Source organism: Schistocerca nitens, chromosome 4, assembly GCF_023898315.1.
Source record: "Schistocerca nitens isolate TAMUIC-IGC-003100 chromosome 4, iqSchNite1.1, whole genome shotgun sequence".
NCBI classification, from domain to species: Eukaryota; Metazoa; Arthropoda; class Insecta; order Orthoptera; family Acrididae; genus Schistocerca; species Schistocerca nitens.
This window is the reverse complement of record NC_064617.1, coordinates 273,094,485-273,166,573: the sequence shown is the minus strand read 5'-3', so window position 1 is coordinate 273,166,573 and position 72,089 is coordinate 273,094,485. Positions and strand designations below refer to the sequence as shown.

General features: G+C 41.2%; 1 protein-coding gene across 1 annotated transcript; it reads left to right on the top strand.

Annotated features, from left to right (window-relative positions):
* The first annotated feature begins 18,709 nt into the window (after positions 1 to 18,709).
* LOC126251365 (uncharacterized) lies at positions 18,710 to 55,332 on the top strand. Its single transcript, XM_049951744.1, has 7 exons — positions 18,710 to 18,993; positions 20,174 to 20,331; positions 21,336 to 21,501; positions 21,580 to 21,692; positions 34,730 to 34,916; positions 44,715 to 44,851; positions 51,216 to 55,332. Exons 2-7 carry the CDS (start codon positions 20,183 to 20,185, stop codon positions 53,482 to 53,484), a joined length of 3,021 nt encoding a protein of 1,006 aa, XP_049807701.1. The 5' UTR covers positions 18,710 to 18,993; positions 20,174 to 20,182; the 3' UTR covers positions 53,485 to 55,332.
* Positions 55,333 to 72,089: the final 16,757 nt, after the last annotated feature.

Sequence of the window (72,089 nt, the reverse complement as noted above, 5' to 3'; positions counted from 1 at the left end):
TATCAGCTGAAACTTGTTACAGAATTGAATTAGTATTTCTCCTCTCTCATTCCTTATCCCAAGCCCATATTCTCCTGTAATCTTTTCTTCTACTCCTTCCCCTACAACTGCATTCCAGTCCCCCATGACTATTAGATTTTCATTCCCCTTTACATACTGTATTATCATTTCAATATCCTCATACACTTTCTCTATCTCTTCATCGTCAGCTTGCGACATTGGCATGTATACCTGGATATCGTTGTTGGTGTTTGTTTGCTGTCGATTCTGATAAGAACGACTCTGTCACTGAACTGTTCACAGAAATACACTCTCTGCTCTACCTTCCTATTCATAACAAATCCTACTCCTGTTACACCATTTTCTGCTGCTGTTGATATTATTCTACACTCATCTGACCAGAAATCCTTGTCTTCTTTCCACTTAACTTCACTGACCCCTACTATATCTAGATTGAGTGTTTGGATTTTCCTTTTCAGATTTTCTAGTTTCACTACCACATTCAGTCTTCTGACATTCCACACCCCATCTCGTAGAACATTATCCTTCCACTGATTATTCAGTCTTTTTCTCATGGTAACCTCCCCCTTGGCAGTCCCCTCCCGGAGATCCGATTGGGGGGCTATTCCGGAATCTTTTGCCAATGGAGAGATCATCATGACACTTCTTCAATTACAGGCCACATGTCCTATGGATACACATTACATGTCTTTAATGCAGTGGTTTCCATTCCCTTCTGAATCCTTATGCTGTTGATCGTTGCTGATTCTTCCGCCTTCAGGGGCAGTTTCCCACCCCTAGGTCAAGAGAGTGCCCTGAACCCCTGTCTGCTGCTCTGCCCTCTTTGACAAGGCCATTGTCAGAATGAGGGTGACTTCTTATGCTGGAAGTCTTTGGCTGCCAGTGCTGATTATTAATCAAAATTTAAGCAGCGGTGGGACTCATACCCAGGACCCAAGATGTTTTGATTATGAATCAAAGACACTACCCTAGACCACACATACAAAACATCAAAACATTGATATCTCTCCCATTCCCACACCTAAAAAACCGCCAACTGAACATGATGAGACTCAGCATATGGTACAACTCCTCCTCCAACTTCTTCCCCTATCATCCCCACTTTCATCCTCTCCAACCCAGACCCAAAGTCCCTTAAACCCAAAGCCCTCACCCCCAAAATCCAAAAATAACAACCAGGCCTCCACACCCAAGAAATCGTCCCAAGAAAATATTCTGTCTTACTAAAGACCCTGAACCCCAACTTCCTTGCTGCCCTCCTCTCCAAGATTCCTCACATTACCTTTGGTCCCAAAGCCTCTCCCATTGAACACCTTACGCTTACCACCTTTTTCCACAGCCAACCATTACCTGTGCCATGATTTAGATCTGTCCTAATCATCCTACTTGCTCATCCACATAGATCATACCTTTTCCACCTATATTATTGCCACTGACCTCAACATCCATAGTAGATCTGCCGCAGAACTCCAGTGGTTATCAGTTTACCAGTACCCTGCAAGGTGACATTGTTCCCATCCCACACCATACCCATCCTGAAAACAACACATCTGATGTTGTCCTAGCATATCCCAACCTTCTTGGATATATCACTGCAGAGATCCTCTATCTGACAGGAAGTAAATACGTACCTGCACTCCTCACTATCTCCAAATATAACTTCATCTCCATGCACCCCACCCCAATCTTCATGCAAGAGTTATTGAAGACTACTCCTGCACCAATTTGAATGTCTACTGGGAACCCACAGAAACCTAGACTGGAAGTGACCGCCTATGCTGCCAGCAACCTGTCGATATCCCTCATGCCACATACTTCCTACAGCAGACCCTGCCAGACTCTGTGTTCACCCACATTCCTATCAAGACCATATATCCTCTCCTCACAAGCCCTGCTATTCCTCCATGAATCCTGTTGCATGTACCGCTCCTTCTTGCAGGCTCATGACCGGAATACACTCGCATGCCACTGGCAGATACAAAGACATAGTAGAGATTTGTTTAAAAAAAAAAAAAAAAAAAAAAAAAAAAAAAAAAAAAAAAAAAAAAAAAAACACACTTGAAAGCATTCCACGAACTCACTGTCAGTAGTGCAATACTTCACTATCCATTTCTTCATGACAACCATCCCTTATGTGATAACCTGAGCAAAGTTAACCATTTTGCATCCTATCTGTCTAACATCTTCTCCATTGTTGATGACCCACATTTTGATTATACACTTTTCTCTACCATCCACGAACATATAAATTCCACTCCCACCCATGGCTCCCAGCTTCCAATACTTTGACAACATACCATAAACAGAATTAAACACACCAATTACAGCACATAATATAAAACAGGTACTCCAAAAGAAAATGCAAAACTTCCTCTGGACACAACTGTATTACTCATCTACAACTCAAAGAATGCACCCTCTCCTTTACCATCACCATTGCCACCCCTTAAAAACTATCCTCTCCCCAGGTAACTATCTTCATCTTTGGTAATAATCAGAAATCCTACATTTCCTCAAACCACACAAACCTCCTACTGTTACCTACTCCTACTGCACCATCTGCCTCACCTCATTGTTTAGCATAGTCTTTGAACCCATCCTCTCCCAACACATTCATCAATACTTGAACCAACACCACCATCTTCCCATTAACCAGTGTGGCTTCTGATCCAATTTGTCTTCTGATGACCAGCTCCTGCACCTCACGCATCTCCTACCCCACCAACTCAGCTTCCATAAATCTGTTATTTTTGCCTCCCTTGACCTAGAAAAAGCCTACAATTGTGTATGGCATTTCGGTCTCCTTTTCAAAATGCACACGTATGAACTTCCAATTAACTATGTCTACCTTGTTGCATCCTTCCTATCTAATCACTCATCCTTCGTCATTATTAACAGTACCAATTCCTGTACCTTCACGGCAGGAGTGCCCCAAGGTTCTGTCCTCTTCCCTCTTTTATCTCCTCTACACTGTGGATATGCCCGAAGCACTCCCACCAGTCCAACTCCTTCAATATGCGGATGACACCTCTTTCCTTGCCCTCTATCGTACTCTCCAGAAATCCCAATGATCCCTCCAAATCTACTTCAATCAGTTTATCCCCCATTGTAATCAATAGCTCCTGAAGATCTGCCCCTCCAAAATCCAGGCAATAGTTATAGGATGAACCATCCACACATTTTGAACCCATGACCTCTAACTTACTATTTACAACTATCCTATCCAGTTCATTAACACACTAAAGTATTTTGGAGTAACCCTTGAGTGGCAACTAATGCGGAAACCTCGCTTGCTAAGCATCCAGTAGAAAGTACACAATAGACTAAAATTACTACCAGGCCGAACTTTGGGATTACACCCGTCCATTATTCTCTACACCTACAAAAACCCAGGTCCAAGTCATCCTCTGCTAAACAAATGTTGCATGGATCTCCTCCTCACCAAGATTCTATAAGTCCCTCCATATACTCAAATGTCATGTCTCACTTCTCACATGTATTTACCTTTCTCCACATGGATCCTCTATCATCTCATCAAATTACCACCCCTCCTCATCCACATCGAAAACTCCACATCTTCTATACTATCCATAGACTAGATTCAAATAATGCTGTTGTCTCATCTCTGATCACCAATCCTGGTATGTTGCTGTGCCTTCACAAACACATCCCTCCTTCCCTACACCTACACACTCTCCATATCATATCCCAACACAACTGCAACCAATTCCCTCTCTCAGACAATGAGATCCACCTTGACATTTATCCCTCCTACCAACCTTAGCCTTTCACCCACCATCCCATTCCACTTTATGACTCTTCTCTTTCTTTCATTTTTTATTAGCTTGTGAGAAACTGTAATGATTTACAAAGTGGATTGCAAATGAAAAATTCAGTCACTGTTCATGTATTAGAATACTGGGTAAAAACATACCAGCTTTTGATCAGCTTTAGAACATGATGGTTACATTCAGTTGAAACAAGAAGGAAAATTAATCCAGAATGAAATGTCTAAAGGAAATATATCACAATAAACAGACTGTAATAGATAATGCAAGAATAAATTACTCATCATTGAGATAGTACCAAAAGATATCACTAGATCATGGGATGACAGGAAGTTAGAGAATGGGACTGAATCATAATTGCGATCTTTTATTTATGTTGGTGTTGTTACATATGACTTGCACACTATTGCAGTTGTGCAAGTTCAGCACTACTGAAGGATTGTAAGGGGAACAATGATACCAGCTTGGCTGATAGCTAGGGTGATTGTGGGGAGGAGAGCAGTGAGCAAGCAGCAAATTTTGTCATGTTGCCGACCACAGGAATTCTTAACATGTACTTTGGTTATTTGTGAATATCTATCATGTTTAAAGTGCACTCTATCTGAGTCCATTTATAGTCAAAACTGAACTGACTTCAAAATTGGACTGATACGCAATACTAGTACTCATTTCTTCAGGAGACAGTAAAAGTCTAGATAGAGGCCAGTGATGTACATATGTGTTTCTTGCTACAATGTTGTTGACACTCACTGTGACACATAATGGGGATAAAAGGGCATGTGTCAGCTGGTTCTGCACAACCAATGAGAGAGCAATGGGCAGGTGATATATTTAGAAGCAAAAGTATAAAAGTGAAATGTGGTATTATCTAGAAGAAAACAGATGTGTTCTCATATCCCACCATAATGACAACCTCAGAAATAGGAACATGTTCAGAAGAAACAGCCAAATACTTGCGACAATGAAGATATTCATTTTGTAACTGTGCTATTAGAATAATAATGATGATGATTAAAAATAGTGATACCACGGACAACAAGGTTAGTAAGCAAAAAAGGTGAAAGACGAAAATGGTCCAAAAGTTAGTGCAAACCATTTCTTTTTGTTTGTTTTATTTCTCCTAGTATTATCAGTACGTAGACAATCAACTAACGGCGTAAGTTTAGAATAGGTATAATGTTAACATTTTTGCAGATACTTTGTGTCAATAAAACAGTTTGTAATTTTGATTAGTCAGACTATGTTATTTCATTTATTATCATCCTTTGCATCATTTACACGATATAGGAATTGTCATAATACTGTCCAGAATATGCACAGCAGAATATTACAAATTTCTATCAAACACATAAAATTAACATTATATAATATGTTGAAAATTAAAACATTGAATTAATGGGTTGTTCTTTTAAATGCTCTTATAACATGTACCATATGTGATGAGTTTATATATTTATTTGTCCATATAAATCTCTTTTTCAGTACATATATTGTACACAGGATATTGGACAGAAAACCTTTTTAGCTATTGGCTTTTCAAATGTCAAACATACATCATTTAAATTTTTATGACAAATTAGATCTATACAGTTAATAATTACAAATTTCTGAAATACTGTATATTTATAACTTATTTCTACAATTAAAGATACAAATTACATTTTTTTCTTGCATAAGATACTGTGAGATTGAATAGTAGCAGTTTTTCAGAAGGTAGGCTGTCACACACTTTTGAAAGCTTTGTAGTTCAGGAAGAGATTTTATATATCTTGGTAGTCTGTTGTAAAGTTTTGTCCCTGCATGATATACACCTTTTTGGCATAATGTGGTGTTACAATGATTAACATGTATGTCACTGTCTGACCTGGTACTGTAATCATAGGGTAGGATCTTTAGATCTTTAAAGAAAGGTTTGCATTGTTTTCTGCTGCTCACTCGATTCATTTTTCTTATATTAGTACATTTATTATTAGTACATTTTGGAAAACACATATGACACATAATTTAGAGTTAAAAGAGTATTAACGAGACATAGAACTGATAATGAGAACAACATGATATTGACAATACAACTATCAGTTAGTGATTTAAGGATTCAAAATATTCCTCTATGCTATAAAAACATTTATTTATCAGATACTTTTTTAATTCTGACTTAAATTTTCCTTAATATTCTGTTTCCCTGATGCAGAGTGGCAGAGCATTATAAAGCTTTATTTCATAGTGGCTCACATGTTTTTGAGTTTTTGTTTTTCTTGTTCTTTCTACATGCAGATTCTTACAGGTAAGTGTACTGTAGTCCTGAAGATCTGAATTTACAGGTAAACTACTCAAGTGTGTTCTTGTATGCAGTATGCTTTTTAAAATGTACAGAGATGGTACTGTAAGTTTGTTTAGCTGCATGAACAAGGGCTTGCAGTGTGTTTGTGGAGAGCTGTGTGTAATAATTCTAATGGGCCTTTTCTGTAATTTAAAAACCTCTCTCAAGTGACATTTAGTTGCACCCCAGAATGTTATTCCATAGGATATATAGAATCGAAATAAGCCATATGCATTAATCTTGTACACTCTGCACTGCAAACTCTAGAAATTATTCTCAGTACAAAACATGCTGAATTGAATTTTTTGGATATGTATGTGACATGGTTTTTCCAGCTCAAGTGCTGATCAGTGTACAGGCCCAAAAATTTTGTAGAGCAGACTTTCTCTATTTCATGGTCGCTCAATAATAAATGGTGATCATCCTGCTCATTTACTTTACCATATTGTATGTAATTTGTTTTATTTAAATTGAGTGTTAACTTATTAGTGTAAAACCATTGTTGCACACTCTTCAGAACTTTGCAGCTGTAGTGAATAAGGATTTGCTGTCACCACTTATAATTATGCTTATATCATCTCCAGATAACATAATTTTTGATGATCTGTTGTGCCTTTAAATGTCATTTATATAGATTAGGAATAATAGGAGTCCAAGAACACTACCATGAGGGACGTCTACTGCCACTTTCTTAGCATCAGATACCCACTTTATTTATTGCTTATTCTGAAATGAAACGAGTTCCACAACCTGATTTCTATCTTGGAGATAGGATTCAAACCATTTCCTCCCAATTCCTCTGATGCCTATTGCCTCCAGTTTGTCAAGAAGAATTGATCTACTGCATCGAAGGCCTTGGGAAGATCTAGGTTGATTCCTACCACATATTTGTTATTGTCTAAATTTCTAATAATTTCTTCCGTATAGTCCTGTATAGCTGTTTCTATGCGGTGACCTGTACAAAAACCATGTTGATTACAGTTTAGAAGATTGAAGGTGTCAAGGTAGATTATGAGTCTAATTTTCACCAGTTTTTCAAAAAATTTTGATAAAGATGGAAGGAGGGATATAGGTCTATAGTTTTCTATCTTATGTGTATCCCCATTTCTGAATAATGGATTAACCTTAGAAATTTTCAGCCTTTGGGGGAATACACTTTCATTGTATGATAAATTGGCAGTATGTACCAGTGGTTCCAAGATTTGTGAGGTGACTCTTTTTATTACTGTCACTAGCACTTCATCCAGTCCTGCAGACATTTTGGGTTTCATACTGTTAATCACTTTCAATATTTCATATTTATTAGAGGGACTTCCCCCCCATGAACCATGGACCTTGCCATTGGTGGGGAGGCTTGCGTGCCTCAGCGATACAGATGGCCGTACCGTAGGTGCAACCACAACGGAGGGGTATCTGTTGAGAGGCCAGACAAACATGTGGTTCCTGAAGAGGGGCAGCAGCCTTTTCAGTAGTTGCAGGGGCAACAGTCTGGATGATTGACTGATCTGGCCTTGTAACATTAACCAAAACGGCCTTGCTGTGCTGGTACTGCGAACGGCTGAAAGCAAGGGGAAACTACAGCCGTAATTTTTCCCGAGGACATGCAGCTTTACTGTATGATTAAATGATGATGGCGTCCTCTTGGGTAAAATATTCCGGAGGTAAAATAGTCCCCCATTCGGATCTCCGGGCGAGGACTACTCAAGAGGACGTCGTTATCAGGAGAAAGAAAACTGGCGTTCTACAGATCGGAGCGTGGAATGTTAGACCTCTTAATCGGGCAGGTAGGTTAGAAAATTTAAAAAAGGAAATGGATAGGTTAAAGTTAGATATAGTGGGAATTAGTGAAGTTCGGTGGCAGGAGGAACAAGACTTTTGGTCAGGTGAATACAGGGTTATAAATATAAAACCAAATAGGGGTAATGCAGGAGTAGGTTTAATAAGGAATACAAAAATAGGAGTGCGGGTTATCTACTACAAACAGCATAGTCAACGCATTATTGTGGCCAAGATAGACACAAAGCCCACGCCTACTACAGTAGTACAAGTTTATATTCCAACTAGCTCTGCAGATGATGAAGAAATTGATGAAATGTATGATGAGATAAAAGAAATTATTCAGGTAGTGAAGGGAGACGAAAATTTAATAGTCATTGGTGACTGGAATTCGTCAGCAGGAAAAGGGAGAGAAGGAAACATAGTAGATGAATATGGTTTGGGGGGAAGAAATGAAAGAGGAAGCCGTCTGGTAGAATTTTGCACAGAGCATAACTTAATCGTAGCTAGTTCCAGCATCATAAAAGAAGGTTGTATACATGGAAGAATCCTGGATATACTAAAAGGTATCAGATAGATTATGTAATGGTAAGACAGAGATTTGGGAACCAGGTATTCAATTGTAAGACATTTCCAGGGGCAGATGTGGACTCTGACCACAATCTATTGGTTATGAACTGTAGATTAAAACTGAAGAAATACAAAAAGGTGGGAATTTAAGGAGATGGGACCTGGATAAACTGAAAGAACCAGAGGTTGTAGACAGTTTCAGGGAGAGAATAAGGGAACAATTGACAGGAATGGGGGAAAGAAATACAGTAGAAGAAGAATGGGTAGCTCTGAGGGATGAATTAGTGAAGGCAGCAGACGATCTAGTAGGTAAAAAGACGGGGTCTAATAGAAATCCTTGGGTAACAGAAGAAATATTGAATTTAATTGATGAAAGGAGAAAATATAAAAATGCAGTAAATGAAGCAGGCAAAAAGGAATACAAACGTCTCAAAAATGAGATCGACAGGAAGTGCAAAATGGCTAAGCAGGGATGGCTAGAGGACAAATGTAAGGATGTAGAGGCTTAGCTCACTAGGGGTAAGATAGATACTGCGTACAGGAAAATTAAAGAGACCTTTGGAGAGAAGAGAACCACTTGTATGAATATCAAGAGCTCAGATGGCAACCCAGTTCTAAGCAAAGAAGGGAAGGCAGAAAGGTGGAAAGAGTATATAGAGGGTTTATACAAGGGTGATGTACTTGAGGACAATATTATGGAAATGGAAGAGGATGTAGATGAAGACGAAATGGGAGATAAGATACTGCGTGAAGAGTTTGACAGAGCACTGAAAGACCTGAGTCGAAACAAGGCCCCAGGAGTAGACAACATTCCTTTAGAACTACTGACGGCCTTGGGAGAGCCAGTCATGACAAAACTCTACCACCTGGTGATCAAGATGTATGAGACAGGCGAAATACCCTCAGACTTCAAGAAGAATATAATAATTCCAATCCCAAAGAAAGCAGGTGTTGACAGATGTGAAAAGTACCGAACTAGCAGTTTAATAAGTCACAGCTGCAAAATACTAATGCAAATTCTTTACAGACGAATGGAAAAACTGGTAGAAGCGGACCTCGGGGAAGATCAGTTTGGATTCCGTAGAAATGTTGGAACACGTGAGGCAATACTAACCTTACGACTTATCTTAGAAGAAAGATTAAGAAAAGGCAAACCTACGTTTCTAGCATTTGTACAGAAACCAGATGGCAGTTATAAGAGTCGAGGGGCATGAAAGGGAAGCAGTGGTTGGGAAAGGAGTGAGACAGGGTTGCAGCCTCTCCCCGATGTTATTCAATCTGTATATTGAGCAAGCAGTGAAGGAAACAAAAGAAAAATTCTGAATAGGTATTAAAATTCATGGAGAAGAAGTAAAAACTTTGAGGTTCACCGATGACATTGTAATTTTGTCAGAGACAGCAAAGGACTTGGAAGAGCAGTTGAATGGAATGGACAGTGTCTTGAAAGGAGGATATAAGATGAACATCAACAAAAGCAAAACGAGGATAATGGAATGTAGTCAAATTAAATCTGGTGATGCTGAGGGGATTAGATTAGGAAATGAGACACTTAAAGTAGTAAAGGAGTTTTGCTATTTAGGGAGTAAAATAACTGATGATGGTCGAAGTAGAGAGGATATAAAATGTAGACTGGCAATGGCAAGGAAATCGTTTCTGAAGAAGAGAAATTTGTTAACATCGAGTATAGATTTAAGTGTCAGGAAGTCGTTTCTGAAAGTATTTGTATGGAGTGTAGCCATGTATGGAAGTGAAACATGGATGATAAATAGTTTGGACAAGAAGAGAATAGAAGCTTTCGAAATGTGGTGCTACAGAAGAATGCTGAAGATAAGGTGGGTAGATCACGTAACTAATGAGGAGGTATTGAATAGGATTGGGGAGAAGAGAAGTTTGTGGCACAACTTGACTAGAAGAAGGGATCGGTTGGTAGGACATGTTTTGAGGCATCAAGGGATCACAAATTTAGTATTGGAGGGCAGTGTGGAGGGTAAAAATCGTAGAGGGAGGCCAAGACATGAATACACTAAGCAGATTCAGAAGGATGTAGGTTGCCACAAACTCCTCTCTAGTAATACACAATAATGAGGTGATTCTCATGGTTGTGGAACAAGTCAGAAAGGATAACATAAAAAACATAAAACATTTGAGTATAATACTCACTACCCTGATTATTTGTCAGGAGATTGTCAAAATAGAGGAATACGTTACAGTAAACTGGGGCTGCTAATGTTTACCAAATTAATACACTGTCAGAATGAAACATAGTTATGCACTTTCAATAAATTTTTCATACACATAATACTTAATCCTGACTGTTGTGACAAATTGCTGTTAAAACTGAAATCTAACAGGTATTTTTACTGAATCTGGTCTAACAGTCCTTGTTAAGACATTCATCTATAGAACGGGAGTTGGCTATCAAAAAGTCTTTCAGGCTCTGTTTAAACTGTGATTTATCTGAAACCAAGTTTTTAATGATTGCTGGCAATTTATTGAAAATGTGTGTTCCTGGATGCTGGATTACTTTTCGGACCAAGGTAAGTGATTTTAGGTCTTTATGGAGATTGTTCTTATTCCTAGTATTGATTCTATGTATTGAGCTATTGGTTGAAAATAAATACCTCCAAAAAACAATCAGTTTACAAACCGTTGATTCAAGTGCTCTTTCCTCAAAATCTTCCATAAAAGAGTTAGCCACCAGAGGAGACAGAGGACTGCCCATGGTGACACCATCAGACTGCTCAAAATATTCCTCGTTAAACATAAAACAAGTTGAGGAAAGAGCATGTCAAAACAAAGCAGTGATGTCCGATTCAAACTGTTGACCAATTAGCATCAAGGAATCCACAAGAGGTATTTTTATGAAAAGGAAAACTACATCAAAACTCACTAGATGATCTGAACTACTTAGTGGAGAGCCCCCAGTCTGTTGGAGATACGTCGGTGATATTTTCATAGTGTGGCCCCATGGAGAAGAAAATTTAATGGAGTCTCTTCATCATCTTAGCTCCATCCGTGAGAATATCCAATTTACTATGGAACTAGAGAAAGATGGTTGCCTTCCATTCCTGGATGTTTTGGTTAAACGGAAGAGTGATGGCTCGGTGGGACATTCTGTTTATCATAAGCCCACTCACACTAATTTTTACTGGAATTTTTCACGTAGCCAGCACCCATCCCAAACCATGAGTGTACTTAAAACCCCTGTGCACAGGGCACATATGGTGTCAGATGCAGAGAATCTGCCTAAGGAACTTGCACATTTAAGGACGGTGTTCAGAGACAATGGATACTCAACCCAGCAAATTAACAGGGCCTTCTCAGCTAAAGTGAGGAACCGGGAAGTGAATAAAGAGGAAAACGCGCCAGCCAAGCTCCTAGCTTTTCTTCTCTTCATTGGAACTATCTCCTTCAAAATAGCGAGGATTCTTAATAATTTTCATGTGAAAGTGGTTTTTCGTCCACCTTCTAAGATTTTGGATTTGCTGGGAGCGGTGAAGGATGATTTGTTACTGCGGAAGGTGGGAATTTACAAAATACTGTGGCAATGTGGTATCGCGCATATAGGACAGACAATGCGTACGGTAGAACAGCATTGTACAGAACATCAGTGTTGCACTCACCTACTGCAACAAAGTAAGTCTGCAGTTGCAGAACATTGTATTTCCAACAGACATTCAATGGAGTATGACAAAACTTCGATTTTGGCCACAGCAACAACCTTTTGGGACTCCGTTATCAAAGAATCTGTTGACATATGCATCTCAGAAAATCTAATGAACCGTGACAGGGGTTACCAACTGAATAGTGCGTGGAATCCCATCATCTCCGAAATTTGCTTGAGATGAAGATGTCAGAAGACTTTGATAGCTGTGGCCAGCAACAATACTGATGGCAGCGGAGTCTTCCACCAGTGAGGGCGCTGTCGCTGGGCAGTGTGGTCCTTCTGTCTTTGCGACTTCAACGCCTGTGCGGCAATACCATCAGCGCACTATATAAGTTGGAATGGAGAACGTCTTCGACAGTCCTTGTTCAGCTCGCCTGAAGATGGCTGGCAGTTATCTAGCTGAAATATCATGGAATGTAGTTTACGATGAGCGGCTGCAAGCCCAAAATCTCTTTGAACAGTTGATTCGCTAGGAAAATTTCAATTTTTACAACAATACAAGTCCCTGACTACCAATCTATTCTGTGAAAACCACATATCAATAGCACTTCCATTTCTGCTATATTTCCAGTGCATGTTTTAGTTGATTCACCCTGTGTACAAGTACATGAACACTATACAGTGATAGGATGCAACATACCGTGAGTAATTCCCGTGCGAAGTAAAGGGCATTTGTCACAAGGAGACATTTCAACTTTTATTTGTAACGTTGGAATATATCACTCACATTTTTAGTTCTCCTGGAATATCAGTGAAAGGGGAACCCTGCTATACAATGTTCAAGAAAGATTATCCAAGGGCAAATCATTTTTCTCCATTCTAGCATTCACTGAGTAGCTGCTGCAGTTCCTTTAGAGATACAGATGCTATGTTTTAGTGTCATTGACAGTGGAGATTATTCTTACAGTTTTCATCTATCTTCAGCCTTAAGAATTTCAAACGTTTGACTTCACTGAATATCCTTTAATAATAAAATTTTGTGTTTACAGGACATCAGTATCAGAAACTGCTTACACTCTGTTTTGCAGCAGTTAAAAGTCACAGCTAGCCACAAGCTGGAAATTTGTACTAGTCTATTTTCTAACCATTTGTATGACAGTACACATACTTAATGAAATTTATGACTCTGTAAAAAGAGAAATTTTTTGCCCATCTGTATGGTTATGTTCTTCTTGTATCAGTCATCTAAGGACTACACTATACTTTTCCTTAAATTTACTTCAGTATTCTCGTGTTTGTTGCCTGTGCTGTTCCTTCCCTGCTTTAGTCGACATTTGGCCAGTTATAGCTTTGGATTTTCATGGAAATCAAAGTGTTATTGGAGTTTACTCTTGAACAGAATGCATGTTTGGTCTTTTGCTGCCTCAGTGAACCATAACTCCTTTGTTTTGTTGCTGAGAAAGTAGCAGCAGATTTGACTGCTCAACCTGGCAGCAGTAAGATGAGCAATGTGGGCAACAGAGAAAACTCCTCATCCTTCGAATAGTATCTGTGATCTTTCCTACATGTGCATAAAGTTCATGGTTGTGTTGTGCTCTGAAATCACCATGTTATTTGACTGGAACTGGTCTTGACTTCAAGATCTGTTTTACCTTTATTTCTAATTTCTTGGTCAGACCTTTCCTATTCATTACAGGACATTTTATGGCATACTAAGCTTCCAGTCACATTACAGTGCAGTAATGTCATACCTTGTTATTAATGGACATTGGTTTCCTCTTGTTGACAGTTTTATTTAGTTGATACGTTGTTTCCATTTTCCTCATTTGTGATGCAAAGGCTTCTTTCTCAGAGGTGTTTGTTTCTATTCACTCTCCTAGGTATTTAAATTTCTCTATCTATTGGTTTTGAACTGTAGATTAAAACTGAAGAAACTGCAAAAAGGTGGGAATTTAAGGAGATGGGATCTGGATAAACTGAAAGAACCAGAGGTTGTACAGAGTTTCAGGGAGAGCATAAGGGAACAATTGACAGGAATGGGGGAAAGAAATACAGTAGAAGAAGAATGGGTAGCTCTGAGGGATGAAGTAGTGAAGGCAGCAGAGGCCAAGTAGGTAAAAAGATGAGGGCTAGTAGAAATCCTTGGGTAATGGAACAAATATTGAATTTAATTAATGAAAGGAGAAAATATAAAAATGCAGTAAATGGAACAGGCAAAAAGGAATACAAACGTCTCAAAAATGAGATCAACAGGAAGTGCAAAATGGCTAAGCAGGGATGGCTAGAGGACAAATGTAAGAATGTAGAGGCTTATCTCACTAGGGGTAAGATAGATACTGCGTACAGGAAAATTAAAGAGACCTTTGGAGAGAAGAGAACCACTTGTATGAATATCAAGAGCTCAGATGGAAACCCAGTTCTAAGCAAAGAAGGGAAAGCAGGAAGGTAGAAGAAGTATATAGAGGGTCGATACAGGGGTGATGTACTTGAGGACAATATTATGGAAATGGAAGAGGATGTAGATGAAGATTAAATGGGAGATATGATACTGCATGAAGAGTTTGACAGAACACTGAAAGACCTGAGTTGAGTACTTGAGGACAATATTATGGAAATGGAAGAGGATGTAGATGAAGATTAAATGGGAGATATGATACTGCATGAAGAGTTTGACAGAACACTGAAAGACCTGAGTCGAAACAAGGCCCCAGGAGTAGACAACATTCCATTAGAACTACTGAAGGCCTTGGGAGAGCCAGTCCTGACAAAACTCTACCATCTGGTGAGCAAAATGTATGAGACAGGCGAAATACCCTCTGACTTCAAGAAGAATATAATAATTCCAATCCCAAAGAAAGCAGGTGTTGACAGATGTGAAAATTACCGAACTATCAGTTTAATAAGTCACAGCTGCAAAATACTAACGCAAATTCTTTACAGATGAATGGAAAAACTGGTAGAAGCCAACCTCGGGGAAGATCAGTTTGGATTCCGTAGAAATAATGGAACATGTGAGGCAATACGCACCTTATGACTTATCTTAGAAGAAATATTAAGGAAAGACAAACCTATGTTTCTAGCATTTGTAGACTTAGAGAAAGCTTTTGACAATGTTAACTGGAATACTCTCTTTCAAATTCTGAAGGTGGCAGGGGTAAAATACAGGGAGCGAAAGGCTATTTACAATTTGTACAGAAACCAGATGGCAGTTATAAGAGTCGAGGGGCATGAAAGGGAAGCAGTGGTTGGGAAAGGAGTGAGACAGGGTTTTAGCCTCTCCCCAATGTTATTCAATCTGTATATTGAGCAAGCAGTAAAGTAAACAAAATTCGGAGTAGGTATTAAAATTCATGGAGAAAAAGTAAAAACTTTGAGGTTCGCCGATGACATTGTATTTCTGTCAGAGACAGCAAAGGACTTGGAAGAGCAGTTGAATGGAAGGGACAGTCTCTTGAAAGGAGGATATAAGATGAACATCAACAAAAGCAAAATGAGGTTAATGGAAAGTGGTCGAATTAAGTCAGGTGATGCTGAGGGAATTAGATTAGGAAATGAGACACTTAAATTAGTAAAGGTGTTTTGCTATTTGGGGAGCAAAATAACTGATGATGGTCAAAGTAAAGAGGATTTAAAATGTAGACTGGCAATGGCAAGGAAAGCGTTTCTGAAGAAGAGGAATTTTTTAACATCGAGTATAGATTTAAGTGTCAGGAAGTCGTTTCTGAAAGTATTTGTATTTAGTGTAGCCATGTATGAAGTGAAACATGGACAATAAATAGTTTGGACAAGAAGAGAACAGAAGCTTTCGAAATGTGGTGCTACAGAAGAATGCTGAAGATTATATGGAGGTATTGAATAGAATTGGGGAGAAGAGGAGTTTGTGGCACAACTTGACAAGAAGAAGGGACCGGTTGGTAGGACATGTTCTGAGGCATCAAGGGTTCACAAATTTAGCATTGGAGGGCAGCATGGGGGGTAAAAATCGTAGAGAGAGACCAAGAGATGAATACACTAAGCAGATTCAGGAGGTTGTAGGGTGCAGTAAGTACTGGGAGATGAAGAAGCTTGCACAGGATAGAGTAGCATGGAGAACTGCATCAAACCAGTCTCAGGACTGAAGACCATAACAACACATCTGTTTGATTTCCTACCCTTTTGCATCTAGTGCTCTGGGAGCAGATCTGATAATGTTTAAAAATTTGGTATTCTCAAAGAGGGTCTGGCATCCTGCCTTTGCTGCTCACACCTTCAATTTATTTATTTGTACTGCAGATATGTCTAGTGAACCAGAAAAAAATCGGAAGTTCATCTGCTACAGCTAGACAATTATCTGAAAAGTTCATATTTCTATAGCTAAGCCCGACCCCATTTCTTACACCTGTGTTTCTCATTCCCTTCCACCATTTGCTGATAGCTTTCTTGAGTGCAAAGTGGATGAGACAATCTTCTTGCCTGACTCTCATCCTGATTATAAAAGCATCTGTAATTTCACCCATAAATTTGACTTTGGATCTGATGTCTGTAAGAGTCTGTTGGATAACAGACCTTTCTTTGAGAATATTCGTTCAGTCACATAAATCATACGCCTTTTTCAAATCAAGAGATGTCACTATGACAGGTAAGGGAGATTTTGTTTAAGATTTATGATTTGTTCAGTACACAAACATCCTTTCCTGACCCCTACTTGGCAATCACCCAATTGCGAGTCCATTTATTTATCTGTCCTAGTCTGAAGCACTCTGGAAAGGTTATTGTACGTTATTAAGAGAACAAAGATGACATGGTAATTGTTTACATTCAGTCTGTCACCCTTCTTGTGAAGTGGGTGGATCAATGTGGAGAACTGCTGACATGGATGTTCTTGTTTCCCAGACGTGGATTATCTCAGTTCATCAGCCCTCTTTTCCTCTGCATTCTTTCACAGCAATTTTCAAATCTTCCCCTGGTGCCTTATTTTTCTTTTGTGAAAGAATGAGTTGTCCAAGATCTCTTGTGGGAAGTAGTGAACCAGGATGGAACGGTGTGCTGTTTCTGAACTTGAAACTGGATTTTGGGCCCTCAAAATTAAGCAAGAATTTGAAATAATTTATCAGGATATGACAGTTGTTCTTACTGTACACAACTTAGGGCCCCTTAAGTGCAGACATGGGAGACTGCACTTGCAGAGAGTTTATTTGAAAGTGTTACAGAAGTCTGAGAAGAGTCTGTCTTGAAGTCTCCCTAAATGTGAACGAAGAGGTTGTTGTCAAAAGCACATTTTACCCTGCTGATAGTTTTGGTAGTGTTTTTCTCGGGTCCAGGAGTTTTGTACAGTTATCTTAAGTTCCATTTCTGCCACTTAAGCTGCTTTTGCCTCAAAACATCTGTAACACCACGTCTGAAATGTTTTGTTTCTCTTCTTTCTCTGTTTTGCCACAGTCCATCATTCACTCTCAGAAACTACTTCCTTGAGGCTCAATTGAAATGCTGAGCATATCAAGAAGCATGTAACAAAGGTGTGCCATTTTTCCCTCCAGTCATTTATATATTTAAAAAAAATTCGTTTTTTTTTTCACCATCAACTTTTTCTTACTCCCTTCTGCTCCCCAAAATCACTATCCCATCCCCTCCATTAAAGTTATGCAAATCTGAGCCTCCTTTCTATATTGCCCCAATTGTTTAATATTCTTCTGATAAATAATAATTCAGGTTCAGTGTCTAGGTTTTTATGCACTAATAAAAGTAGCAGTAGTCACGAGCCTCCAGTTTCCTATCAAGCTGGATTTCTTTTCTTGATATGATTTAGTGCATATGTCATACACAGAAAGTTAAGTAGGAAAATGGGTAACCACTACGTTTGTTTGGTGATCGCTTTACTGTGAACAATGGTGTGTAAAGTCTTAAGACATTATGGCAGGAATCATGTAAAACAGAAAATGCCGACTACGTTAACTGGGGCAATCTCGTAGAGAACTGGTCCGGGTGTTTTTGGTTATATAAATGTCACGGCTGAGTATAAATTACAGTGTGAAGCACAACTTTACAGTGTGGAACACAACTTACATAGGCATAAGTACTGTAATAGCAGGTTGGTCGGATACAAAAAATGTAATACGAATAAAATATGAGACCAACTCCAAGTACACATACGAATGAGATATTAGGCCCACCTACATGCAGGCGTTTATAGAGATCTGTTGTAACATCAAATGTAGTCTGTACGGAAATATGTATGAAAAGCAGGGAGTTATAAAATGTATTCGTTGTCTTCGCTTTGATCCCAACGACTCCAAAACTACACTTTTCCCAATGGTACCGAGTCCCGGTGTAATTTTTTCAAATCCCGTCATTTACATTCTCTCTCTCCTACCCTGAATCCTTTTGCACTGTTTTTTTATTATTTAACGATCCTTTGCAATTTTCTTTTCCAATACGTATCTTACTCCTGGGAAATGATCAAATATTATATCTCCTATCGTCCATTCTCTAATCATCACCAGCATATTGCAAACCAACAATGTAAGCAAGCTTCACTAATATTCAAGAAGGCCATGGACACGTAAACGACAAAATAGACCTTATTGTAGTAGAACCACCGTTATACGAATTCCTCCGCGAAGTCATAAGTAGTTCCGGAGTTGGAGCAACGATTGGAATGGCAGCTAATATGTTGTTGTAGTTGACGTTTTTAAATTAGATACGAACTTTGTATTATCCTAGAAAATTAAATGGAGATTCGGTAGTATACAGTGGTGTACGTCAGCTGTAGGCGTGTATTGAGTGAATCCTTGTCTGCCATGATTGGTTCGAAGCGTCTATCGGGAAGAAGTGTACAGATTTTCGCATAATGTGCAACAGACACACCTTATGTAGTAGTTTAGTGGGGAGCTGACTGACAAACATAGTTCTGCAATATTTCTTTTTATAATTAGGTAAGGAAATGTGTTTGAAGTACATGTTTGTCATGTGCTTGGACCCAAATTGATGCCGAACCATGCAGCTAGCCATTGAACTTTTTAACGGTTTTCGTATGAACTTCGCAATGTTTCTTTCCTCTGTCTTCAGTAAATCTAAAAATTCTGTGTTTTGGAAGTGACAACACAGTATGTGACGATATTACACTTTTGTATTTGTGGCGCATATGTGTGGAATACGTAGCATCATCCCATCGCGTATCTTTTGTGTCCATGGGGGAGTGTCGTTTGTAACAAATAGCTTCATGCGTGTCATTGAGTTTGTTTTTATAAATGTTATGCAGATACGATATAGGAAGTATCAGCTGTACACAGTATCATTACTCGTGGTGCATGGACAACTAGAAATACTGCTGCGCCGTGTGCAGTCCTGTTAAGGCCACTCATTTTGAAATGTTGGAGAACTAGTTTGACAAATCCTAGAAACTGCGAAAAAGAGAGATGCTCATGTGTATTACGCATCCATAATCCAAATTTTTGAAACTTCAGTTGTATAATTATAATTGTTTGTGATTGCCCTAATCGGCAAGGACGGTTTTGTTTTCATATATAGAAAGTTAACTACAACGCATAAAGTAACGCGCATAGAATTAATTGTGCATTACGTGTCAAGAATATTTTTCGTTTCAATATTTCACATTCGGTATTTGGTTACAAATGACACCAGTTCTATGCACGCGACTCAGAACTTTTTGTACCCTACGTCTGACTCAGTTGCCGAACGCTCTTGTCATATTTTTTTAATCTGTCACATTTCTGTCATCAAGAATGACCCCATGTTCTGGCGGTGTGTAAGTGCAAGTAATCGAATTGTATTCAGTTAGGCTAAGTGAAGTGTTCTTACACCAACCTCTGCTTTTACAGCTAGTACGTAAAAAAGTTTAACTTTGTGTCATGGTTACCACTCTATCTTTTCTCGACTTTGTAACTTTAAATAGGTGTCTTGGGGAAATATTTTTTCAGTTTCATTTTTGTTTTCGTCATATTCATTTCCCTCGTTTTATTTGTAGTTATTTTAATTTCTGTGCAAACGTAGCAAGCACTATGCTCCTCAGATGCAGCAAATAATGTTGTAATGAAGTTAATAGATGCCTTCACTGTGGTGCTGTGGAATCACTGGGACTGTTGTTTGCTTCAGTGAATCAGGATGGTTGTGGATCAGGTGCCTCGACATCTGTTTCACAAGATGCAGCCAACAGGAATGTCACCAAAAGAGCTGTCGGAGAATGACGATTTGGCGACGTCATTAGTTCTTGATCCTCATTTGGGTTTTGTTACTCACAAGATGAACATCAGGTACAGTAACTAACATGATATCTCCTCACCACTATTATTTAATGTGGAAAGCAGTAGTTTTCAGTAAGGATATCTTCAAAATAGTTACGTTCCTACAAGTTTTGAATGTAAACACTAGGTATAACAGCTGTAATTTACTTCACACCTTGCTTAATGTAATCTGCATTTGCAAATTATTGCTTGCTGTTCTACAAATGTAGGCCATATTCACTGTGAATTCGACACATTTCCTCAGGTTGTACCAGTGTAATCCTAACACTGGTTTCATCATGCTCAACCACTGTTTATGGTGTAGTCTGTATTACTTGTTAATCACTGCCAACTTTGGCACTGTGAAAAAGTTCTTTTCACTGAAAAAGACAATAAGATTTGGGTATAGGATATGTCATGGCAGTAATCACATGGCAGTTTCACAGTGTAATGTGTTATTGATCTGTGCAAGAGGACTGTTGCATAGTTATCTTTTGAAATATCGTAAATTAAATGTTTGACCTAGAAACTTGTGATCATTATTTAGCCACAGCTGAAATTAAACTCTTGTTTACATTCTTTTTGTGGGAGTATTTGTATAATTAGTATTTTAATCATAAAACTTTACTTATCATCTTGATGTGTAAAAGAACTGGGAAACAAAGAAGGCTGTTAGTAGAAAGGCAAAGGTTTAACTCATTAGCAACTGTGCAGCCTTAAATTTTTACTGTTCCTTTAGTTCAGTTAAAACCCATGTTGTGGCCTGTGTTGTTGTTGTTGTTGTTGTTGTTGTTGGTACTACTAAAATTATTCATTGCCTTCGGAATGTGAAAAGATAAGGCATAGAAATATGACAAAAGCTTATACTGAAAGGCTAGTTGCAATTTGTACGGTTTTGTCTTTCTTGCTTTTTACTTCAGTTTTCAGATGTAATTAACAATTCTTTTTACAAACGAAGCTATGACGGAAGGTACTGTAGATGCAGAAAACATGACCACATAAATAATACATGCATGTATTGCGTTGGTTTTCAGGTACAGACCTTTAAAAGCAAACAAAGAAGAATTGAAAGGAATTATTGAAGAGTTCATAGTGACACAAAATTATGAAAAGGCATATAATCGTTTAATATCTGGTGAATGGATGCCACGGATGACACATTTCAAGTCGAAGCAGCAGCAACTGCGCTTAGAGGAACATGTAATATTATTGTAACAGAGTTATTTATTTTTTGTAAACCAGTTTAATGAATTAGCTAACAGACATTTTAAATTGCAGATATATCGCTATTTACGAGTCTTCGACAAAGATTCTGGTTTCATTATTGAGCCTTGTTATCGATATTCTCTTGAAGGACAGAAAGGTGCAAAGATATCGGCCACAAAAAAATGGTAAGTTTTTGTTTACGTTTATATCTTGCAGAGATCTTATTATTCCATACCCAAAATACACAACGTGTACAAAATTGACAGAGTAAACGTAAGAGAGATGATAGGAACCTCTGACATTGAATTATGTTGTAGCTATAGGGTATCTCCTATGTCCATCTATGGAAAGTATTCCACTATGACTTTCAGATAGAATTGTTTGCACTCGTAAACTTTTATTTCAGTTGGGAAAACAAATTTCCTTTAACATTAAAGAAAACATAATCGTGCTTCTAGTTAATTGAATACTTGACAGTCTTGACTGAAAACAGTTTTGTCTTGGCTGAAGCACAGTAAATAAAAATTAAATTTACTGTTGAAAGTAAAGGTTCCTAATGTTTTGTAAACAGTGTCAGTATCATTGTGTTATTAACAACCATGTGTAATTTTACTTATTTATTTTAAATATTCCAAGTTATGGGCACATAATGTAATGGGAGGTCGTAGTGAAATACCTATAACCCACAGTTAGGTAAATAGAAAAAAAAATTGTATTTAAGAAAGTTTTTGAGGACTAGCTAACATCAGGTTAGACACTGTTTGCCACAGAAAACATATTTTATAGTATGTGGTGTGACTGTTGTAGGTCAAGCAAGTAATACTCGGTCAGTTTAGTAAGTTGAGAGACTGAATTTTTCAATGACGAACAAGTGGCACCATGTGTGTGCATGTATTTATGTATCAAATACTGCGAGCTCCTCCCTGATGTTATGTCCCTCCTTCCATAATTTGCATGTTATAGATCTGTTTGATTTTAATAATATGCCAACAAGTTCTTTTACCTAGACTCTTGACGCTGTTGATTTTCGTTGTTCTAGACTTAATAAGGTGTGATAAAAAAGTAACAGGATATTTTTTTAAATTTTATGAGCTTTATACATTCGATTTTCAGTTTTTTAAAAAAAAAAATCTTCTTGACACACATGTTCCTGTTGTATATTTGCGTTTTCAGCTGTTTTGAATATTTAGTGTATTTTTGACTGTTGAAAAGGTCATAAGTGTTTTTGAGTGCTCAGCTAATTTTTATTTTAAAAAACAATGCCTCAAAGAATTTGAATTAAATTTTGCTTGAAAAATGAAGTAATGTGTAGCACTGCATTCAAAAAGTCCACAATAGCTTTTGGTAGATCTACTATCAGTAAGACAAGAGTTTACAAGTAGTATAAACATTTCAAAAGGGTGGGGGTGGGGGGGGGTGGGGGAACCTTTGAGGTGACTGCCGTGGAAACCCAATAGCTCATAAATTACTGACGAAAATGTCCAAAGAAGTACCGAAAATGTGTCTGGAAAATAACCAGATCATCATCAGAGAGGTTGCTGATGATGTCAGCATATCCTTTGGCTCATACCAAGCAATTTTTTCGGATGTTTTGGGTGTGATATGTGTTGCAGCAAAGTTTGATCCAAAGTTGTTGAATTTAGGTAAAAAATGTTGCATAGTCATTGCTCAGGAATTGCTGAATGGAGTCAACAAGAAGCCAGAACTTCTAAAGAAAGTTATAAAATGTGATGAAATAAGATGAACGTTGAAACCAAGGCCCAGTCGTCCCAATGAAAACTGCCTGAGGAGCCAAGACCGAAAAAAATTTGAATAGTTTAATCACATTTGATGGTTATTCTCACCGTTTTCTTTGATTACAATTGGTTAGTGGCTCATGAGTTCCTGCCCTATTGTTTTACTTCAATAAGGAACACTATCTAGAAGTTAGGAGCCATTTGTGCAAAACAATCTGAAGAAAATGATGAAGTGTGACAAAACCACTCTTGGAAATTGCATAACGATAATGCTCTCCCTGACCCCTCAGTGCTTGTTCTTGTCACCCCCCTCTTTTTTTATATAAAAACAAAACTCGTATGTTGCCTCAGGCACAGTATTAAGTGAACATGGCTACCTGTGATTGCTTTCTGTTGTTGAGGCTGAAAAAAACCCTGAAAGGATGTTGTTTTCCCACCATTGATGAGATAAAAATACAATCGCTGAAGGGGCTAAAACCATAACGAGAGGTCAGTTCAAGAATTGCTTCTGAGATAGGAGAAAGTGCTGGCACAAGTGTATGATGCCTGAGGGGGGATTACTTTGGAACAGAAAAATTGATGTTGATGAACTATTAAAGATTCTTTAAGAAAAACAAAAATTCCTGTTAGTTTCTGATCACACTTTTATCACCCTGTCTTGTAAGTTCAATATCATTGCTATGTAATGGAATATTTGGCAGTAACACTCAGAGTAATTATTAACAAGCTTATATAGAGTCATTAATTCTTTCATAATGTATCATTGCATCAAGTGTGCTGTGATGATGTGCGTTTACATGTGCTTGGTAGCAAATACTTAAGATTATCATGTTAGATGGCAGGCCTCCTGGAAGTAACTCATTGGCATGGTTACATAATTTTTAACCACGATCTGCACACCACCCCAGTGCTTGTAGGTATATCTCAGTGAAAAGACAACACCCTACTTTCAAATGTACATTTCATAGTCGTGCTTCACCATTTCATTTGAACATAACTCGGAAAACAAATTCCCAAAACTAATTAAGGAATGTGAACAAGTGCTGCACAGCTTAGTGACTTTTTTGAAACACTGTGACAGCATATGAGGCAGATTGGACTTTGTTAAACATTGAAGCATTCATATTAGAATTTTAAAGACTTCGTTACTGCAGTTAGCTTTCTCTCGTCCACGAAGATTTGAATAAGTGTACCTTTAGAGAAATCAACACCATTCCATGCTTAACTCCCGGAAGAGCATTAAGTTAGGTTGGGATGTTGACAAGGGCCTATAAATTCAGCCCTTTACACTTAAGCATATGGACTCGGAGAAGGATACATTTTGGGAAAGGATAACTGCTGTATTCAATAGCAGTTACGTGCAGACACAAAAAGGAGTGGGCTATACAGTGGCAATATTCTTTTGATAGCATTTTTTCACTTTATAATACAGCTGTGAAGGTAAAATAATTTATCTTGTTCTGATGACATTGACACATGCCGATGACCCTCATTGATGTAGGAGCTTTACACTACGGTCACTTAGAATAATAATAAAATATCCATATGACCATTTTAAGAAAATCATCACTTTTCTTTCACACACATTCCACTGTCCCATTCTCCACTGACCACATGTCTTTTGCTCCTTACACTGTTTGCCCTTCCTGTATTGGACACATACCCTGCCACCCACAGTACCCTTTCTTTGAGGAATACTAGTCATGCAAGGTATACAGGAGAACTTCTGTGAATTTTGGGTTAAGAAAGAGGTACTGGTGGAAATAAAACGGTGATTGCATGTCATGAGTTGAACATGGTTAGCTTAGTTGCCAGAGCATTAGCCTTGTGAAAGACAGAAGGTTTCAGGTTAAAGAGTCTTGGTCTGGCACACACTTTCTCAATAATCCTGAAGTTGCATCTAATTTGTTGCCCACACTGTTAACTGCTAAAATGAATTTTGCATCTTAATTCCTCCAACTTTCATTTGACCATGTTTTCGTGTAAACCTAGTTATCTGGATGTAATTTGAGATATACTGAAAGGAAAATTGGAGAATAATAACCCATTGCCTAAGAAAAGAAGATTTGAAGACTAGACTGTACAGGATAACATATCTGAGAATGCTATGTTTGTTTTGAGGATGTAATGACTACGCAATGTCAGACCATTCACATAATTAAGTTCCAAAATGTGTTGCTTTCCCATTGGAAATTGCAGTGGCACTGGTTTCCAAATCCTTGTAGGCTGTCAGTAAATATTTTTAGCTATTCCTGCTACTATGGCTGCGGCTGAATGCAAATTCATTTATGCAGGACTTGTTCTTGCAGAAGAAAGGTTTCAGGATATGGGTGCTGTTTGGATTGTACATTGTTACATAGTTAAGTTCTTACCAAAATTGTTTGCTGCAAAACTACAGTTTTTTCATGAAAGTACTGGATGAATAAATAAGTCCTTTTCCTGCAGGACAGATGTGATGCAGAGAGCTTGCATCAAATTAGCTTCTTGTACAAGTTTAAGTATTTGAGGTATTTTATGTTAAACAGGTTTATGATATGTCTATAGTTATTAGTTCTATTCAAACTCTTATTATACTATTGCTAATTTCTTCTGCAGTTTTCATTTGTATTAAAAACTTGAATAGGCTACAGGAATCATTATGCTGACTGCATGAAACTTCAGGCCCATTCAAGATGTTGGTGACAAGAGCTTGCAGTGCAGACATAACTGTAGCACGCAGTGTATGTTGCATCCTACACCAAATGGCAGCTCACAAGCTGTAGTCTGGCTGGGTTGAAGGTGCCACCCTGGATTACGGATACAGGCTGGCTGAACTGAGATGGGCCATTGATGGGCCAGCCTGCCTGACAGGCTAGTGGGCTAGCAGTCAGCAGCACAGGAACTCTGACCACCCTCTTAAGCCACCTCCTCATCTGCCTCTCAACATGTCCCCTTCAAACCCTCCTTCAACCCTCCCCTCAACCTCCCCCTGCGGGTTTGGGGGTAAGAATAGGCCCGCGGTATTCCTGCCTGTCGTAAGAGGCGACTAAAAGGAGTCTCAAACGTTTCGGTCTTTATGTGATGGTCCCCTGTTGTGTTTGACCTCCTTATCTCAAAATTCTTCCGAAGAGCGAGCCGATTGGGGAAGGGCGCCTTACGTGGTGCATTGTGTCCATTGTGCATTGAGACCTTTTGCCAGCTTATTCGTCATTGCATTGCAGTCCTGCCCGCTCTCCAACTCTTGGGCATGGATACGTTCCTGTTTGCATTTCCCGCCATGCACTGTGCAGTGCCGCTTTCTGCACTGACAACAAACATGGACTACTTGTCACCTAATATCCAGCACGGTAGCCAGTCCGTTGTGGTGGGGCCGCCATGTACCCTGTTGGTTGTAGCCCTCTGACAACACAGGGATCGCTCTGCTGATGCCTGCGCCGTTAACTCCCCACGTGTGCCAAGGAGTAGATGCCTATCTCCCTGGGGCATCGAGACTCCTGGCAGTCTCTAAGCATTCTCGGACTCAATTTAATGCTCAGAAACATGATCGGAAAATGTTCCCCTCCCTGGCCACACCGTGGGAGGAGCATAAGTCTCAGGATAGCAGTGACAGTTATTCGCCCCAGTTCCTAGTTTGTATGAGAGCTGATGGGGAGTCTTTCATGTCCACAAAGCCTCAGTTTTTTTGTAGATCATTTAGAGGACAAGTTTGGGGAGGTGGAGGGCTTGTCCAAAATGCGCTGTGGGTCAGTTTTGATAAAAACGGCATCCTCTGCCCAGTCACGAAGGTTACTTGCTTGTGACAAGTTGGGGGATGTTAACGTTACCATCACACCACATAAGAGTTAAAATATGGTCCAGGGTATTATTTTCCATAGTGACCTACTTTTGCAGTCTGATGATGAGCTGCGCGCCAACTTAGAGCGTCGAGGTGTTCATTTCGTATGGCGCGTTCATCGGGGTCCAAAGAATAATCAGGTTGCTACCGGTGCCTTCATCTTGGCCTTCAAGGGTGATACAGTACTGGAGAAGATCAAGGTGATGGTCTACCAGTGTGATGTCCCTCCCCCCATGCGGTGCTTCAAGTGCTGGAGGTTTGGCCATATGTCTTCCCGCTGTACTTCCAGCCTCACATGTCGAGATTGCGGACGCCCATCACATCCCAATACTCCATGTGCCCAGTCTCCCATCTGTGTCAACTGTGGAGAGCATCATTCACCTTGCTCGCCAGACTGCAAGATATTACAGAAAGAGCGAAAAATCATGCAATTTAAGACCCTGGACCGACTGACCTATACTGAGGCTAAGAGGAAATTTGAACCGTTACATCCTGTGAGAATGACATCTTCATACGCTGCTGCTGCTACAACACCCGTGCTAGCCCCATCAGTTCAGCGAATTTCAGCCAGATCACCAAGCCGTACAACTCCACATGCCCCCTTGCCCGTGGGGGGCACTACCCACCCTGTTGCTTCAGCACCACCTACCTTGGAAGCAACACCCCCCCCAACCACCGGGGACGTCCGACCCCACTTCTAAGCTGGAGAAGTGACCAACTTCTTCGACTACTCTCGCTGGGGAGGGGTCCCTTGGGTCCCTCTCTTCCCAGGTTTCCACAAGCGGGAAGGATGACGTCCGACAGTGGCATAAGTGCCCACAAGCAGCTGGTCGTAGGGCTTCGCGATCCTCCTCCGTCCCGGAGGAAGACCTCTAAGGCCAAGGAACTTGCGGTGGCACACACCCCATGGCAACCTACGAGCTCTGCGTCCGAGGATGAGGTGGAGATCCTGGCGTCTGCTGAGGACCTCGATCTCGCCGGTCCCTCAGACACCTTGGATAGCACTTGTACAGGTGCTCAATCAGTGGCAGCCGGTGACCCAACGGCGTAATATGCCTCCTCAGTCCCTTCACGCCTTTCTCAGCCATGGACAGTATCATCCTTCAGTGGAACTGCAGTGGTTTTTTCCACCATCTTGCTGAGCTCCGACAGCTTCTCAGCCTTCACCCTTTCCGCCGCATTACTCTTCAAGAAACTTGGCTTCTGGCAATGTGAACCCCCACCCTCCGTGGCTATCGGGCTTGTTATAGGAACCGGGCAGCTTATGAAAGGGTATCCGGTGGCATCTACGTCCTCCTCTCCCCTCACAGCGAGTCTGTCCCTCTACAAACACCTTTTAGAGGCTGTCGCTGTTCAGGTGTGGATGCCGGAGCTGTTACTGTCTGCAGTCTGTATCTTCCACCGGATGGTGATGTCCCGCAGCATGTCCTGGCTACGCTGATAGCCCAATTGCCGCTCCCCTTTTCTGTTACTGGGTGACTTATAACCCTCTGTGGGGTGGATCAGTGGCAACAGGCCGAGGCGCCACCGTTGAGCGTGTATTGGCACAGCTCGAACTTTCCCTTTTAAATGATGGTGCCTTCATGCATTTCAGTGTGGCTCATGGCACGTACTAAGCAATCGACCTTTTGATTTGCAGCCCTAACCTCTTACCGTCTGTCCAATCGAGGGTGCACAACAACTTTTGCGGTAGTGACCACTTTCCGATCTTTCTGTCACTGCAACAGCGTCACTCTTCTGGGCGCACCTGCAGATGGGCTATGAATAAGGCTGACTGGGACTTGTTCTCCTCTGTTGTCGCTATTGAGCCTCTTTCCAATGATGCCATTGATGTGGTGGTTCACTCCGTCACCACCGGCATCATTACTGCCGCAGAATCTGCTATTCTGCTATTCCCTGTTCTTCTGGGTCCCCTCGGTGGAGGACTGTGCCCTGGTGGTCGCCTGAGATTGCTGAGGCGATTAGAGATCATAGGTGGGCACTCCAGCGTCACAAGTGACATCCCTCATTACCACAACTCATTGCCTTTAGACGGCTCCATGCGCGGGCCCGCCGCCTCATTTGCCAACACAAGCAGGAGTGCTGGGAACGGTATGTCTCCACCATTGGCCTCCGTACCTCTCCATCGCAGGTATGGGCCAAGATTCGGCGACTCTATGGCTATCCGACGCCAGTCAGTGTCCCTGCGCTTTCACTGAATGGAGGAGTTTGTACTGACTCCGACACAATTTCCAACAACTTAGCAGAGCATTTTGCTCAGAGTTCCGCTTCTGCGAATTACCCACTGACTTCCCGCTGCATTAAAGAGTGGTTGGAGCGTCGGAGCCTTTCATTTCACATGCGCCCTCCTGAATCCTACAATGTTCCATTCAGTGAGTGGGAATTCCAAAGTGCCCTAGCCGCTTGCCCTGATACAGCTTCCGGGCCAGATCACATCCACTGTCAGATGCTGAAACACCTCTCAGTGGACTGCCAGCGACGCCTCCTCAACCTTTACAACCGTATCTGTGTCGAGGGTGAGTTTCTGTCGCAATGGCAGGAAAGTATCGTTATCCCTGTTTTGAAACCTGGCAAGAACCCGTTGGAGGTGGACAGCTACTGCCCCATTAGCCTCACCAACGTTCTTTGCAAGTTGCTTGAACAGATGGTGAGCCGGTGGTTGAGTTGGGTACTCGAGTCCCGGGGCCTTCTGGCTCCATCTCAGGGTGTGTTCCGTAAGGGCCACTCTGCCGCCGACAATCTGGTGAGCCTGGAGTCAGCCATCCGTACGGCCTTTGTCCGCTGTCAGCACCTCGTCGCTCTCTTTTTTGACATGCGGAAGGCATACGATACGAGCATCGTACCTTCCGCGTGCAAGTTGTGGCCTCCCAAAGCCCCCATTCCCCCCCCCCCCCCCCCCTTCCCAAGTTCAGGAGTACGGGGTACCGCAGGGATTGTCTTAAGTGTCTGCCTGTTTTTAATTCCAATTAATGGGCTCCCTGCGGCGGTGGGAACGTCTGTCTCAGCGTCCTCCTATGCTGACGACTTCTGCTTCTACTATAGCTCAATTGGCATTGCAGCTGCTGAAAATTAGCTGCAGGGTGCTATCTGCAAGGCGCAGTCTTGGGCTGTAGCGCATGGCTTCCAGTTTTCGGCTGCCAAGACCTGCGTTATGCATTTCTGCCGGCGACGCACTGTTTACCCTGAGCCAAAGTTTGGTCTTGACGGTGAACCTCTTGCTGTGGTGGAGACACATTGGTTTTTGGGTGTGGTTTTTGATGCCTGGTCGACTTGGCTCCCTCATGTTCGGCAGTTTAAACAGATGTGTTGGCTTCATCTTGATGCTCTGCGATGCTTGAGCCACACCAGGTGGGGAGCCGACCGATCTACCCTCTTGCGGCTCTACCAGCCGTTAATTTCGTCCTGTCTGAATTTTGGGAGCCTGGCTTATGGTTCAGCATCGCCTTCTGTGTTGCGGGTGCTGGACTCCATCCTCCACAGCGGGATCAGACTTGCCACTGGCGCTTTCCGGACCAGCCCTGTAAACAGCATACTTGTGGAGGCAGGTGTCCCTCCACTGTGTTTACGACGCCAACGTTTACTGGCCGCTTATGCTACACACGTTTGTGGCTTGCCAGGGCATCTTAATTATCGTCTCCTGTTCCCTCAGTTGGTCGACCATCTCCCAGAATGTCGGCCCTTAGTCGGGTTGTACGATCGCAGTCCGTGTCAGAGAGCTTCTCTCCGGGTTTGGGGTTTTGCCTCTTCCACTTCCTTTTCGGCACAGGGCCCAAAGGACTCGGTTCCTCCTGAGGCTGTCCGCCGCCGCTTGCCGCTTTCTTTCCATCCTTGCCACATATCAGGGCTGTGGCATTGTTTACACTGACGATTCGATGGTTGCTGGTCGTGTAGGTTATGCTCTCACTCTAGGAGACCATTACGAAAAACACTCATTGCCGGCTCGCTGCAGCGTTTTCACTGCTGAGCTGGTCGCCATCTCTCGTGTCCTAGAGTATATCCGCTCCTGCTCAGGTGAGTCCTGCTCCCTGAGCAGTTTACGAGCTATTGACCAGTGTTTCCCTCGCTCTTGTCTGGCGATGGCTATCGAGGAGTCCCTCCCTACTCTTGCCCGTTGCGGCTGCTCTGTGGTCTTTGTGTGGACCCCAGGCCGTGTTGGGATACCGGGCAATAAACATGTTGGCCGCCTGGCCAAACAGGCAACCAGTAAACCATCTCTGGACATTGGCCTCCCAGAGACTGATTTGCGAGCAGTCTTACGCTGCAAAGTTTTCGCACTTTGGGACATTGAATGGTGCGACCTGACCACACCATACAAACTCCGTCCTATCAAGGAGACGACAAATGTATGGCGGTCATCCATGCGAGCCCCTCGCAGGGACTCAGTTGTCCTTTGTCAGCTCAGCATTGGCCACACCCGCTTGACACACAGCCATTTACTGCACCATGAGGACCCGCTTGTATGTTGCTGCGGGTCGGCTTTGATGGTGGTCCACATTTTGTTGGACTGTCCCCTTTTAACTGTGCTCAGGCAGACGTTTGTGCTGCCTGATAAGCTCCCTGCCCTTTTAACAGATGACAACGCTATGGCAGGCTTAGTTTTGCGTTTTATTCGGGCAGGGGACTTTTATCACTTAATCTAAGTGTTTGTAGTTTTTTTTTTTGTGTTGAGTCTGGTCTTTGGCCTATGATTTTAGACTGGGTTTTTTAGTGTGTGTCTGGGTGGTTGTCTTCTCCTTTTTTGTCTCTTATGATCGGCCAACCACTGTCACACACTGTGTGATTTTAATTCCTTTTGTGTGGTCTCTGTCTGAGTCTTTCTTGCCCTGTGCCGTCTCTTGTCGTCTCCATTGTTCGTTTTTCTTGTGTTTGGATGTTTGAATTTTTTGGAAAAAGGGACCGATGACTGTCGCGGTCTGGTCCCTTCAGTCCCACAAACCAACCAACAAACCTCCCCTCAACCTGCCATGTCAAGATGCCTCCCTCAACCTGCATCACACAATCCTCCCTCAACATGCTAACCTCAAACTTCCCCTCAACCCCCTCAACCTGCCTCATCAACACGCCCCCTAACATGTCTGCTCAGCCCCCCACTAAGCCCCCAACTTGCACTGCCAAGCTCCCTCAACTCACATACACCCCTCAACCTACACATCCCTTAACTCCCCCAACCACAACACACCTCAGTGCCTCCAGCACCTCAACCACTGCTTCAACTCCCTGCCCTCAACCTGCACATGCCCCTCAACCAGTCCCTTTAATCCACACATGCCCCAGCACTGTTGCACCACCTCAACCTGGGTACTGCCTCACCCCCCCCCCCCCCCCCCAAATGAGGACCCTCCATGTTGCCTCAACCAGCACCATGTGCTTCCCCTCTCTCAGCCAGCAAGATGTGCTCACGCACCGTCTCCCTCAACCAGCACCATGTCTCACTTCCACAATCAAGCAAACCGCCTCAGTCACTCAACACAGCAGGCCATCCCCCTCTCCCTCTGTGATGCTTTCCCTCTCAACAAACCCCCTCCTTCTTACCCATGAATTCAAATTGAGTCCTTGCACCTTGACCCACCCACACCCCTTACACATGGAGCCACCCTCTCAACACTACCTCCATCCATGCAGTCTGTACCTATAAACTGTCCCCTCTCCACTCCTCAACATACTGCCTCCACCCATTCAAAATAAATAAGTTATTGTGAATGTTTGGTAGATGTGAATGATACTTGTGTAGTTCTTGTTTTGTGCAGTACCATTGATATTAACAAACATATAGTAAAACTTACTGCCAGAATTAAATTTCAGGATGTATCATGACTCAAATATGGACCATGACTTTTCATAGCCTGTGTTCCTAGCAGCTGAGTTATTCAGGGACTCATCATAATATAAGGGGCATTCAAAAAGAGATAAGCCGGAGGCATAATTACAGAAACCAGTACATGTATATTAGAAGTATTGACCCTGGCTGTTGAGACACTTGTCCCACTGTGACACAGTTCGGTGAATGGCTGTCTCATAAAATTCCCGGGGCTGTGATGTTAACCAGTTCCTCATGTACACTGAATCCTTTGCCCCTCAGAGCCTTTTTAAGTGGACCAAAAATGGCGTAATCACAGAGAGGTCTGGACTGTATGGAGGGTGGCCAAGAACGTCCCATTTGAATGTCTGCAGGAGTGCTGCGACTGTTGGCCGCGTGAGGCTTTGCATTGTCATGGAGCAGAATGACCCCACGGGTGAGATTGCATGGTCGTTTTGATTTGATTGCTTGGTGAAGGGTGGTCAAGGTTTGCAAGTAACGCTGGGCATTCACTGTTGTCCTGTGTTGCAGGAAATGAATCAGAATGGGGTCACCTTTCCTGCACTTGTATGGATGGCCTTGGCTTTTTTTGGTGGTGGTGGTCCTGGTCCTGCTCCTGGTCCTGGACGTGGATGCTTCCACTGGAGACGACGACATTTTGATTCTGGTTCGATGTGATGACATCATGACTCATCTCCAGCCACCTCTCTTGCCAGGAAGGCATTTCCTTCCTGAGCATAGCGCTGCAGATGAGCAAGACAGTGGACCGTTCGATATGCTTCTTGGTGTGGTTGAAGACTGTGGGGCACCCATTGGGCACACAATTTGCACATGTGCAGTCGTTCCTTCATGATGATGTGATCGCTTCTGACACTCAATCCGACCATGGCAGCTATGGCTGTCACAGTCACTTGACGGTCCTGGGTAATGACTACATCCACCAGCTGGACGATGACATCGGTAATTCAGTGTGGTGCTCCAGACCGTGCATCATTGCCTAATGACACACGTCCTTCCCTGAAGCGCTTGTGACATGTCTTGAACCTTGCAAGGGAAATGCAGTGTTCGCCATACACTTGTGACATTTGTTGATGAATGTAGATTCCTCCTCCTCCTTCCGCTGTCAGAAAACGAACGCCACCTTTTGCTCTTCTGTTGACGCCTGTTACAATGTGACTCGCAATGTTGGACGATTGATGCATGCTGCTGCTAGCTCTGTCTAGTCACGTGATGTGCATCATGCCCTCTAGCGACAGGCTGTGAACTTCCACACTCTGGTTGGGACCACACCTCATTACACACGTCAAGATATTACTCTCCTGTCACCAGTTTGCGAATCGAGACTTCGGCTCATTTCATTTTGAATGCACCTTATATTATAGCTTCCTTATATTATAGCTTCACTATGTCAGTCAGTGTCAAACAGATGCTGCTTTAGCTTAAACGGTAGTTTTAATTTGTGAATTTTGCCTCTATATATGAAGTCTAGCAAACTGAATCTTTAACGTGCCTTGACAACTCTCTCTGTAAGAGCATTTTGGAAAGGGAAGAACCTGTTTGAGCACCAGTCTGGATTTGGGTTAAAGCTGTTAAGAAGTTTTTGGGAGCAACATTTATTTTGGATGTTGAGTGTAATGGATGTAAGGATTACATTGGGATCTTTTCCTTTTAAGTACTGTAAAATATATAGCCAATTTCCATCCATAAATAGTATTTGTGATGAATTAACAGACGCATTGCATTCCGTACAGTGCTTGTGGGACTTCGTATTTGTTGTATATTTATAGTATATGTCTTGGGACTGGGGAATAGATAATCAGCCCCATATTTTTGACGTGATTAAATTTACTTCTGTTATATTATACCTCCATACAGGTACAAGAATGAAAAAATACCATGTTTGGTTGGTTGTATAGCAGAACTGACAGAGGAAGAAGAAGCAATGCTGCTACATCCAGGAAAAAATGATTTTTCTGTGATGTTCAGCTGCCGCAAGAATTGTGCACAACTGTGGCTTGGGCCAGCAGCATTCATAAATCATGATTGTAGAGCAAATTGTAAGGTAAGGATAACAATTTTTATACTGACTCCTTTAGAACTGTATTAATAGTTAAAGATAAAATTTCTCTGTATCATACTTCATCTCGGGAGAAAACATTTATGAAGAACCTACCATTGCATTTTGAACATATCTGTGCAAATGTAGTGTTTGTCAGTGAAAAGGAGGAGGAAATCAGGTTTGTTGTGGCAGAGTCCTTCGCTTCTGCAGTACCAGTTTTAATCTGGCTCTGCATCCGTTAGCTCCACCGCACCATTCTCCGACCCTTTCGTGTTCACGTACTTAAGGCCTTGCCTTTGATCAGGGTCCCTCATGCTGCGTCCTACAACACCTTAACACACAACATTATAAAACTTGTCTTAGTCATTATTTTATACAAAGTTTGACGGTGATTGAGGTTCTGATAATTGATTTATGCAACCCTGATTTTAAGTTAATTTTTCTTCATCTAAACAGACAGTAATAATGGTACAAAATTATAAATTGTTTCTGTTCGGTCACACAAGTCTTTAGGTATGTGTTGTTAAAATTCATTCCACAGTCCCATTCAGACATACCATTTAGTGAGTAAGGAAATTGCAGTAATTGAACTTAAAATTTCTGGTACCATTAACTATCTGTTTTAACTATTTCATGAGAAAACTGTTGAACAAACTTTTACATGTAATCTGGATTACTAAAGTGCGCGTCATTTACGACGGCGGCCGAGTACACATCTGACGTCAGAAAATGCAGTCAGCCAATGAACAGAGAACGATGTTGCCAGAGCTCGACTGCAGTGCAGAGCACGGACGAGTGTCTTCAGTTTAGAAACGTTCAGTCATAAATAAAGTAATTGAACAAAAGCAATGTCTTGAGAGCAGACTTTCTTTTATAGAAAGTTTGGAAAAAGCATTCTTTATACCAGTTGCTTCATATTCTATTAATTAATTAAACCAAATAAGCAATAAGCCCCCTAATTCAGGCAATAGTAAGGAATGGTGTTTGTATCATTCTCATGAACTTTTCCGCAATAAAGAACAGCGGTAATTGTTTATTTCCTATTGTACTTCGACGAAACGTGAGTAATTAATAGCCATACCAACAGTGTTTGTCTGTATTGTGCGTGACATGTTAAAGTCCTCCAGGAGCTCTCTTAAATGACAAGATGTGTTAGCATAATGGTTAAGGTATTTAGTTGCTAAGTGAGAGGATCTGAGTTTAAACATCGTTTGGTGCTTTATATTTTCTGTATTTAAAAACAATATCGAAGTGTCTTACATCATGAATTTTATTCGTTTGAATGGAATTTTTTGAAATTTCTAGTGCTTTGTCTCTTCATTATAATCATAATAAGTTTTCGGTTTTTCTAATTTTGTCCTCCAATATTTCTTTTTACAGCAATTAAAAACAATTAAAAGGCACACATACAATATTCATGTTATCTGTTTTGTTTGTATATCTTCTCTTCTGCAGTTGCTGTTTTACTATTCATATTGAGACATATTCTTTTGCTACAGTATAAAAAGTATTATTTAGAGCAGAATTTTGGCTCGTACATTGCAGAGCTACTTGATTGTCCAACGCAATTCTTTGCTTCACTGCTTTGGCAACATGATCATATTCAATGTTTTCGTCGACTGATCTATGTTTTGGCAAGTATTTGCTGTCCGTTGTGACAAACCCAAATTGTTTGTGCACTGTGCCTCACTGACAATATATTTTAGTTTTTTCTATGTTTTATTGTGTCCACAATTCAGTTTTGTGTATTTTGCCAACTTTGTTTTAATCATAACTTTTTAGAAAAAAATCGAAATAACTCTGGTATAAATAAAACTTCTATTACAGTCGCGAAAGACGGAATATTTCTCAATATTACATAAGACACCTATCTGGTATTTAAATTAAATGAGATATTGTTATAAGCAAATTTTACATGACATTTAGGTACATTGTCCACATTTCATTCTCAATGTTGTGGCAGCTAAAATCGATCATACGGAAAGTCTACGCTATGGGCTTTTACCTCTGCAAACTTTTCAAGATTTCGTGCAGTGGTTTACTACATTTAATGCTGCACAGTAACTGCATTGAACATCGAAACAAAATTAAGTCATTTATGGGGGGAAGGTATCAGTCAAGAAGATGTGAAAAATCCAATTTTTGGGCCAAATGGTTTCTGAGAAATAGAATAAGTGTCAAAGCAGTCAGAACACTGTGTGAGCACAGGCGAGCAGTGCAGTGATGACAAAATCGTGCACACCGCGGAATGCGGGGAGCATGTCTCTGTAACAGTGAAAGGGTTAATGCACCCGTGGCTTCTTTACTTCATAAACTGTGCGCTCCTCTCTAAATGTAAGTTTGCGAACTGTACTATACTATGGCGCTGCTTCTCTTGGCGCGTGCGTCGTTTGCAACTTGGCAATGCAGCAATCTCCCGCAGCGTCGCTCACATATGAATATTACTGAAATGCTGAGTGAAGGTAAGTCAGAAAGTGAACTGCAATAGATGCAGAAACTTAAGGTAGTCTCATGTCTGCCTGTTTAGATAAGCGCAACACAAAGTATGAATGAGAGTCCCCGCCCAACTACCTCAGCACATGACAACATGATAGGACTACAGCATAGCTGCTGATTGGTGCACGCGGACAACTTGGACTGGTGCAAGCATCTAAGCATCATCCTATTGAAGTAGCTGTGTATTATTTAGTCTGTATTTTTTGCAACCAGCAGAAAACAAAAGCTTTAACAGGGTTTATGTTCACTGGTGTAATGAAAGTGTTCCATCCAGTTCATAAATTTAAGTGCCAACTTTTCCTTGTATTAACTGTCGAAAGTAGAAAAAGTCCTTCCTCAAGATTCAGGCCATCTCAATACCAAATTTCACTGAGGTTCCTTCAGTGGTTTAGTCGTGAAAAAACGTTTACTTTTGTATGTGCTATATTATTGTGTGTATGTATGAATTAAACAGTTCTACTCCCCTCCGCTCCCGGTCCCGCTGACTGGGCTCCGCTCCGGGTTCCGCCGACTTTGCTGTGCTCTGCTCCGCTCCCAGTCCCGCCGACTCCGCTCTGCTCCGCTCCCGGCCCCGCCGACTCCGCTCCCGGCCCCGCCGACTCCGCTCCCAGCCCCGCCGACTCCGCTCCCGGCCCCGCCGACTCCGCTCCCGGCCCCGCCGACTCCGCTCCCGGCCCCGCCGACTCCGCTCCCGGCCCCGCCGACTCCGCTCCCGGCCCCGCCGACTCCGCTCCCGCCGGCCCCGCCGACTCCGCTCCCGCCGGCCCCGCCCTGCTCCGCTCCCGCCGGCCCCGCCCTGCTCCGCTCCCGCCGGCCCCGCCCTGCTCCGCTCCCGCCGGCCCCGCCCTGCTCCGCTCCCGCCGGCCCCGCCCTGCTCCGCTCCCGCCGGCCCCGCCCTGCTCCGCTCCCGCCGGCCCCGCCCTGCTCCGCTCCCGCCGGCCCCGCCCTGCTCCGCTCCCGCCGGCCCCGCCCTGCTCCGCTCCCGCCGGCCCCGCCCTGCTCCGCTCCCGCCGGCCCCGCCCTGCTCCGCTCCCGCCGGCCCCGCCCTGCTCCGCTCCCGCCGGCCCCGCCCTGCTCCGCTCCCGCCGGCCCCGCCCTGCTCCGCTCCCGCCGGCCCCGCCCTGCTCCGCTCCCGCCGGCCCCGCCCTGCTCCGCTCCCGCCGGCCCCGCCCTGCTCCGCTCCCGCCGGCCCCGCCCTGCTCCGCTCCCGCCGGCCCCGCCCTGCTCCGCTCCCGCCGGCCCCGCCCTGCTCCGCTCCCGCCGGCCCCGCCCTGCTCCGCTCCCGCCGGCCCCGCCCTGCTCCGCTCCCGCCGGCCCCGCCCTGCTCCGCTCCCGCCGGCCCCGCCCTGCTCCGCTCCCGCCGGCCCCGCCCTGCTCCGCTCCCGCCGGCCCCGCCCTGCTCCGCTCCCGCCGGCCCCGCCCTGCTCCGCTCCCGCCGGCCCCGCCCTGCTCCGCTCCCGCCGGCCCCGCCCTGCTCCGCTCCCGCCGGCCCCGCCCTGCTCCGCTCCCGCCGGCCCCGCCCTGCTCCGCTCCCGCCGGCCCCGCCCTGCTCCGCTCCCGCCGGCCCCGCCCTGCTCCGCTCCCGCCGGCCCCGCCCTGCTCCGCTCCCGCCGGCCCCGCCCTGCTCCGCTCCCGCCGGCCCCGCCCTGCTCCGCTCCCGCCGGCCCCGCCCTGCTCCGCTCCCGCCGGCCCCGCCCTGCTCCGCTCCCGGTCACCAGCCCTGCCATGCCCTTCCCTGCTTTCTTGTCCCCAGCCGCCAGATTCACTAGACCCCCCGCTTCTTCCCCTCCCTGGCCAGCTTCGGTCCTCACCACTCCCCTCTCCCTCCCTGGCCAGCTTCGGTCCTCACCACTCCCCTCTCCCTCCCTGGCCAGCTTCGGTCCTCACCACTCCCCTCTCCCTCCCTGGCCAGCTTCGGTCCTCACCACTCCCCTCTCCCTCCCTGGCCAGCTTCGGTCCTTACCACTCCCCTCTCCCTCCCTGGCCAGCTTCGGTCCTCACCACTCCCCTCTCCCTCCCTGGCCAGCTTCGGTCCTCACCACTCCCCTCTCCCTCCCTGGCCAGCTTCGGTGCTCACCACTCCCCTCTCCCTCCCTTCTCCCCCGTCCCCTTCCTCCCTGATCTTTCCCCTGCTCTGCCCTCCCCTCCCGTCCCCTCGCCCTACTCAACCTTTTCCCCTTCCCCTCCCCTCTCCTCCTCCCTCCGTCTCCTCCCTACCTCCCCTCCTGCCTCCCTCCCTCTCCTCCCTACCTCCCCTCCTGCCTCCCTCCCTCTCCTCCCTACCTCCCCTCCTGCCTCCCTCCCTCTCCTCCCTACCTCCCCTCCTGCCTCCCTCCCTCTCCTCCCTACCTCCCCTCCTGCCTCCCTCCCTCTCCTCCCTACCTACCTCCCCTCGCCACACACATACAGAATCCTGGTCTTGACGTGTAATATTTGTCTCTTAATGCGTAACCAGTGTGTTCTTAAGTTAATTCATTGGAACCACTGTAGAGATTGTCATCTGCCAGAACTTCAACTCCTGATATTGTCCTGCTGCCTGATCTGTGCTGCTCCCCAAGAAACTCATTTTACAGACGATCATTCTCAAACTTTTCGAGGTTACCATGCTGACCCTGTGAGAGTGTCTGTAGGTGGCTGTACGTTGGCTCATCAGTGGCTACTCAGTACCCATGCCACTTTTTCAGCTGTTGATAAATGCCAATCTTGGTGGTATATATCTCTTTCTGGTGACACTGTTACTTCCTTTAGAATCAGTTACCACATTGGGCTCTCCAAAAGGCCAGCTGGTGGTTGGTGTCTCCCTTGGACTATATTGCTGATGTTACTGGGGATATCTCCATCATAATTGCCCACACCACTGAAATTTCTGTCTGCCTTTGTACAGGCCCCCAACACCTGTGGTTGGTTGGTATTATGTTGTGGACCAAAAACGTTGCAGCAGCTATTCAGGTCTCTACAGTGTCTCAAGTGATACCCCTCACAGATTGCCCTCAGCACTCCTTTGCAGATCCGTGAAAAAGCTTGCTACCTATTTTCACGTTATGAAGGAATTCTGGAATCTCTTAAGTCTCTTCCCTAGGAAAATTGTACCTGTCTTCCTAGGCGTGGGCCAAGCTCATTAGTGTACTAAAGATCAACAACTGTTTCAGGTGGTCTTCTCCATGGTGGTATTTCTACCAGTTTGGCAGTTCTGACAGTACATCTCACAGTCCCGTTCGTGACAGCTTCGGTCTCCTTTTTTAACACAGCTACCTTCTGAACACACAAAAACAACTTGAAGACATTCCTTTGTCCTTTTCCTCCCCCCCCCCTCATAACCCTGAACTGTATAAAGAACATTAGCTGCTGCAGGCTCTTATCTTGTCTCATGATAAGGGTCCAGGCCTTGATTTGATTCATACTCAAATGGTCCAGTATCTGAGTGCATATCTCAGACTCCATCTGCTCTGGATCTTCATCCATATTTGGCTAGAAGATGTTTTCCCATCACAATGAAGGGGTAATGTCATTCCAGCCCTTAAACAGATACTGACCTATTGAAAGCATGGTAGCCAGATGGGTTAGTATTGTTCTCGGACCATGGGGCATATTGTCCCCCTATCACTGTCGTTTGTCAGGACAGTCTATAGCTGACCAACTGGCTAGGTTGGGAACAGAATCTGACAAGCTCTTTCTAAATGCCAACGCATCATTACCGTCTATTAGGGCATAAAACATTCCTTGATGTTATCACATTTTACTTTTTTTCCAGGACTGGAATGTTTGAGCCTCACTTCCCCATAAAATTTTTGTTCTCCTGATTAATTAAGATAAGAATAGGTATGTTGCTCAAGTCCAAGAGAAAGACATCTTCAGGGCTCAGTGCTATTATTTTCTTCCTTATAAACATTAAGAGCCTAGTGATCTTCATTGGACCATAGGTTTCTTCCACACCGAGTGTCGAAGATTTTCTATTTGGTAGACCCCAGACTGGGTCCTCCATCTATCCTCCTCAGAGCATTCTCCCTGTGTATTCCCGTAGCCTATTCCTTGATAAGTACTCAGACTTCGAATTAGGACCCCAATCTATTTCAAGGACATGAAGTTTATCCACCTGAGTTTCCCAACTGTTCCTATCAGTTCTTCAGGAATATTAGTGCTATTATCATTTACACTGAAAACTCAATCAATTACATGTAATATGAGATAGGATCTTACATATCCGGCCGGTCAGCAACAACTTCTGTTGCTGGTCAGCAACAACTTCTGTTGCTGGGAACATCTGCTGTCTTTGTAGCAGAACTGATAGGCATTAACAGAACCATATATTTTAATAAAGAGATCTCTTTCAACTGCATTTTAATTTGTAATGACGCAGTGAGCAATGTCCAGGCTGTTGGTTGATATTACTCTTGTTGTCTTGTAATATGTGCTGTGCAAGATCTTCTCTCTCACCTTAGTCATCATCCTTGCACAATTGTCTTTCTCAGGGTTCCAAGTCATGAGGACATATTGAGGAATTAATTGGCCAAATGTTTGAGGAGTTTAGCAATTACTCACCCAACATTCGCTTTGACATTCCCTCCCAAGGATTTGTGGGTGCAGGTTACGCCTTTATTCACCCAAAGATGGAACAATGTGTTGTGGACTACTGACCCCTGTAGCAAACCCTGCACTGTTGAGGAGACTACATCCCCCTGGCGTTCCTTCAGGAACGAGCCCAGTATGCTGTGTCACTACTATGTTTGGTCATATCTGATTTGTTGCTCTCTACACTGAGCACGGCCTTCTGGACAGTCATACTGTCCTCCAAGAACCACTTTCCTCTAGGAAACTGGTTTTTGTCCTCTAAATGTTTGAAACTGCTTTTGGGGAGGATGAGCGTGGTTGGGGAGCCTTGTGTCGCACGCTGGACCTAGGTCCCCTGGACCTTACCTCCTCCACCAATTAGGGTGGCCATTTCTCTTTACCCTGTTTAATGTACATTTAAATGTAGTTAGTCTTTTTTCTGCCACACCTTTTTTATACTTTCTCAGAAGTCTCTCTTTGTGTAGCACCTGGTTGAAGGCAAGACCTTAAGGATTCCTTTTCCTTGATACTAGCCAATGACGAAAGAACGGTCGAATTTTTTAATACTTTCTCTGAGAGAGAGAGAGAGAGAGAGAGAGAGAGAGAGAGAGAGAGAGAGAGAGAGTTCTGCACTCTGCACCCATCTTAGGGATTTTGACTATGTTGTTTCGGGTGTGAGATGGTTGCGTGAGCACTCCTCACGCCACCTGCTGTGCCATGGACATGACACACTACAGCGTCTATGCACTGACTTGATTATTGGGAAAAAGCATGAAAATTCCAACACGGGAGCTGAGAAAAAGTGAACTAAAATTGTATCATCAATGGAGGCAATTACAAAAGTATGAAGGAAAATTGTCGCATGTTTAGAAGTGGAAATACATTTTTTTGTACTTGGGGATATAGCACTTGTTAATGCTTCGAATGTGATTAGTATTGAAGAAGATAACCAGTTTTTGGTTAGTCTTTGGTTGAAAGGATGGCAGAGTTTCATGCATGGAACTGATCGCCAGGTAATTGAGAAAGACAGCTTCTCAATGAAAAGCAGCAGTTGTGAACAGGTGAGAAATAACTGAAAGAGAAATTTCATTGTGTTATTTTTGAGTTGTGTTCAAAAAGAAACTAAACTTTTGAAATAGCTGGCAGTGGGAGAGTGCTGTGGCTATCGAGGGCATGTATGGCAAGTATAGACAACTTACTGCCATTAGTGAGCTACACTTTCACGGCCTCCGCATGGAACTTTGCGATAGTACCTTTGTATACACTGATGGCTCTGACTGATTGTTGGGTTGGGTGTGCCTTTGTGATTAGCACCCGTGTCTTTCGATATCTGCTTCTAGCACACTGCTCAGTATTTACAGCCGAGCTCTTTGCCCTGTATCAGGCCACGGAGTACATCCAGTGACACACTTTTCAATTGTATCCTCTGCTCAGACTCACTCAGTGGTCTTGGAAGTCTATGTGCGCTGTACGCCACAAATCCCTTAGTGCTGCGGGTCCAGGAAAACTATTACTTGCTCACCCTTGGTGGAGCCAGTATGATGGTTGTGTGGGTTCCTGGTCATGTCGGTCTGCCAGGAAACGAGGCTGCTGACACTGCTGCCACGGCTGTAGGCATCGTACCTCAGCCCGCGAGTTCCTTTATTCTCTCCAATGATCTCTCTGTCAGGAGGAGGTGTCCCTTTGGCATCGCCAGTGGTCCTCGGTTCACGGGAATAAGCTCTGGCATATTAAGCGTCTCCCAGCGACTTAGATGACTTCCTTTTGGCCCTCCTGCCAGGAGGAGGTCATTTTAACTTTGGCTGCGTATTGGGCTCTGCCTTTTTAGCCATCCTCATTTAATAAGTGGCAGTACCCCACCACTTTGTATACAATGTGCCCAAGTTTTAACTGTCTGCCACTTCCTGATGGAATGCCCATTTTTTAACCGTTTACGTTTCTGCTTGGGTTTGCCGTCTGAGTTATTGGCCATTTTAACAAATGACACGCGGGCTATGGACCACGTTTTACTTTTTATCTGCCAAAGCAACATGGCGAAGGCGGTTTAATTTTTAGTTTTGGACCTCTGTTTCTGTACGGTGTATTTTTTAGCCCTTTTCCCACGTGCCTGATTTTAGCTTTCTTCTGTTATGTCAATTGGGACTGATGTATAGTCGTTTTTTTAACTCCTCTCTGTCTTCATGTTCTATAGTTTTGTTATGGGCTCATATGACCCTAGTTGTTTTTTACACCCTAAAGCAAAGCAAAACAAACTCAGGTGTACGTGCACGCACACACACACACACACACACACACACACACACACACACACACACACAGAGAGAGAGAGAGAGAGCGAGAGAGAGAGAGAGAGAGAGAGAGAGAGAATTAGCAGTAGCATAATTATTCTGTTTCCTTATATCATTGACTGATTATGGACCAGCAGCATAATTATTGTTTCCTTATATCATTCGCTGATTATGGACTTCGTATCCCATTGTACAGTGACCTCATATGTTAACTGTTTATAGTGATTTTAGTTTTTCAGTAAGATTGTATTATTTCCACACAGTTATTTAGTGAGAATATCTTAAGTTATAATGAGTGTGTGCTGGTTTACATACTGTACTATGAAGAATGTGTATCTGTCAAGGAATATTGAGGTTTGTGAAGAAATTATTAATCTTCTAAAAAAACTTACACCCAAGACCAATAGAAAATACCCCACGTAGAAGTTTTGAGAGTAAATCATCTTTTTTCTTCTTTTGTTCTTCTCAGTTTGTGGCTACTGGAAGGGATACTGCTTGTGTGAAGGTTCTTAGAGATATTGAAGTTGGAGAAGAAATTACATGTTTCTATGGAGAGGATTTCTTTGGAGATGGGAATTGCTATTGTGAATGCGAGACATGTGAGAGGTGAGTTGTATTAGTGTCAATACTTTTTTTTATTCTTTTTAAATAACTAATTTTTTCTGGAAATATTTTATAGGATATCAAATTAAGTACATTATGGGTAATAAATATTCTTAATAATTGGTGCAAAATCTGTGGTATCTTAACATTATTCTTTAGAAAGGCATTGGCTAACCATTCCACAACTATAGTGTGGACTTCTCTAAATTTATTTTTGTTATAATGACTCAAGTTTCATTTATGAGACTGAATTTCCATAAACTGATTGTGTGAAATCAGCAGGTTATCAGGATTACTCGATGTTTTCCTGAAGTGGACCCTCACAAAGCTTGTAAAGACAAAGGAAACCTTACATCATCATTTTTAATGGCAGCTACAAGGAGGAGTTAACATTAAGCACTGAATTAAAGATATTTCTCATCTGTCAGTATCCCTCTCCCACCATCAAGGAAGGTTGGAATACAGTTCTCCCAATTAACTACCTTCCTAATGCAAAAATGGCAAGTACTGAGGTACATAGCCACAGAACAGGAAATGTACCAAAATCATTTACAGAAGTAATGCTAGTGCACCTGATGAGGTGTTTGTTTGATTTGTTATTAGATTATGTGACAGGACATGCTCTCTTTATGGCTGCAGTTTATTGTAGGTCATTGGAACAACGATAGGTTCATAGTGGTTGGAAGAAGGTGAAAGTCATTTGTGTTCTCAAGGTGATTTGCCAGAATGATGCACATAATTGGAAGCTGTTTGCTGCTTCTACCTGTAGTAAAATTAAAAAAACATATTCTGTACTAAACTATTTTCGAACTAAAATCTGCTCTGGCAGGTTAACTTCGTAAAAAGATCATAACACGAAGGTTGATGCTGCATCTTTACCTCTGGGAGACTTTCAATACTGTGTGTTAAAATTATTAAAAATACGTAGTACACATTTACTTAATGAAAAACATTCAACCTTACAGATTATCACAGCAAGTTTGTGATTGGATTTACAGCTCCTAAAAGACTGAAATCGGCATGTTATTCTTAATGAGATGGAAACCTCAGATATAAAATAAACTTCAGGAAATTGTTATTGATTTGATGTTGTGTGTAGGAAAATTGCAAGACTGAAGACCAGTTAAATGCAAAAAAACCTGTGATATATTGATTATCACAGCAGTAACTAGAACTTAACCCCTAATGTAAATAAATGTAACATACTGCACCTGAATAGGTGGAAAGAGCCATTACTGTTCATTTACTCTGTAGGCAATAAATCACTATTTAAACAGTAACAGTTGCAAAATGTCTGGTTGTATCTGCCCTTTGTGACCTAAAGTGGAGTGACCATATGAAACTAAAAGTAGAAAAAGTGTATGTCAGTCTGACTTATTGGGGAATTCTATGAATATGTAGTCCACCGAGAACAGGTAGCTTACAAAAAGAGTATTGTTCATAAGTCTGTGATGCTGACCATTTAGTATTAATTGAGGGAATAGAGAAGATCCAAAGAAGAATTGGTGTGTTTAACTAAATTTTTTTTTTTTTTGGTCAGTGTGAGAATGTTACAAAAGTGATCTTCAAACTAGAGTGGTGGGTGCTACAAGAGAGGTTAACATGTGTTTGGGAGAGGGTTAATGTTGAAATGCTGACAGTATATTTCGAAGAAGAGACACAGCATATAATTCCTCTAAATACACTTGGTACAGTGACCACAAAGAGAAAAATGGAGATATTAGAGCGGAAAGGAGGCTTAGTGACAGTTCTTCTGCCTAACCACTAATTGCAGGTGGACAGGAATAAGGAGAAATGAATGGCACCAGAAGTACTCCCCCGTACTCACTGTATGGTGGCTTATGATATAGTATGCATAGAAAAAAAATGTTGCATTTGCTAGGGGTGTCTATTCTAAAGAAACAGATTTCATCTCCTTGTCATTCCTATTAATTGTTGTTGTATGGATGATGATATTTCCAATTCTCTTGAATGCAACAGTTGTTAGAAGGCATATGATGTAAATGTAAATTATTCTGTGTATGGTACTGCTGGTTGTAGACTCAGCATTAATAATGTATTATCCTCTCTACCACTGCTATTTTGTTTTTCAGCCCATGTTTGTTAAGGTATATGCAATCAGCTATTGCTTACCTGTATTAGTTGATGGTATGATTTCTGTTTGATGTGGTACAATTTTCATAGAGCTTTTGTGTGAATTTGTTGGCTCTTAATGACCAGTCATAAATGTTACTGGCATATAAAGTAACTTTGATTGTTTTACGTGGGGGGGGGGGGGTTTGAAAAGTTGTCGGAATGGAATAAAAAGTACTTAAGTCATTCAAAATTTTTTAGCTTTTCAATGTAGTCTCCTTACACTTGGTCCAACGATGTTCCAGCGCCTTGCGCCCATCTCGAAAATGAGTTTCCTCCAAGCCTGCAAAATAGTGGTAAACTCTGGCTGTCAAGTCTTCATTTGGAGTGAATCTTTGTCCACCAAGAAAAATTTTCAGTTTTGGGAAGAGATGGAAGTCTGATGGAGCCATATCAGGTGAATAAGGCAGGAGTGGCAATTCATACCGTAGTTCGTGTGATTTTACCATGGCGACGGCACATGTGTGCAGGCATGCATTGTCTTGATGGAAGATGTCTTTCTTCCTTGCTAAACCTGGCCTTTTTTCACATATCTTTTGTTGAAATTTGTCACGGAGGTTAGCATAGTTTTCTCCAGTAATTATTTGTCCAGTGAGGAGGTAATCTACAAACAGAACCTCCTTTGCATTTCAGAACACTGATGCCATGACTTTCCCTGCCAAAGGAATTGTCTCTGCTTTGTTTCGTGGTGGAGAATCGGCGTTTTTTCCACTGCTTTGAATGAATGTTGTTTTGTCTCTGGGGTATAGTAGTGCACCCAAGTTTCATCTGTGGTCACAAACCGGTGCAAAAAAATTTTGTTCGTTTCTCCTAAAATGGGCCAAACATTGTTCCGATATGTCCATTCTCATGCATTTTTGATCCAGCGTCAAGAGTTGTGGCACCCATCTTGCAGATAATTTTTTCATTTCTAATTCTTCAGTTAAAATGTGATACACCCTTTCAGATGACATCTGACAAGTGTGAGCAATTTCACGTACTTTCAATAGATGATCTTCCATGACCATTTTGTGCACTTATGCAATGATTTCTGGAGTAGTGACACATCTTGGCCACCCACTGCTTGGATCATCATCTAAGCACTCCCAAACAAATTAAATTCTTTTGTCCATTTGACAACTGTTGAATATGAAGGAGCAGAGTCCCCCAGTGTATTCTTGAAATCAGCATGAATGTCCTTTTCTTCCATACCTGTCTGAATGAAGTACTTAATCACTGCTCGAATCTTGATCCCCCCCACCTTCACAAATTACTATGCAGGAACAAAAACAGAGCCACACCACTGCCACAGCTCTCTTCCAAGAGCACCGACATGTTTACAGCCAACAGTCCAATGAATATCACATGAACAACTCATTCTAGTGCTGACTCTTGTGGTGATTCTGAGAACTTTTCAAACCACCCTCATACTGTATTTACTCAAATCTAAGCCGCACCTGAAAAATGAGACTCGAAATTCAAGGGGAGAGAAAAGTTTTAGGCCGCACCTCCAAATCGAAACAAAGTTGGTCCATTGTAACATGAGACACAATTTAGGTCAAATGAATGACGATACAGCTACAGTAGTTTGGTTCGAGTCGTAAGCTTAGCAGTTAAGCTTTACCAGGCAGCCATTGCTATGCGTCAGGTGCTCCGTCCGTATTTATACGGGTACCCTTCATTTTTCGCGTACTTCGTCTGGTTTGAATTGATTGCTTATTTTTATTCGATCTTATAAGTGCCGATCTCTTTGTTATAGGTCTTTACGTCACTCTAAGCTGAAAATGCATTACTGTACTGTGTCACGCATTGTTTGTCACATTCTTACACTGCTGCTTTCTTTGATTATGATCAACAAGAACCAAATAATAGACAGCGCATGATAGAAGATGTTCTGAATGAGAGTTTAGCGAAAATTTTTCTCCGTTTGAAAATCTTTGCAGACGCCTCTTTAGTACATTACATTCTGCACTGAAATTAGTCATCTTAGATTTAAAAATCTAGTCAATTGCCATGCTTCATTTCTGACTGTATCACTGTTAGGCATAAGAATAATACGAATATAAGCATGACATGATATGTATATTCTTCCATGTTTGCTGTTGTCTCACTCTAGTTTCGTAGTTTATTAGGCAGACAGGATTTAAATGAGTTAGCAGCAAACACGAAAGAATACATGGCAAAATGTTCACATTCGTATTATTCTTATGGTGAAGAGAATACTGCATGCGATTCACAATTCATAGAAGTTCCTATAAGGAACCATCTCTCCTCACAGGTAGGAAAACATTCAGAATGTTGAGTTGGCCATATTGACAAACATCCTAAACAGTCTTGCCAGTCGGTTTTTCGTAGTACATTGAAAGGCTGCTACATTCGAAGATGGACAATACGGAATTTGTATTTACTTCGTTGGATAATGTATGAAAATGAAAATGCAGTGGTCGAAACTCGAGGGGAGAAAAAAGCTAGTCTTCCACAATTTTTTTAATTTTTTTTAAAAATTTATTTACTGACGCAGAGGGTTTGGCGCCAGTATTTATCTTTGTGACTGCAAAGCATGCCTGTGTAGTGCTACATATATTTGACGGCAGAAGTTAGTTGTGGTGGCAAGTACCAACATTTTCCAGAACTTCCGCTTACTTTGCACTCATTTCTAAGCCGCAGGAGGTTTTTTGGATTACAAAAACTGGAAAAAAGTGCGGCTTAGATTTGAGTAAATACGGTACTTAAGTTGGAACTGGCACTTCAGTTTTTGAACCACCAAAAGATTATAATTTCTGAAGTTGGCTGTATTTAGTGAAAACAGTCTGTGTATTAAAACTGTGAGCGGAAGTGATGAGTTGTCCCTCAGCTGCAGTAGGTGCCTGTAATATCTTCAATGTAACTAGATAGCAACTACAAATGCCAAAAAAACCCTACATGGCAGCTGGCCTGAGGCATAGCAGATGCTGTATCGATACTGGCTAGAGTTTACAGAGCTACTTAGTTGGCTTATGCAGCTTTTATTTACTGTGCCCTATGTTTGATATGCATAAACTCAGTGGTCCTGAATCTGTCAGCAACTTGTAAATTTCAGATAATTATTATTTCTGCTGATAGTGATATTGAATAACACTGTTCAAGAATTGCTACAGTATGATATGTCAGTACTGTGCTTCATTTGTTGCTTGGCATGTATCTGTGGAAATAATATGATCAACCAGTACTTGGTCAGTCAGACGCCACCATAGCTTGAATGAAATAACTTTGTTATTAACAATTTGTAGGACTAGAATGTGGTAGCAGACTCCCCCCCCCCCCCCACCACACACACACACACACACACACACACACACACACACACACACACACACACACGCGCAAGATCTTGGTTATGGTGACAGACTGACCTATACCATAGTGTGCAACAAATTTGAATGCCAAATAAAGTTTGTGGTAAAATATTGACTTGTAACATAGAATGTTTACATTTGTCGTTAGGGCCATATTCAAACACACTTTGCCATATTTAATGCACTTTTCATGATAAAAGTAAAACTACAAGGTAAAATCAGGATACAACGAGTATTTTGATGCATATTATGTGGTTCTGTTGTAAATAAACTACAAAAAATGCTAGGAGAGTCCACTACTTAACACTTTTACTTCCTGCAGGATGTGGAGGGCATTGTTGTTGGCTTGCGGATCACCATGCCTAATAGGCTCTGCATTTATCTACAAAGCAAGCAATACAGAAAACTCGTGGTGCTAAAAAAAATAGCTGTGATTAGCATGCGGCTGTTTCCTACCACTTGACTTCTGAAATGTCAATCACAAAGCTATTTTAATCAAAAAACAACACTCCTCAAAAAAGTAACCGAAAATTCTTTGAAGAATGTTAGTATTGTGCCTGAGTTACTAACGAATGAAATTCAGTTAATGTCAGCATGGTACAGGTTACTATTGGTGTGGGAGAGATGGCAAAGTATCTCAACACCATAGGGCTCAAACTAGTTACAGAAGGGTATTATATATTAGCTGTACCTGACGTTAAAGGAAAAAGTATACTGTGTAAATAGTTTTTTTTCCTTTCTTTAACTTTTCCAGAAATTAATATTTTATCTTATTGGTTATTGATACTCTTGTAATTTTTAAAAATTATCATTCTACAAAAACATTGTTCTATCAGTGTTCTAGTATCACTGTGTTATAAGACACCTATTATTGAACTGTTGTTGTTTGTGGTGTTTATTTTGCTTACGTTTATTTACAGGAGGGGAACTGGAGCATTTGCTAAAGGAAAACCTAATAGTGATGAACTTAGCTCTGGTTACCGATTGAGAGAGACTGATAACCGTTTAAATCGAACAAAACATCGACAGAACCCTGTGCAAAAGCCAGAGTTTGTGGGGGAGAGAGAATTGATTGACAGTGCAGTCAATAACAGGTCATCTGCCAGCAGTGAAGCTAAAACATCTATTGTTGCTCCTTTAAGCATTAAGGAACTACGGCAAAAGGGATTAACAAAATACGATGCAGAACTGCTGATTGCAGCCCAAGGATCTAAATTTTCAGATATTGAACATGCAGTTAGCAGTGGAACACGTAGAGGAGTTGAGAAGATGACGGCAGTGTCCACCACGCAAGAATCTTCTGCTGCATCTTTACCACTTGGAAAGGCCAGCACCGAACGAATTGCGAAAGAACGTAGTGAAAGGATAACTAGAAGGGAAGTTATGCGTTCAGGTTGTCATTCATTAAAGTCTGTTCGCTCAGGTGGTTCCAGTCGATCCCAACGGCTTTTGCGCAAAGCGCAGACCAGGTCAGAATTAAAGACAATGCAGTTAAATTCTTCACAGGTTGACGATGATGATGATGATGTTACTCTTTCAAACTTAATTAGTCGCAGTTCATCATCTTTGACAGAGGATACTCAAAATAGTAATAGTAATTGCTCTAGCAATAGCAACAGTAGCTGTATCAGCAGTCTTAGCAGCCTTAGCAATGACAGTGGGGTAGTTTCTGACAGTGATGGGCAGAAAGATTGCTGTGACATGCAGGTAGGGGCTGATGCACCTGAGGGCGAGACTTGCGGGATCACCTTAAGGAATCACAAAAGGTTGAATGAACTTTCAGTAGATGCTTGCCTTGTCACAGAAACAGCTGTTAGTTGTAGCATAGATCATCAGGTGGAATCTAATTGTGTTGTAGAATGTCAGATGCCCGAATCACGGCAAGATGAAACTATTGAGAGAATCAGTGAAGTGACACCCGTGTCGCATGCACCAGTCAGCAATACTACGCAAGCTGAATGTGAGGATAAAAGAGCAGTGTTTGAAGTCCTTCAGGAAACTAACGAAGAAACTACATGTGAGCCATTGAAAGCAGTTGTTGATAATAAAACTGTAGAAAATGAAAACAAAGAGTATTCTGATGATGTTGTAGTGGAGGCAGAACAGTCTTTCAGTAATAATGATAATTATAATGATAATGATAATGATGATGATGTGGATGATGATTATGATGAAAATATTCCGAATAAGAATGAGACTGATAGTTGTGCTGATTCAGATGTTGGTATGGAAAATGGACACACTGCATCATTTGATACTGGAGCAAATGAGAGCTTTCTTGAAGATGATAGCGGCCATCAAAGTGGCCAGTCGTGTTCAACGATAAATGCAGATTCCCAGTGTGAACTTCTAGGAGAACCTGCTGTTGCACCACTGTCTAATCAAAACCTACATTGTAGTGAGCTTCATGTGAATAACAGTGTGGAAAATAATTTTAGTTCTGTGACCCAGTACACAGAAAGGACGAAGGATATCTATGAATTTAGTGACAAAGAAGATAGTGATTTAGCTGAACCCCAACGTTTTTGTCGTTCTAGGTTGTTAGGAAATTCTCTTGGTAGTAATTCAGTTAGATCACCAACATTGTGTAACAGTGCTATAGAATGTTGGAATAAAAGTTCTTGTGAGGTGAGAGAGACATCAGTAAAAGTGCACCACACAGCAGACACCGAATGTGCTCGTGAAAATAATATGTCCAAACATTCGCTATCATTAAGTGCACCGATGCCACCCCCTAAACCAAGTGAGCCAGGACGTTTAAAACTAACACTGCGCATGAAGCGTAGTCCGATGTTGGATGAAATTATAGAATCTGGTTCAAATTTCAGTGATGACAGTTTTGCTCCAGAGTATGAAATTCTAAGGGTTGAAGGTGTAGAAAATGAGAATCTTATGAGAGGGAGTCATAAAAATGGTTCTCATAGAAAGAAGAGGCACAAATCTAAGGATAGAGAAAAGAAGCATAGACGGTTAAAAGAACTTATGAATCGACAAACTTTTGACGATATAAACGAAGAAAATAACATTTTTCGAAAAAGTGAATGCAACAACTTCTATTCTTCTTCGAGCAAGGTGGAAACTTTCGTTCGCCCGCCCATGAAACGCTTAAGACTGATATTAGGTAACGAGACTCATACTATTGATATACCAGCTACTGCCACAACAGCACCCATTTCAAAATCAGCTTAGTTTGAAATTACTTGAGTTTAACGTCTTTCATGCAATTAATGTATGGCTCTGGTAGCCCTCAGTAGAGTTATCATTGGAGCCCATAATTGAAGAGTATTTAGTAATATTTCATTAGTCTGACAGTTTCAGAACAATATTGCAGAAGTCTAATACTTCTATTTTGTTGGGCTTATTACCCTAATTGGAATTTCAAACTTAACATGCAAAAACTAGTTTTGCATTTGCCTAACAAAGCGCAAAAAGAAGAGGTTTCTGATGTAATTTCATGGAGTGATCGAAAGTTTCTACTTGTAAATGGATATATTTTTGCATTGAAATTCATAAAAGAATATCTGTTGCCATTAGTTGATACAGTAATTATGTAATAATTGATGCCTTAGACAATTTGACTCTCGAAAATTTGTATTGGAGTTTGTGTTTTACATATTTACGTACCATTTATGTACAGCCACACAAAGTTTTGTGGTTGTAGATCTTCTGTTCTTCTCAGATGGTAATACATAATGCACTTCTGAATCTGTTCTGTCATTTACATAAACGTTTTGCGGCATGTACATGTGTGAAATTTGATTGAATAAGCTACATAAATTAAGACATGGTATAACTTAGCTAGCATTGTAAAGAAAATGAAAAGGCAGTGTGTTTGCAAATGCCCTTTATATCATCTTCCACCTTGGTATCATCATAAATATCTAAACACTGTGTGTAAAGTTTGATATTGGTCTATAAGTTGAAATTAATATTGGTTTATAAGTTGAGATTAATATTTTAAAATGCAGTGAGTTGTAAAATTTCTGGCAACTAAAATATTGAAAATTTCGGTTCAGAGTTAACATGAAAAGGGGAAGATGTTTGATTGAAGTAATGCTTTGTTAAAAGCACTCCTCTCCCGCTTTGGCTTATACAGTGTTTCATTATCATTGTGTTTAGAAAACGATAAACAGTATTTGTTCTAGTAATGAACAATATTGGTAATTTTTCTAAAGTCACAGATCAGAGTATTGCATTGCTTCCAAATGGGCAAAAACACTTCTGCCTTTTGAGTATGTCAACCTGACCAGTGTCATTTCATTGTTGTTGCTTATGTATCTTATCTCCCCCTCCCCCATTTTTTTCCCAGCACTCCATTAGGTGCCTGCTGTTTATATGTTCACACAATTCTCATAGAGTTATAAAAGTAGCATATATAACAATTGCACTGCCGTTCATGTCAGTGGTTATGTAGAATTATGTGTAATTATTATGAGTGTGTCTGGTGTTACCTTATTGTCAAATCACCTTTTTTTTCATTTCTGTTGTGTGATGAATACAGTTTCTGTTTTTGTTAATTGATATATACTTTGTTTCTATGTTGTTTTGAGACATGTCTAAAGAAATATTAGTAAGTTGCAAGTTTCAGTTGATGAAATAGTGCATTATGTTGCCTCATGTGAATTTCAGTCCATGGACATTACTGGAAAATTCTTGTAGCAACTGTGAAACATTGCTTTTGTGAAACACACACATATCCTGTTAAATTAATGACATAATAACTTTTTAATTATATGAATTCCATCATGTGGCATTTTGTGTGCAAGTTAATTACTCATTCTTGCTTTTTCTGTACTGTTATTCTACAATTTTAAAGTTTTCTCTTGTAAATGTGTAATTATTATCTTTTTTATATTGTTACTGTAGCCTGTCTATCTAAAGTTAGGTTAATATTATTCTTGCTCATGTTGACATATTAACACTGGAATGGTGACTAAATATTACTATGCTCTAGAAATGTGCCTGACTTAATGGACTTAGGTACTTTAAAATTTATATAGATATGTTTTCATATACACAGTGGCTCAGCCTTTTTTTTTTTTTTTACCCCCTTTGTTACTGATTTGGGTAATCTTTTTGCAGCAGATCCATTTACAATTATCTCGGTGAATATTTCTAGTCAAAACTTTTTAAATAAGACAGCTGAGGAATTGTGTGCTTCTGAGCAACTAAATATGCCTGAGAAATATGTGCTTACACCATCAGTTGTGAAGCTATGTTGAGATGGTTGTTATTTTGTTGTTATAATCATGGAAAGCACAAAACTTATGCACTGGCATACAGTATTGTCTCTAAAAATATTCTAATAGGTTTCTTGTTTTTATAAAAATAAAAACTTATATTCAGTTTCTCAATCATCGTCTCAAGACAGAATAATAAGATTTTGTATTTATTTGGTTTTTCCCATTTGTGTTTCTCTTTATCTGTATTACATTGTCAAGGCATATTCAGCTGCACATGGAACATTTAGGTTCAGCTGAATCTCATGATCAGATGTATCTAGTTTGTTCCCTGTCTTGCATAAATCATTTTTTATTCACTGGACATATATTCAGAATTAATACTTGTTTATGGCAGCATTCTCAAATGCATAGAATTACCATATTCCACCTATAAAATGAATAGCCCCATTTTCTTAATTTGTAGGTGTTGAAAAATAGCCATAAGATCTGTGAATTTGTCTCCCTGTGTATTTATCCCTCATCTATGGTGAGTAATGTAAGATGTGAATGGATAATATATTTTTCTGCAACACGCTGGTGCTAAGGGGAAGTAGTACTTCAACAATATTGAATGTGGCCTCCAATTTTCTCTACTGTTTGCTTTTCTTATACTTCCAGAGCCTCACTGCCAATAATTGTAGTTCTATTATTTTCAGTCTTTTAGGTGATATATAATTGCATTTGCTTCTCCACATTCTGTTACTAATGTAACTATGTGTAATCATGAGTTGTTGCTGTCATTGTATGGAAGAGGACTTGGCACGGTCTTGAATATGATTATAGGGTCGCCTTTTTTCGTTAAAGAAATTGTCCGTTCATAAATTAATCATTCCATTCCGTAGTGAAATAAGACGCAATCAGCTCTTCATGTGCCAGTGTCCTCATATCAGTACATGCATATTTGTAGTAAAATTGATTTTATTTACTTGATATGTATATACAAGTGGGATTGAAATGTGCAGAGAATGGTCTTTATATACATATATCAAAATCACATTTGAATGAAGAATTCCTGAAAATGTGGGAATATTTTCATTTGGCTGTTAAAATGTTAGTGTGTTTATATTGTGTGTGTGTGCGTGTGCATGTGCTTCTGTATATAAGTATGTCAGTACATAATTTTCAAAAACTGCCAGTCAGTTTAGATGTAAATAGTTAAGTCTTTGAATAGTATACATGTTTCTTCATTTTGTAGGCATGGTATGCCCTTTTTCTGTAGCAAACGGTGATGTGCAAATGAAGTTGTTTCATGTCACATGTGCTTATGGTGTCTGTGGACCATTTGTGAATGGATTAATCTTTCTTGTCGAGTATGGCCGTCATATAATATTTTGTGCCACCACTCACAATCAAGTGTTTTACATAGCAATAAGATTGCAAATGCTAAAGCTGAAGTAACTGGTATTTGGTGGAGGCTACTTTGCTACATATTAAGAAACATGTGTCTTTTCTTGTTGGTTGTTAACTTCTGTTGTGATATTTACCTCACTTATTTTAAACGTTGTTGTATTTAATAAATAGTTTAGTTTTTAAGTATTCAAGTACTTCATCTTTTTGAAACATTATTTAATTGCACTCCCTTAATTTCAAGGGAGCTGATATTGTAGTATGGATAATATTTATCTGCTGCTTTGTTTTTCATTTTGTGCTGGGACAAAAATCATACTTTCTATGAGAGAGGAAAAAAAATTGCATGTATGAATCTTGTTGATCTGGTTTTATTTGTTCATTTTGATGGCCACTTCAAAGCCTGGGATATGTAAAGAATCAAAATGTAATAGTTCTTGGTCTACAGGAAGGGGAAAACACCCACAGAGATGTGGAATGTTAGTTTTTGGTACTTACTTATGAAAGCTTACTCTGCTCATGTGAATTTTAAAGAAAATCTTCACTATTTTATGAAGAGAAGATGAGGTTACAGAAAAACTTGTGAGCGGTTTTCAAGAGAGTAGCACTTCTCATATATTTGAGCAAAATGTGAAAAACTGAAGCAATAATGATTAGCTTTAATGCATTTTATTTCTGTACATTTGTCCACTTAGAAATATATTTCCAATTTTAAATAAACATATAGTGGAAGTTAAGTGAATTACAGCTAATTGTGAAGCTATGAATTCCCTTATTAGAATGAAGTGTGGTGTCTGCTTTTTGAAGGTACGATGTCAAACATTTAACTCTCTCTCTCTCTCTCTCTCTCTCTCTCTCTCTCTCTCTCCTTTCTGGTGTTCCCTCCCTCCCTCTCCCTGTTTCTTTGCATGTTTTGGTACATTTTCATCGGGGTACAGTTAATTTACCTGTAGATGAGATATTTAATTTTGTAAGAAATAGTTGAGCCAAAGTTTTCCAATTTTCAATATTGTGTTATGCATTTTGTTAAATAGTTTGGAGTTGCTCCTTTGTGAGTCCACATTTGTTGTGCAGTGACTACAGAGATGGGCTTGTTTCTCTCTTCTGTGTGCATCTGTACCTGAATTCTGGAATCACTAATTGTAATGAATGATTAGATGATATACATACGGTTCCATTTCAGGTCAAGTCAGGCTACTTTCTGCAAGCTGGGAAAATTATGTTGGTGGATCATCTGATCAATTTTACACACCCTAAAGAAAATGCTGCTGTTATTAATGTTATGGCTCCTATTAAATATTCTGTATGTTGGATGAACAGGTGTGAGGGACTATTCCTGAAAGTGAAAGCTTACATTAAAGAAGAAACGCATCTACAATTCTACTATATTTAAAAGTATAGTGATCCACTAATTTTACTTTTTTGTACTTTGGTGGGGGGAGAGTGGTAAGAGTAAAATACCAGCCTTGGGGGACCCAAATAAAGAGACAGAGCCAACATAAGGACCATAGTTTTTCCTTTTATGTCTCCTGTGTTTCATATTTTTTTGTCTTCTATACCCAATATAATTATTTACAGATGACACAATGGGTTGAAGTCTCACTTCCACTTTAGTGCATAGCTGAGGAGTTTCTAGCTCTTTGTTGTTTCATTTGTTTATCTTTGTAAGACAGATCCACATTTAACTTTATTTTATTTATGTAACTGAAAACTAACTATGGAACCACTGTTCCTTTAGCAACGAAAATGTTGCCTGTGCCAGTGACAATCTGATACAGTTTTTTTTATAGTGTAACTCAAGCAGTAACATTTTACTGTGAATTGTGGAAAAAAGAACTTTGAGAATATATCATTAACCTCTCCCATCCTCACAGTTTGTGCTGACTCACTTGTGTATGACTACAAGCTGCTTGACGTCAAATAGTTTTATTCTTGCTTCAACTTTATAGTAATTATTATGTCAAGATTGGCTACTTACTACAAATATTCACATAGCTTGTTTCAGCAATTTATTGTTATCTTTCAGTGACATTATTGTACAGTCTTGTAGGAATTCATGTTCTGTCCCAAATGAATGCCAAGAAGAAAGTATAAGATTTCTTTATTATTACAATTTGTGCGACCACTGAGTAGCCTTACAAGAAACAGATTCTCATTGTTTCTGAATAGTCAGAAGCTATATCATACTAGTGAAATTTTATTAGTGCGCAAGTAAGAACATACTTTGTTAGGGGGAAATAATGACTGAAACCCCTAACCCCTTGCATGGACTTTCGTTGCTAGAAAGATAGGGATAGAGGGTAGGTTTGCTTTGCTTATATATCATTATAGATTTAATTGTGTTGATAATTACATTCATATGAAACACAAATATACCAGAACAATAACATACAAATTTTGTATTAGTGGTCCTAAAGATCAGAAGTTTCAATTTAATGTGTAGGGAAGCAAATAATGTAAAATTGGTGATCACTCTACATTAATATTAAGCAGCCACTATGTGCTGATTGCTCCCACTTAGAATTAAACCGCAGGGTTTTTGGTTTCACCATCCATATAGTGACCGTATTGTGCTTAGTTGGTTGAAAGTATTTGAAAAATGAATGCAAAATCAACAAAATTATCATCTTTCAACTATAAAGCAGCACAGAATTCAAACTGCTCATATTGACTCATTTTGGTGAGAGCATCAGAAGTAATACAGCTTTTACCTGACAGAACAAGAAAAAGGCACTAAAAAGCAGAGGCAGATGAAGTTATTGTAACCTGATAGATTTCTTCACCACAAATATGCGTTAAAAAGCACTGCAGTTTGACCAGCTTCAGTTACTTAGTGTGCAAAATGTAGGTCAAATATGGCCCATTATACAAGACTTTGTTTATAACTGTTTCTGAAGATAACCACAATTCTCTCAAGTAATATTATTTCTCTGACCTTTATGGGAAAACTCGTTTAGACTTCATTATGAAAACTACCTCCAGTTAACTTATGAGGATGTGATTAGGGGTGAGGGAGAGGGTACTGTTAAGAAAACTATGGCTTGTGCAGACTGACAGTGGGATACTAAAAGGAAAAAACCGGCTCACAGCTTCTTCTTTCCCCCTCTCCCCCCCCCCCTCCCCCCATCCTACATTTCTTGTTTGTCATGTGGTGGCCTCATTTATTAATCACATTCCTTTTCCACAGCCTTCTATCTTCTTTGTTCTTCTTACTATAGCTTCAAAAGGTGGAACCTTTTACCAAACACCCAAGATAAATTTCTTTATTGGTGTAATGTACTTGGAAAGAATAACTTTTTAGCTATAATTGCTAACTGTAGAGATCTGAAACCAGGTGTTCAGTGTGTGTGTCTCATCCCCAACATACATTGTGTGTTCTTTGATAAACTGTTACCTTTTTTGTTTCCTGACAATCTCTCTAGTTTCTGAGATTCCTTGAAATGTTTTTGTGAAAGATGGGAATTAAATGAGAGGACAGTTTATTCAGAAAGCATTAGTGTGCACATTTAGACTGCCCTTTTTAGTATTCCAGTTGAATGTATGAAATCGACTAGCACAAGTTAAGTATTATTTGCAGAGTAAGTGTTTATTCTACACTAAGTTGTGTGTTGCATTTTGGACTATTCTTTTCTGTTTTATGAAGAAGTTGCATTATTACATTGCCCACAGCAGACTCGTACCAGGTTGGAATAGCTCTTAATTTGTCTTTTAAGTTCCTAACAGATTTGAATCATGATGCTGTGAGCCATAAGGGAATCAAGTGTACACAAAATCATGTTTGTACAAGATGTATGTGACTTCTTCCCATATTGTAAATATTGGTAGAATTTGATATGGAGAATAATGTGTAATATAAAAATTAAACACTGCCATTGTAATAAAGATTCATGGAATGCAAACTGGATCATTTTGTGAAGATAATGTTGATTAAACCTAATTTTTGTCTGCAACACTGCCATTGCAATAAAAATTGGTGAAGTGCACTAACGCATTTTATGCAGAGAATCCTCTCCTTGATCAAGCCTTGTAGAAGTATGTTTATAAACTTATTACCTTGAATAACTGTTGTGCCTATTTATGTACGAGCTGGTAAAGTACTAATGTGGTTGAAAAATTTCTATCCTTGTGTGTCATTGCTCATGTTTGGACTGTGTGTTTGTGCAAAAGCAACAGCCCTGTTAATGCATTTAAATTTTGCAACTTATGAACAAAAAAATGCATAATACCTAGTAATTCTTCAATCAGTTTGTCACTTGAAAAGTAGAGAATGTACTAATTAAACTGACTGTGATGCAGTGCCTAATATCTTGGGGGAGCATGTAAGTAATGCTCACAGACATTCAGTTGCAAGTGGTATAGCAGTGTTGGCATTGTACAGAAATGTTTAACTTCTCTCCCAGGCCATTTCTATGTTCTTAGCTGCTAGCAGTAATCTATTGATGAAATAACAGTGTAACTTGTCCTATTTTTGTGTCATAAAATATAAATAATATAGTACAAAAATATACACTACTTACATATCTGTAAATGTGTGTAGGTATATATTCCAGGGAATCTGGAAATAACAAGCTGTATCAAACAAAAAAATTACTGTGGAATGAAGCCAAAGCAAAAACCATAATAGAGGCAGTCTGTTTGAAATTACGTATCTATGGAATCAAAATCTGCAGCTTGGTGATATTCAGTACTATGTTCCTCCACCCTGTGTGTTGTAACCTGCTTGAACAATTGTTGTTATGCCGTGCAAAAGGTAGTTGAGACTGGCGCTAAGTGTGTCCTGCTGTTTGATGGAGGGCCTCCTTAGATAATCCATTGGCTGAGGAAGAGTCTTGTGGTGATGCTGTAAGCTTAAATTGATCCCTCCTGGAACAGTAATTTTTAATTCATTCATCTAAAAATCTTTCCAGATCGCAGGATGCATCAGTCATTTGTAGAGGCTGTGTGCAAGTGTATACATGAACATGTATGTGCATGCATGCATCCCCCATCTTCCTCCCCATCTCTCTCTCTCTCTCTCTCTCTCTCTCTCTCTATCTCTATCTCTCTCTCTCTCAAGTTACATTAAGTTTTACTGTATCATTGCAGTAAATAAATGTTTTTGGCTTTATCTTCACTTGCACTTGCAAAAAATCTGTACCTCAAAAAATTGGAACTCCAGGTAGGAATATCAACACTCACATAAAGCTTTTGGCCACAGCCTTCATAGCTAAATAGAAATACATAAGCAAGCACACCTTATGCACACATGGCCTGAGATGCTGGAGTTGGTGGTTATGTATGCATGAAGTGTGCTTGCTTACTTTTATGACTGGAGTTTTATCTTTTTCTGATGAAGGCTGTGGCTGAAAGCCAGTCAGATTCACATCACCAATACTGCAGGCCATTCTATTTGGTTGGTTCCTCTCTCTCCAGGAAGATATTCATGAGGTATGCAGTGTACTCAAGTATTATTCCCTTGGAAGACAAACCATTGGTGAAATGTTGATTGTATGACTGAACAGCAGGTTTGAGGATCCTGTCTTTGTTCTGCACAGCATGCAAATAATGGTAATGTCAGACATCTGTATGTGATATTGGCCTAGAGCGTGATGGATCCATCTCCCAGATGAATGCATGGGACTACATACCTGAGTCATGCTTTGGTACCTTCATGCCCCCACACGTTTTTGTGATTACTTTCAGGCTTCAGATAAATCGTAAACTTGTCTGTGAAGAGAGCCTGACACCACTGATCCAGGTTCCATTCCTGGTGTTCCCTTGTCCTCATATGTGCACAACAGTGGGGTGGTTGTAGTTTTAATGGGTGTTTTCAAGACCAGATTGTGTGAACATTGCTACATACTTTCTGGGTTGATACAGCCTTCTCTGTTACCATCCAAAAAGGAAATATGTAGTTGTACTATATTTCCCTTGAGGTACATACATTGTGTTTGGAAATTCCCATGACAAACTTCTAGTACTTGTAGAGGGTAAACTATAGTTTCCGTGCTACAGCCATTTGAAAAGATGGCAAGTCAGCCACTTTTACAGGTAATTGATTACCTGTGACCCAGTACACCATTTGTTTCACAGTCCCATTCATTAACAGCCAAAGAAATTGCTTTTTTACTCATTGACTCGCCCTAAACGTGATGCAATATGGCCTCTTCCAGTTCGGGTGTGTGGTGTTTCCTTGGTGCACCAGTCACATCTGCTGATGAAGGTACTACCCTTTTTTGAAGCTACTGCGAAATTCTGGTGGAAAAGGCTATGTGATGGAGTCAGACATTGTGGAGAATGGTCATGATTAAGACAAAGAGCAGCTCTTCCATTACCATGAGATTTGCCATTCAGAAGGATCTTGTTGTTGTATTCTGCAAACATGTACTCAACAATGTTGCTCTAACACTCACAGGAGGATCAGAGAGGTAGGATGGATGCCGAATGACATCATCCGATCAGATGTAACCATCTTCCACGATGACTACACTGTCACATACATACATACCTAGCAGCCATTTTTTCAAATGGCTGTAGCATGGAAATGGTACTTTTCCAGGCATGGGTTCCTAGTCAGAATACTCTGCACTCTCTCCCCGCTACAAATCCTATAAGTTTGGAACGAGAATTTCTGGACACCCTGTATAATTTAGAACAAACAGATTTCAAAGAGAAATATACATCCAAGAATAAGAATTAGCTGTCTCAACTGAATTTATTGGTGGTTTTCCATTAGTTAAAAGGCAAATGCTTGAACAAACAAATGTAGCCCAAGACAGAAAAAAAAGAATACTTTTGAGGCCAGAGATGTAAACTGCAATTTTTAATAAATCGGTGGAAAATTAAGGATGGAATAATGACAATATTATGAACACGGAAGACTGCTATTTACTGTGTGGGGTAGATACTGAGTTGCAGACAAGCACAGCAAAAAGACAGCTCAAAAAGTGAGCTTGTGGGCAAAAGGCCTTCAAAAGTAAACACACATGTATATATGCAAGCACAACTCTCTCAGAAATAAACACTGAGACTGGACTGCAAGCAGCTGTGCATAATGGGAGAAGCAATCTGGATGGTGAGAGTAAGGAGAAGGCTGGGGCAGAGAGGAGGCCAATAGTAGGTTAGGGGTGGGAGATGGTAAGTGCTGCTTGTGGGAACACACAGGGACGTGTTGGGGGCAGGGTAGGGCAGCTAGGTGCAGTTGGGTGGTTAAGACAGGGGAAGAGGGGTGGGAGCCAAGGGAGGGGAAAAAAGAGAGGTGTGTGTTGGTGGAATAGAATGCTGTCTAGTGTTGAAGTGGGAGCAGCAAAGGACAGTGACTAATGTAAGTTGAGGTGGGGGTTATGGGAATGTGGGAAATATTGCAGGGAGTGTACCCACCTGCACAATTCAGAAGAACTGGTGTTGGCAGGAAGGATTCAAATGGCACAAGCTGTGAAGTAGGCATTGAAGTGAAGAACCTTGTGTTGGGCAGCATGCTCAGCAACTTGGTGGTCCAGCTGTCTTTTGGCCACAGTTTGTCGGTGGCTGTCCGTGCAGACAGACAGCTTATTGGTTGTCGTGCCCACACACAGTGCAGCACAATAGCCCTGCTTTTGACGGTGGGGAAGGTGATGCCTGTGACAAGACTGGAGTACATGGTGGTGGGAGGATTATGGGACAGGTCTTGTATCTGTGTCTATTGCAAGGGTATAAGCCATGAGGCAAGGAGTCCGGATCAAGGGTGGAGTAGGGATGATGAGGATATTTCGTAGATGTGTTGGGAAGTGGAGTACCATTGTGAGAGGGGTGGGAAGGACAGTGGGTAGAATATTCCTCATTTCAGCACATGACGAGAAGTAGTCAAAACCCTGGCAAAGAATGTGATTCAGTTGCTCCAGTCCTGGGAGGTACTGAGTCACAAGGATAATGCTCTTTTATGGTCAGTCAGTGCGTCTATGGGTGGTGGTGTGTGACAAGAAAGATAATGCACAGGAGACCTATTTCTGTACATAGTTGGGGGGGATAATTTCGGTCTGTGAAGGTCTAAGTGAGACTTGTGGGTATATTTGGATAGGGACTGCTCATCACTACAGATGTGGCAACCATGGGTAGCTAGGCTGTATGGAATGGACTCCCTACATGCTGACAAAGGCTCCACAACTGCAGTTTTGAACTGCAGGGATTACCTGGTGGAAGGACTCCACCACTTGCCAGTTTTGTCCACATACAAACCCTACCACAGTGAATCTATTCCAGAAAACCAACAGGATTAGGCCCATCCCATAACCTTTCATATGTTGTGTGCTGAAATGGGGAATATCCCTCCCAGTATCCACCCCATCCTCCCTACAGTGATAGTCCACAACCCACCAAACCTACAAAATGTCCTCATCCATTCCTACTCCACCCGTGCTCCGAACTCCTTGCCTCACGGCTCATATTCCTGCAATATGCCCAAACATAAGATCTGTCCCATACATCCTCCCACTACCATGTAATCCAATCCTGTCACAAGCATCACCTAGCCCATCAAAGACAGGGCTACAAGTGAAAGCAATAATGTAATGCATAAGCTACGCTGCAACCACTGTGTTGTGTTCTGCGTGGGACAATCAACAAGCTAGCTATCTGTCCACATGAACGGCCACTGACAAACTGTGGCCAAGAGACAGCTGGACCACCAAGTTGCTGAGCACATTGCCCAACACAACATTCTTCACTTTACTGTCCTCATCACAGCCTGCACCATTTAAATCCCTCCTACCAACACCAGGTTTCCTGAAGTGCACAGGGGAGAACACTCCCTGCAATATATCATAGGTTTCTGTAAACCCACTGGTCTCAACTTTCATTAGTCACAGTCCTTCATCCTTGTATCCCGTTCCCTACTCCCACTCCAGCACTACAATGCCTTTTACTCCACCAACACACCCATAGTCTCTGTACTTCTCTCCTTTTCTGCTCTCTTGGCCCCCCCACACCCTTGCCCACTGTCTTAACAGCCCAACTGCACCTCACTGCCCTACCCTATCTCCATCACATCCTTGCATGCTCCCTCAAGCAGCGCTTTACCATTCTGCACCCCCTACCCTACTATCCCTATTCCCCTCCCCCAGCCCCAGCCTTCTCCTTACCTCCACTACCCAGATAGCTTCTCCCATTGTGTACAGTTGCTCACAGTCCGGCTTCGCCAGCCGGAGACACACATACACAGAGAGAGAGAGATAGCAGTCTATTGTTTTCATAATATTGCAACTTTAAATAATAAAGAGATACCCAATAACACAAAATAATCTTTTCTCTGAGCTGAAAAGAACTAGCTTGCCCTCTTCGTGCATAATCCAATGTTCTTGAACTAGAAATGAACGAGGAAAATTATTTAGTGGGAGGTAGAGTAGTAATGTCTCAGGAAGGGTGAAACCAATGAGATCCATGCTGTAACAGCTCTTTTTGACTGTTGTGATCGTATGTTGTTGACCACTATTGCAGGTTTCTTTATCTTCCAAACATGAAGTGCTCTGGACAGACATTACATCTGTGTGATGCTCAGGTCACAGCATTTAACAGGATATTTCAGTTAATGTCTAACAATTATCAGTACAAATTATTTGTTGAATATGCATTTGCAGTGGGTGTAGATGTATTACCAAATTGTGATGTATGAAGATATGTGCTGGACCAGGACTTGAACCCGGATTTCCAAATTCTCAGCAGTGGTGGCCTTCATCATTCTGGCTATCTATGCTTGCTTTCCGGCGCAACCCGTATATCATTCTCTTATGTATGTCTCCCATTAAGCTAGCAGCATTACTTGTTCCCCACTTAGGGAGAATGACACCACCAAAAGGAATAGAGAACCATTTTTATCACCATGTGCCCTAGCTCAACTTATGATTTGATGATCAGTCTCTATGAATTATCATTCCAAATTATTCACTGACTGCAAATTTCATGACGTTAGCTGCAGTGGCAGAAGATGTATTACCCAGTTGTGACACATAAAAAATTGTGCTAGACCTGGATTTGAAACCAGATTTCCCACTTGTCGCAAGTGCTCATCTTAACTGCTTCAGCTATCTATGCAGGCTCCCCAGCCCCACTCAAACCTCCATATGTCACAGTCCTTGTCTTTGTGTCATAGTCTTATGTACATCTGCCTTAAGGTAACAGCTTGTGATAAGCAGGAGATACAGTTTTGAGTCCTGGTCTGGCACAAACTGTCACATTTTAGTAATACATGTATACCTACCACAGGTGATGTCATGAAATTTGCATTCAGTGAATAATTTGGAATGATATTTCATACAGCTACTGATTGTCAAATCATATGTAAGTATCATACTTATCTTACCATGTCCCAGTTTGCAGCATCTAGAGAACTTAGACACAACAATTTTAATGTCTTTGTATGCAGCTCTAGGACTATAGTGACAAGGATGTGTATTTATGTGAAAGTCTTATTTATTCTGTTTTCTAAAATGTTTATGTATTATTGTATTTTAATTTCTTAGAAAGCATGGTGGATCTGTATGAAGGAGCATTTGTTACACAAGTAAACAAGGCTGGTGCAAGGCAGACATTTGATGAAAGAAAGCCAGTTTTGAAATGGCACATTAGAGAGATTGTGAGTGTGAGTGAGACTGAGAGGGAGTGCATGTGTTTAAATGAGTATGAGTGCATGTGTGTGTAAGCACGCTAACATTGAGGTTCAGCACCAGTGGTGAGATGAGGTTTCAACAGACCCACCTGCACATGTAACAACTGTGTACACTTGAGGCAAATAGTAAGCTGAATGTTGTGTTACTGATGTACGCACATGTAACAACTGTGTACACTTGAGGCAAATAGTAAGCTGAATGTTGTGTTACTGATGTACAAAAAAGGAATGATCTGGATGACCGGTAACAGCAACAGTTCCAGTAACTCCAGTGTTAAAATTTGCTAACTCACCTCAGAAGTCTGTGAGACAGTGTGCCCATGAAACCAGGGCAAATCACTCAAGCATTCAGTGCATTTTGAAGACTACAAAGTTTAAATGCTAAATCCAAGACTGCTACACACAATAAATGAGGATGACATAGATCATAGAGTACTGCGAGTGGTTTAGTAGAATGGTGTGCGACAATGGAGTGCTTAGACAGATGACTGTGTTGACTGATGAGGTGCAACTTACACTCAGTGGTACAGAAAACTGTGGCAATTCCATGTATTGGGCCACAGCAAATCCACATGTCAATGTGTACAAACCTGTGAATTTAATGGGAGTGAATGTGTGACATTAGTTATCTTATTGGGGTGATCTTTGATGAGATTGTAACCCATGAGATGTACCTATAGAAGCTTGAGACATCCATTTTGCCTGCCATCAGTGAGATGTATGGAGATGAAAGATTTTACTTTCAACAAGCTGTTATCCTACTGCACTACCACAGTCATATCAGGAAATATCTCAATGAAAATCTGCACACATGATGGACAGGCCAAGACAGTTGTATTGAATATCCATCATGTCCTCCAGACGTAATGCCTCTGGACTTTTACCTATGGGGAACACTTAACATTCCTGTGCAGATATCCAACTGGACACATTACGGTAGGTAGTTCATCAGCATAATCTGTTTACAGATGCTAATGGTGACCACTTTTAATACATGCACTTCACTGATATGCTACACTTTCACCAAAAGTGAGACATTTCAGTCAGTTAAATTTTGTAGTTATGAGCAATTGAAACAGTGTATACATTTTTTGGACCACTGTGTATAAAGATTTACTCAGAGTCTTGGTGGAGATGCTTTCTCTTTACAGATACATGTGATAAAATTACTAAAACTGAGTTACATACACTAAAAAAAAGACACACTGTGAAGAAATTATCCAAATGGGACAGAGATTGTTAGCTATTATGTACATGTACAGAAAAACAGTTGATTACAATTTCAGAAAAACTGGATGATTTATTCAGGAGAAAGAGCTTCACAAATTGAGCAAGTCGATAACACATTGTTCCACCTCTGGCCGTTGTGCGAGGAATTATTCGGCTTGGCTTTGAGTGATAGAGTTGCTGATTGCAGTGCCCTGTCCATAATGCCCCAAACGTTCTCTGTTGGGAGAGATCCAGTGACCTGGGTGACTGAGGCAGGGTTTGGCAAACATGAAGACAAGCAGCAGAAACTTTCGTGTGTGTGTGTGGGGGGGGGGGGGGGGGGTTTCAGAGTATTGTTGACATACTGCTGTCCTTTAAGGTTGCCACAGATGACAGTCAAATGGGTCCTGCTATGAAAAGAAATGGACCCCACTGAAGAAAATTCTTCTCCAGTCAGTGAGATTCCAGACCGAAGAAATGTCCCAGGCAGCGGTGGGACGCTAACCTGATTGTTGCCCGCCATACGAGCCTATAACCAGGAGCGGTCTGGCATGCCTTTTCTTTTCATTGCATGTCCCCTTTGGTTGTCATCTGCAGCAAACCTGCAACACAGCAGTATGTTGATGATATTCCATGCCCCGTTTTGTTACCCTTCATGGCAAGCGATTCTGGGCTTACATGTCAAGCAAGGCAATGCGTGCCTGCACACTGCAAGAGTTTTTAATTCTTGCCTTTGTGCTTGCCAAACTCTGCCGTAGGCAGTAAGGTTGCCAGATGTCTCCCTAATTGAGAAAGTTTGGTGTATAGGCAGGGCCCTCCAAACAGCTCAGGATTTTTATGATCTAACACACCAACTGGACATAATTCAGCATGATATCCAGCAGGAGGACACCCATCAACTCTATCGATCAATGCCAAGCCGAATACAGGCCAGAGGTAGACCAACGAATTATTGACTTGCTCAATTTGTGAAGCTCTTTCTCTTAAATAAACTGTTCAATGTTTCTGAAATTGTAAGCATTTCTTTGTCTGTACATCAGCACATTTGCACAACATATAGTTATTTCCATCCCATATGGTTAATTCCTTCATGTATATGTAGTGTAGTTCAAACTGTGCAAATATTGGGGAATATAGTTGTTTCTGTTGTGATAATGACAATTGAATAATTATGCATTGATTCATTATATCTATATATATGTGTGTGTGTTTTCCTTCTGTTCTGTAGCATGTTTTAAGGGTTATATTGGGGTTGTAATTGCTACTGCGATAAGTAATAAATTGATGTCAATTATCTAAATGTCTGCCGGCCGAAGTGGCCGTGCGGTTAAAGGCGCTGCAGTCTGGAACCGCAAGACCGCTACGGTCGCAGGTTCGAATCCTGCCTCGGGCATGGATGTTTGTGATGTCCTTAGGTTAGTTCGGTTTAACTAGTTCTACGTTCTAGGGGACTAATGACCTCAGCAGTTGAGTCCCATAGTGCTCAGAGCCAACCATCTAAATGTCTGGTAATTTCTAGCATTAACAACCGGTTATGGGTCAACATGCCAGGTTTTACAGTACAACAAATGAAGGTGGAGAAAGTAATTAATTAATTAATTAATTCAATATGTAACTGATAGTTATGGTTCAGGAGATGTAGAAGTACAGTATACCACTGTCTGAACCTTAGCAACTTTAAATTTAGGATTGAAATACTTAAATGAGCTGGTATTATTGAGTTTTGTGGAAAAGCCCTACACAGCAGTGGTAGAGTCTACTCAGTACGACACAGCTGAACGAAATGCACATAAGAAAGCTCTTCTGGGAGAACTTAGCAAAAGTGATAAGAAGTGTAAGTCACAAATAATCCAAACAACCTCAGGCAGTGACTTGAAGTATGCATAGGGCAGTGAAACAGTGTACGATTTGTGGAACTCATTAACTCAAACTTTTGAGTAAAAAAGTATGGCTAATCAATTTTTATTAAGAAACACACTCTTGACCGTGAAGTTTAATGCAAATGATGATTCTCTTGAAAATTATTATTTGAAGTTTGATAAGTTAATACGCTATATGAAAGCATCAAGTACTAATATTGAAGAAACTGATCCAATGTGCAGTTTGTTTCTAATAATGCCTCCAGAGTATGAAGTAGTTGTTACTGCTCTGAAAATCTTGAGAAGTAAGCAACTGAAACTGAGATTTGCAAAGGGTAGACTAGTAGGTGAAGAAGCAAAATGTAATAATCCTGAAGGTAACAAAAGCTCATTAAATGAGTTATCTTCATGTACAGCATTTCTCTTGCAGGATGTTCAAAGGAAGCATCAAGTGACAACCAAGTCTCAAGGTATGTACAATGCAACCAAAGCTTGGTCTAAATATATTTCTTACAGATGTGGGAAACAATGTTATATTAGGGCACAATGTAAAGTTAAATTGTCACAAAAATATAAAAGTAACAGTGCTGCAAATGTAGAAACACCTGCAAGAAATAGATGAAAGTGAAAATAATTTTTCTTTCTTAGCTGTTACTGGGAGTTTTCCAGATGGCAAAGTAGAGCAGTTTATAGACTTGCGGGGAACAGAACGTTTAGTTAATGAATCTTTTCCTTTGACAAAGGTGAAGAAAGTGGAAAATCTAACAACTATAAAGGTTGCCAAAACAAACATATTTTTGTTTGCCAGAAAGATTGGAGAAGTTTGTGTTGAAAGCGTTGTCCATGGAAAGAAATTTCAAATAAAAGTAAAAGATGCTCTAGTTGTGTCAGGTTTATTAAATAATTAATTGTCAGTGTGTAAACTAGAAATGACTGTGAGGTGGATGCTCGGGTCAGTTACACCAAACAACACCTTATTATCAGGAGTTCATTTATTCACCTCTCTACACAAGCAAGGCTTACAAAGAACTGGATGGCGGAACTGCACAAAGATAATGCTTAGCTTAGTTCAAAGACAATGCCCAGATCGATACTGGTGTCGACCTCATTAGCGCCACATAGCAACTCCCCCCTCCCCCCCACCCCCCACCCTTTGCAGTACAGAGTACTCTTGAGAGGTCCAGGTGGCGAGGGGGGAGGGGGGTGACTATGACATCGGCAGGGGTGGTCCGCGGGAGCCGGACCAGGGTCAGCTCGACAGCATCGTCAGGTAGCTGAGTGGGTACATCTACATCTACATCTATACTCCGCGAGCCACCTTACGGTGTGTGGCGGAGGGTACTTATTGTACCACTATCTGATCCCCCCTTCCCTGTTCCATTCACGAATTGTGCGTGGGAAGAATGACTGCTTGTAAGTCTCCGTATTTGCTCTAATTTCTCGGATCTTTTCGTTGTGATCATTACGCGAGATATATGTGGGCGGTAGTAATATGTTTCCCATCTCTTCCCGGAATGTGCTCTCTCGTAATTTCGATAA

What these genes read in the sequence shown, in the direction of transcription:
- LOC126251365 (XM_049951744.1), top strand. Translation starts at nt 20,183, where the DNA reads ATGGTTGTGGATCAGGTGCCTCGACATCTGTTTCACAAGATGCAGCCA. An exon ending in AACTGCGCTTAGAGGAACAT is followed by an intron (nt 21,502 to 21,579) that starts GTAATATTATTG and finishes TTTAAATTGCAG; the next exon opens with ATATATCGCTATTTACGAGT. An exon ending in GAATGCGAGACATGTGAGAG is followed by an intron (nt 44,852 to 51,215) that starts GTGAGTTGTATT and finishes GTTTATTTACAG; the next exon opens with GAGGGGAACTGGAGCATTTG.